Source organism: Passer domesticus, chromosome 10 (genome assembly GCF_036417665.1).
Source record: "Passer domesticus isolate bPasDom1 chromosome 10, bPasDom1.hap1, whole genome shotgun sequence".
Classification (NCBI taxonomy): Eukaryota; Metazoa; Chordata; class Aves; order Passeriformes; family Passeridae; genus Passer; species Passer domesticus.
The window spans coordinates 1,695,068-1,765,667 of NC_087483.1; the positions used below are offsets into that span (position 1 = coordinate 1,695,068).

At 48.4% G+C, this 70,600-nt stretch overlaps 2 protein-coding genes across 3 annotated transcripts; one reads left to right on the forward strand and one right to left on the reverse strand.

Annotated features, from left to right (window-relative positions):
• Window positions 1-26,402: 26,402 nt before the first annotated feature.
• LOC135309334 (olfactory receptor 14C36-like) lies at window positions 26,403-31,932 on the forward strand (the record flags this gene model as incomplete). The annotated part of the gene is made up of 2 exons (XM_064435485.1): window positions 26,403-26,459; window positions 26,505-31,932. Coding segments are annotated over 2 exons (774 nt in total), but the record flags the coding sequence as incomplete, so codon positions are not given.
• A 31,821-nt stretch (window positions 31,933-63,753) lies between these two features.
• Window positions 63,754-69,909, reverse strand: LOC135309372 (uncharacterized). 2 transcript variants are annotated; one of them, XM_064435521.1, is made up of 14 exons: window positions 69,842-69,909; window positions 69,682-69,753; window positions 69,494-69,595; window positions 68,948-69,064; window positions 68,557-68,628; window positions 68,397-68,468; window positions 68,208-68,309; window positions 67,642-67,749; window positions 66,375-66,431; window positions 66,102-66,173; window positions 65,916-66,002; window positions 65,369-65,482; window positions 64,576-64,741; window positions 63,754-64,046 (listed from the first exon to the last, which is right to left on the reverse strand). In XM_064435521.1, exons 1-14 carry the CDS (start codon window positions 69,876-69,878, stop codon window positions 63,884-63,886), a joined length of 1,341 nt encoding a protein of 446 aa, XP_064291591.1. In that variant the 5' UTR covers window positions 69,879-69,909; the 3' UTR covers window positions 63,754-63,883. The 2 variants fall into 2 exon arrangements, with proteins under 2 accessions (XP_064291591.1, XP_064291590.1); XM_064435520.1 differs by having other exon boundaries at window positions 63,757-64,046; window positions 65,916-66,014.
• Between the last annotated feature and the right edge of the window lie 691 nt (window positions 69,910-70,600).

The window sequence follows — 70,600 nt, forward strand, 5'->3', positions numbered from 1 at the left end:
CCAGACTTGGAGACCTTTGATCTGTCTCAGTCCAAGGTGACTGACTTGTACCAGCTCCCTACAGAGAGCAAAAGGCTGAAAGCCTGGCTTGTGTGTTCAGCAGCAGATGGAGGCTATAAATGTCTTCTCTATCACTAGGAAGGAGTGTTCCTCTGCTTTGTCCAAATGCAACTGATAGAAGAGTTCTCATGGTTCTCTGTCACTGGACAGAACTGCAAACTTTTGTTTCAGCATGTACATGCAGACTGATATTTATTTTATTTTATTTTATTTTATTTTATTTTATTTTATTTTATTTTATTTTATTTTATTTTATTTTATTTTATTTTATTTTATTTTATTTTATTTTCAATAGCAGCATTCAGGACTGGCTTTATGATTTCTGACTGAGGACCCTAAGTAAGTTTCCAGAATTGGAAGTGTTCAAACCACATCTCCTCTAGCCCATGCACAGAGGGAGGGGAATCGAGTGTGTCCTGTCCACAGTGCAATTTTAACTAGAAATCCTTTTTTCCATGGGTAGTATGGACTCCCAGAGCAGGTATTCAAAGCTCATGCTTGCTGGGGTTAACCTGAACATTTGCACTGGAAGGAATAAAGCTACTGCCAAGTGGTTTGTGGAAAGCCCACCAGAACATGGTGAGATTGTTCTGCTGTCCTTGTGCTGAAGACCTTTGTGTTCCAGGCACAGGAATTGTAATTTCAGCTAACTGGAAACACAAGACAGTGGCTCGTGGCATGTGGCATGTGGTGGCTGTTTAGCAATGCAGCCTGCTGTAAGCACTTCAGGTCTCTCTTCCAGACTCTGCACTCTTGTGGTACCAAATCCTGCCCAAGGAAAGTGCATCAGCACTCAAACTGCAGTGTGGGGGTGTCTGGTGCTGCCTGTGCTCCAGAATTTCAGCTGTGCTCTCAGTGCTTGATAGGAGACAGAAACCCTGGGGGCTCAGAGACACTCAGCTTGTCCCTCAGGTGATGTGGAACAGAATATTCCTAGGAATAAGGTCAAGCTGAAGAGGAAACATTTCTGTCAGCTCTTTCCATGCCCCAAAGAAGCCACATATCCCCATTCTTCCACACTGCAAGCAAGGAGAAAAGAGGCCAAAACATGTAAGATCATCAAACTGGTTTAGCTGCAGAATGAGAAGGAGATAGATAAGACACGTTATCATTTCTATTTTAAAAAGTTGGAAGAGTTTGCAAAGTTAGAGTATGAGGTGACACCTGGAAAAAGAAATCCTGATCCCTTCTGTTTTTCCCACACCACTTAGGTGACTGGAAGTGGTCAGCACCACTGAGTTTGTCATATTCCATAGAGCAATAGTTGGAAATTTTGTTTAAATCTGAAGCTAGCTCAGAATGTTTAATTTGAGCAAGTGTGTTTTGTGGTCAGTTATAGTATTTTAGTGCTTTTTACATAAACAGCTTCCTCAGTTTTAAAATGAACTTGCCCAGATACCAAAAACGTTGTCTTCTCCTGTGATATGTGAGGATGCAGTTCTTGTTCTAAACTTCAGTTCCTGGCAGCAAGGCTTTTACAGCCAGCTGACATGGCACACATCTGCCCTTCTATAGCATTTATCCTTAAAAAACCCTCCAAGAAATCTCTGGAGGAATTTATTACTGAATGATAATGGTTTCTTAAGAGAGGGAGTGGAGGTATAATCAGAAGTGGAAACACTTGAAGCAAGATCTCTAGAATCTACTGTTTCCTACTGTAATCTCACTTAGGAAAGCATCTGAAGTGTGTGCTTGAATCTTAGTAACTACACAAGCAATAAACACATTTCCTAAGAAAGAAGGACTGGCCCATGTACTGAAAATGTGGTGAATATTTTGAAGAACCATGTTCTGTATTAGATCAGTGACAGAAATTATGGTAATATGACAACTCTGCTTTACAGACTCTTTCTTTCCCTGTCAGTCTATGACTTTCATTATATTATCTTTTTGTCTTTCACCTGTTTCTTCACATTGCATGGGTTACTCCTAGGACATAGAATAATCTTATTAGGCATGGAGAAAAGCCTTGTCACAAAGAAAAAGGTGCTGTTCTTTTAAAACATTGGTCTGGAAAAAGATGATATAGACTAATGGAATTTTTTTCTTAGCTCTCAATTGTCTTATTTATGCACACATCATTTATATATATATTGTTTGTTGGCTCCTTAAGTTACAGTAATTTCTTTAAGACATTGCTTAAGATGGATGTAGAGTGAAATGTATATAAAATAGTTTTCCAAAGTGGATAACAAAATGTCCAAATATTGTTTCAAATAAGCAGTAAAATATCTAAAGCCATGCCATAAATGCTGCATTAAAAGTGAGCTTTCTTCAAACCTTTTGGCATAAAACCATCACAACATCCTGCCAGGAAAAAAAAAAAAAAAGGAATAATTAAACCTGATTTGGAGCATCATAGGAGAGAGAGCTGGGAGCTGGGTAGAAATTCTCTGTCCGACCAATTTCCTGTAACTCCACAATACAATTATGTGTGACAAAAAGGATTATTCCCTGGACCAGGTGTATTTGGTAGCGTATGGTGAGGTCTGAATACCTGCCATAAAATTGCTTCTTTTGGCCAGTTTCTGTTGCAGTAAATATTCCCAAATCTGGAATATCCAGAACATTGAAGGTGCCTTCCAATTTCCCCAGTGGCTGGTGATGCTGTCTAGCACACTAGCCTTGCTGAAAGGTGTTTGCTTGGTTTTAACAAGGAGATTCTCCAGGAGCTTTGGTGAGAAAGATACTGGTTGTTTTCTTTTCTTCTGGTTTATTCTTTCTCCTGTAGATAAGAAACAAACAGTGGTTTTGTGTGTCTTCAGATCAGTTGATGGGGCAGAGTGGGCATTTTAGGGCCACACACACATCCTAGAGATTTGTAAACAAGAACATGTGTGACAACTGTATGATAGAATGACATCTTTCTTTTCACATGGTCTGCTTTCCCTTCCTGTGTGAACTGCAGTCTTCACTGAATTTGCTTTTTTGCTTTGTTCTGAATGTCACCACGTACCACGAGCACTCCTTGGGTGTCACCCTACGGGGCTCATGCAATTAAGCTGTAATTGAGCAGCTGCACATCCATGGCAGGCTGTAGGGATACTCTGAAAATGTATCAGAGCAAACCAATGGACAGTTGTTTCCCTTGACTGGAAATTGCTATGCATTGATTTGAGCAATAATCCATGCCATGACACATATCAAGGACATTGGAGCTGTTGCCAGTCATTAAAAAGCTCCAGATTCCTGTAGGATTATTTTATATATCATATGAGAATACAGAGAAGTAATATTACATCACTTTTTGTTAAAATTTCCCATGAAAATCAGACCATTGTTCTTCTTTGGCTGGGCTTTTTTAAAGGATGACTAGTTTTGTAAAAAATAAATAGTATTTTTCCCACATATAAAACTAATTTCAGTGGAAAGTTTTCTATTATCAATACACTTGAATGGTGTTACACTAGATTTGCTTGGATTTAAATGAAATCAGAAACCTTCCAAAACACAACTCATTGGCTTTGCTCTCAGAGCTTGCTTGAAAGGTGTTGACAGTGGCCTGTAGGAAGGTAAAGAATTATGGTTAAATGAATGATGTAGTGATAAATTTTTATTTCCCCTTCAGTATTTTTAATAATCTGAAAACATTTAATGGCTATTTTGTGAGCTACCCATTAGTGATGTGAAATAAACTAGTCCTAATTCAAATTTACAGAAATAAGCACAGTTATTTCAACAAATAAACAGGAAATAAGTTTGTACAGTTAGCAGCAAATCCAGCCTTGTGAAGCAAAATGTTGCTCCAGGACAATTCCAGGTGGCCATAATCAGTGGCAAATTTGTTTTGGTGTTTGAGAAACCAACATCTCAGTAATTCAAGTATTTGTCAAGTACAGCTCAATAGAGAAACTCAACATAGAGATAAAAAGTACAGCACTTGCATTAGGTATTTTTTTTTGGTCTGAGAATAGTTTATTCATTGCTGAAGGTTTCCATTTCTAAATTTAGCAAGTTAGGTAGAAAACCCAACAATAATAGTACAGTACAAATGGAGAATTTTTATTCAGGGGAAATTGCATTTGCATGTAACGAAAAACAACACCTCACCAAAAAATCTGGATGGTTTAGGATGAATTGGGTAAAATCAACTAGCAATGGAAACATGAATTTTCTGCAGGAGGAAAAAAAAGTAGTTTTATTTTGATAAATATTTAGATAAAATGAAGGCAATCTGAATTTCACTTCTTCCAGCTACCCCAGGCTTTCATTGCAGAGCCTGTCAGCTGAAGGGAATGGTGTTTTCCTAGGACCAGAATATTTTCTCTGCAAGTGTGTCTTCAGAGATGCAGGAGCTATCTGAGGCTCCACTTCCATGGCTGTGTCATTTAACCACGAGAACAGACTCTTACCAGGGAGAATTGCCAAGGCTTGCTCCTTCATTGCTGCAGGCACCTGCAGAAATGGTAGTGCAGGGCATGGAATGCTCTGATCCCTGCAATACAGAGCCACGCTCACAAGAAAATAGCTCCAGTGAACAAGGACAAGTGGAAGGAAGGGCTTGACAATCCTGACCTACCAATCTCAGAAAGAATCAATCTGATTTTGAACTCCAGCGTGCAAAACTGGCACAAATATCAGCTCACATCTTTAAAAAGTCTTCATAACATGCAAATCCCAATTAGTCCTCACTGAGGAAAAGGCAGTGCTAAAATAGATTTGCCTACATTTTTAATTATTATTATTAAATTTACAGAACTTATGCTGACCAGCATATATTTCCTGTGAAGTGTGCAGATGATCTACATGCACACACTGAGGGAGGATTTTCCCCAAGGAATTATATCAAGTTTTATTGTCTGAAAACAGATGTAGTTATCTCTTACACTACTGAGTAGTTTCAAAGGAGCAAGCAACACAGATTGGGTGACTTTTTACCCCTTAGCACAGGCACTGGAAAGGGACACCTCTCTGAAGTCATGGATCATACCAGCACATAATTTCACTTGCTTGAAAGCCCGAAGCCAAGGTCAAGATACACCAGTGTTATTCAAACCTTACTAACAACAACGTTGAAAACACTTTGCCAGGACTCTGCTTCAAAATATTTCCAGCACATTTCTGCCTAGAACATCTTCCTCTGTCCCATTTTTCTGTTTAACAAACTCTGCTCATTTCTTTCCCATCAGACCCTGAGAAGCCTTTCCCATTCCTGTTGTATCAGTACCTGGACATCACCTTCTATGCAACTTAAATATTTTAATAATAATAATATGTAATATAATATAATATAATAATTATATTGTAATATTATGCATTTTTAAATAGTAATAGTGTGTCCTTTTCTGCAGGCCTACCTTCTCTTACCTTTGGTGCCTAGTTAGCAAAATATTATCTGTTATCAGCCCATCTTCTTGTTGTAATTAAGCTTGCAGGGAGGTTTTATTCCTCTGCCTCTGATGATCTTTGGTGCCCTAAATTTAATTTCTTTTCATAATCCCTACAGGAGCGAGCAGCACAGAGGAGTTTTAACTAATAAAGTGTTGGAACCTTGGAAGCAACAAGAACTCGGCAGGAACACCCATGGGATAAGATAAATTATCGTGTTTAAAAACAAACAAGCAGGCACTATAAGCCTCAGTAGGGCTGTGAGCAGTGCTGGCTTTCCATTGAAGAGCCTTGCTGGCTTTTAGAAGAGGGATGAGGGGTGGAAAGGCAGCAGTAAAAGCCATGTGGTGGCTTCTGTCTGTTCTCTTCCTTCCTTCTCAGCAATCCAAGTCACCAGGTGCTGCAGAGCACCCTGCAGCAGCCCCTCCTGCAGGGACAGGCACAGGCAGCAGAAAGCTGCTTTTCCTTGGATTCAGGCTCAGAATTCTTTGTGCGGGAGCCCTGAACTAGCCTGTAGAACCAAGTGGTCAGGGAAGAGACACTAGAAATCCATCCCAGTTTCTGATGTCAAGCTTGATTCTTTCATCTGCAAAGCAGGATGGAATATCATTTCAAAATATGTAAAGCTGTTGCTTTGGAATGATGTCTTCACATCTGCTTTTGGATGGGGAACTTAGTAAATAAATCTGAAGGCAGAACTGAAAAATGGGAGTCCCTAACCACTCTCAGCTTTGCCACTGTACTTCAGCAGTGCAAAACACTTAGAAAATATCACTTATAGATATGGTTTATTGCACTTAGAAATATGGCTTATACAATGTGAATTTTGTCCTGGTGTTCAGGGTCACAACACTGAATTTTACTTAAATATTTCAGTTACTCTTGTATCCCTCTTCTTTTACCCAAAGGCATTCACTGAACCAAGGTGGTGTCACATTTTTAGCATTGCCCTTTAGAAGCTGAATGAACTTTAAAAGCAGCTTTTTATTTTCTCACTGAAACTAAATAGGCTACATCCTGAAATTTTAGACCACTTAAAATTGGCTCATAGATAAACCTTTTATTTATTACTTATATATTAGTTATTTATATTGTATTGTAAACTGTGTGAGTATGACTTTAGTAAAAAACTGCATTCCTATCACAGAATTATTTCTCAAGCTCAGGAACAGACTCACAGCAGAAGAAAGCCTTAGGGTCTATCAGGTAACACAACCAAATGTAAAAGCAAACATCAGCTTCTCTAGAAGTGAGGGGCACGACTGCCTTTGAGAGAAAGATCATCCTACACTCACAGCGAGATGTTCTCTTTCTTTTTGGTAATTGACAGTAAAAAGAAGTGCTAGAGTACCTGGTGGCATGAAATAAGGGGCTGACATTGGGAGGAGGGAACAGTGGTTGTTTACTGGGGCTAGAAACACTCGTACAAGGTGCAAACCTCATCTAGCAGCAGGAATACTTGCTACATGAACAAGATTTACTGACAGACTCCATCTGTGCCTTCCCACCAAACAAGGTCACTCAGTCAGATCCTAGGAAGCCTAATGAGCAAAGTTGCCAAGTCTCTGCAGTGATAATGGAGGCTTGCTCTGACTTACACCTCAGGCACTTGCAATATTTTTAGTACTGGAAAATAAAATAGGGTAGAGGAAAAAAGGTCATAATTTTTATCAAACCAGTCCACCTTGAGAAATATCAGTGTGCGTGCCTGTGCATGAACATACCTGGGTATTTTTTCTTTCTTTTCCTGGTTATTTGCAGTTTACTTTACTCTTGAGGCACTCCTTCATCTTTGGATTCATCTTGGCCATTCATCTCACATCTGCACCTTGGTTGTGGAAACATCACTGTGGTGGTACCATGCCCCTTCCGCACAAAAGGCTGTATCAACAGCATGTGTGGTGGCTCCAGAGCTGAGGGAGAGGCTTTAGCCATGCATTTTTGATGTTCATCAATTTTCTGCCTGGAGTTTCTGTGATACAGTCTGGTCAACTTACAGGAAATATTGTGGTAAGGGACAAAAATAAATTTAGAGCATTGCACAGGCCCAGAAAAAAAAATCTCTGCTAAGAACTTTTAGTATTCACAGCTGATTTGTTCCTGTAGACAAGCTGATAGTTAAACCAAAACAACTGAACCGCAAGTACCCTGAATCCCTTGTTTGATCTAGGATTTATTCATGTTTATCTGCTTTTGATAGGAATATCTGGTCCAGTGTATGTTTCCAGTGTATGTTTATGCACTGCCTGCAAAAAATTAGCCCCTTATTTGACTTCTTAGTGAGTAAAAGAATTCTTGTCTAAATCTGTGAGATGGCATTAAGGAGACCAAAACCATCGTGTAAAACAGTGGAATAAGAAGAGAAATTTAGATGGACAGTCAGTGAAGTTTCTCAGTGCCATCCTTTAGTGCAGGATGGAATGTTTCTGGAATGAAATAGTGCTTCTTGTGGTGAGAGATGTGTTGCAATGTACAGCTATCAAAGTCTTAGTATGGAGAAGATGTGGAGCAGATCTTTTGGAAATGGCTTTACCCTGCAGAATCCATTTTGTGTCACCTTCTGACAGGATTCTGTTCTGCCCCTGAGTCAGTGTAAACTAACTCAGGTCCTAAGATCTCACATACAGAAAACTTCTTCACAGGATGGGGAATCACATTTTCTCTTGTGTGCCTTCACACTCAATGTATACAACAGGACATTGCCAAATTGCACTCCTGGTGATCAGAATAGAGCACTAATTTAAAAGTTCTAGGGGATAAGCGTCCAGGAAAATGCACATGCACAAGTGAATATTTCCATATTCTGGAGGAGATGTCTCTACAATTGCCAAGGGACTCTGCATAGTGACACTGGCACTCAGTTGCCTTGTAAAATACAATTGTAAGAGATGTCTTTCTGCAGTGATATAACATCACTGACTGTGGTAGAAGTAGATCTACAAGTGGAAAAGACATGAAAATTTTAATTCTGAGTTGAAGAATATGCCAGGATTATGAATTAAATTTTTATTTATTGCTTAACTTACAAAGACACTGTAGCTCAGGCTCTGCAAATATCCATTCTCCAGCAGTGAGTGCAGACTGAAAATGCAGAACTTGATGTTAAGCCCAAGGCTTTTTGGGATATCTGTCCAAATTTCCAGTGTAGGATGTTCTGGATTGCCCACAGCTTTCAAATGGCCCCTGAAGTTTGCTGTAAGCAGTGCCAAGGCTTTTTTTAGCAATACTCACACTTCTAAATCCCAGTTACAAGTGGGGGGTAACTAGTTTAGCAATATGAGCTAAATGGATGTAGGAATTGATGTTTTTCCCCTTATTCTCTGTTGTTTTCTGCCATCTGACAGACTTATAAAATGACAGCTCTGCCCATATATTCAAAAACATATCTAATAATATAATGACTTACCTAATAATCAAAAAGTCCTTTCTGTTGCCTGAGAGATGTAATGAAATGTTCTGACGGGTGGGGGTGGAACAGTATGAAATCTCCAAACCAACAGCAAACATGGTATTAGTTCCCATAAGACAGAACAGCACAGATGTGCACAGAACAGCACATCACCCTGCACACACACTAAGGAGAAATGAAGGTTTAAGGTGCAGTCTCTCAGCTCTTCTCCCTAAAGAGCAGGTACTTGTTCCCTGAAATCCCTGTCCCTCCATTCCCCAGTTCACTCTGGCACACCACACAGTATTTCACAGCTGAAACTCAAAGCAGCTCTGTCCTGGCTGTGCACAGATCTTGAGGTGCACTGACAGCTTCACCCTCAGGCACCAGAATTGCCAAAAACCTGAAGATTTTTTCTCTCCTGTCCCATCACATTTCTGCTGGTAATTATTTTTATTTCTTTTCCCTTCTGACCTTGCCCACAGCCATGCTTGGCTCCATGCTGTGTGTACCAGTGTTCTTTTCCAGTCAGGCCACCTCTCATCTCCCCCTGCCCTCACACCTCACCCAGGTCAGCCTAAGCCCAAGTTTTAGGTCAGATCTAAGTCATTTTTCTATAATATGTATTTCATGAAGCTCCTCTCCTGACCCATATTATTCAGTTATTCATTAAAGCTAAAGGATTGTGTATGCTTTTTCTTTGTTGTTGTTTGGGTGTTTTTTTAAGAAAAAACCCAAATATTTTATACATTATAATCAAAATTTAATTTAATTTTATTTATAATTAACTTGTCTTAAACTGAAAGGAAAGTTGGTGCCTGAAAAAAACAGTTCAAAATATGTTTTGCTATAGAACCTCTTTACAACAGCAGTGTTGACTTGTAAGAAATTGTATGTGTAATCAACAACAAACCTTTTGTGTACATCTTACAATGCAAAAAAAACCCACTTACAGAGATCCACAGATGAAGCTATTAGGAAGCATGGATGCAGATGTTGTATTGAACAGCCTTGCACAAATAAAAGGAAGTAAGGGATACAAGAAGCTTCAAGTACTCACTGTGAATAAATTGCATCTAGAAGGACTTGCAACTGGGTAACACAAACCCATATGACATGACTATAAAGAGAGATGAACCTTTTCTTTGGGATCTTCCCATGTCTCTCGTTTAACCTTTCAGTTAAAGATGTTTTAAGCTTGAGCAGCTGTCAATGCAACATTAATATGTGAAAGAAATGGAATGGAACATTTCAGACTTCCTGCAGAGGCAGTAATTTGCTGGCTGTTCCCTCTCAGACTTTCATGGTCTGGTGCCCAGGTGTCCTGTCCTGGAGCTCCCTGCCACGCTCACTGAGGGCTGCATTTCCACTGAGCTTTATAAAATTGTAATAAATAAAATTGTAATTCTTGATGAGTTTCAGCTAGGCATGCCCTAGGAACTGCAGAAAAGAATGGGGAAGAGTCAGGGAAAGGCAAAGACAGGCAACACTTCTGTATATTAGTCATAGGACAACTCTTTCATTTCAAGGGAGTTGTTCTGATACAGCCCTGCTTAGCACTGAACAGAGGGTGATTAATGTTTAATTAGTTACAATGCACCTTTTCTAGCAATTAGTGAACACCTCCCCCAGTGATTGAGACCATCTCAGGGTCTGAGACTGGGTTTCCATCACCACCCCAGCACCTGTCTGCTTGTTGCAGCTTGGTTTGGAAAATCACCCATATGAAGAAATGTCCTTCTCTTTGCCAGCTGGGCTCCAGAGGGTTTAACCAACCACTAATAGGACCCCTCATCTGCTGAGTTTTTACTCATTCATGGTCCTGCCTCCCACCACAAACAAAGCACATATGGAAACCTCTACTGAGATTACTCCATTTGTGTCACTCAAAAAGGCACTGGCAATTCCAGTGCCTCAAACAGTGTCCCATACCGTGTTTCCACGCAGGGAAAAGCTAATAATTATAGCAGTGACTCTTTCTGTGACTGGGTAATATGTACAGGGTGTATGATCCATTTCTCTAAAAGAGAAAAAAAAGTACTTTTATATGGCAGCATTGGCAGTGAAACTGATTTTTAACAAGTACTTCAGGGATTCCAGATGTCACTTGGCAAGTTGAGCAAAAGTGCTAGCTTTTCCATCAGTCTGTAACAAGTAATCATGTAACAGGTGCAAGATTACTGAAATGGCTCTAAGATTATTTTTGCAGCCAATTTCAGTCCATGGAATTGTAGAAATAGTCCCTGTCATGGTTTGACCCTGGCACAATGCCAGGGCCTTTATGAAAGATGTATTTTCAAAATGGTTATTGTGAGATGTGACTCGGAAACGGAACTATAAGCAGGTTTTAACTTGGGGATGGAGGGAAAAACACAACACTTTAATAATCTACAACACAGAAACATGAGGGAAAAAAAAAAAAAGAAAAAAACCACACACAACAATCCACAATGGAACACTCCCAAAACACTCCTCCTCCCCCCAGTCCTCTAACATTCAAATCTTAGTCCAATACCATCCTTCACACAACCTCCCCTCAGTTCATCAGGAGAGAGGAGTCTCCCTCTTGCACCATGGGCCTCCCCAGGAAACACACTTGTGCTTCCATGTCACACGTGGCAGCCGCCCAGAGATAATCTGCCCTGGTGATCATCTTCCTTCCATGTCCAGTGCTCTCACCACTGGCCAGGGATCTAAACTGCTTCTTAGGTCCTTTTAAGAATGCTTTGCTCAGTTTCAAGAAGTGGCAGCCTCTCACCATTTGGGACACCTGTCCCCCCCATATTTCACCCCTTGGAGCCGAAGGGCCTCGTGAACAGAGATCTTTCTCCTCTGAAGGCAGAGGGCTCCACCACACCCTCCTCATCAGTCTCTGTTCCATCTATTTCTTCTTACAACAGCTTTGTCACTTTTGGTTTTTGGCCAACCGCCTCCCCCAAGGTACAGTCTCTACATTACAGGAAGAAATTGGTTCTGTCCTGTGGCCATGTAAGAGAAAAGTCCAGCCCAACAGTCCACTCCATCATCTCCTCCATCTATGGCACTTCTCATCTGCTGGCATTTCTTTATTCACTCAAACCTTCTTCTCATTTGCCCATCCTCCGTCCCCTCTCAATTCTCAGCTAAGGAGGATCAGTGTTTTTACAGCTTCCATTGTTTCAGTACCAAAGGGGTTAAAACCTCAGCCATGGTCTGCCAGCAGCTGGGCACCTCGCCCCCCCACTTCTTCTCCTGGCCATGGTGCCAGCACAAGATATCAAATTTCAAGCCAGCACAGTCTCTATCACTCTCTCCCGGGGAGGGCTGCCCGAACATCCCAGATCTCCTCCACCCTGCACCTTGCAGGGCTCCGGCCTCCCTCCCCACAGGCCGCATGGCCTCCCCTGCCCCACCCAGACACAGCTGGGCAGGGGAGAGCTCAGATCAACTCACTACTGGACTCAAAAGAGAGAGTCCCTCTGGGTATCTTCTGCTTTTAACCCCTGTGTGTTCTCAGAGGTGTATCCAGGTCCCCAGTGGCCACACCTGGTGGCAATTTTCAAATCTGGCCACTGATTGGTTTGACCACAACTTTCCCAGAAACTCACTTCCTGGTCAAACCACAACAAAATGTTAATTCCACCTCATTAATTCTCTACACACAAATACTTGAAAACTCCAGGGCTGGGATTGGAACCACCTGCTCCATGGCTGTTCTCACAAAAAGAGCTTAGAAAGCCTGGAGATTCTTGGGGGTGTTTGAGTGTGGATATGACAGTCCGGTCAGAGACAGAGAATAAGATAAGATTTCCCATGAACTGGGCTGGGAACTTTTAGGGAGCAGGAGAGAAAGAATTGTAACTATCCACAGGTGGTGTTTGGAATAGGTTGTTTTTTTCCATAAAGTTGTTTAATGGAAGGTGTTTTCTTCATTAGCCAATCATGTGAAATGTGTTGATTAAATGACCAATGAGGTCCACTAGAGGCAAACCTAAAAGAATATATAATATAAATGTATAAATATAAATATAATATAAATATATAAATAAAATATAATATGAATATATAAATAATAAATAATATAAAAGAAGAGGATTGAATAAATGGGGGGCTTTTAGCTCTCAGCCTTCTGACCTGAGTCTGTGTCATCTCTGACTCCACAGTCACATTTGGGGATCTGTGGGGGATATTTGGGATCCTTTCTGCACCTCGTGACCTAACAGGAGCTTCTCCAACAAACTTTGCCTGAAGCTCCTGCTGTGCCTATGACAGGAAACCCTGGGAGTGTCTGTCACATCCCAGCTCTTTGGCAGCCTGGGGACTCCTGGGATGTCACCGTGGAGTCCCTGTGAGTACCTGTGACAGATCGGTGCCTTTGCAGCCCAAGGTGCCCTGGGATGTCACCATGGAATGGCTGTGACTGCCTCTGAGCACAGGGCTCTTTACCATTCCGAGAAACCCCTGGGAGGTGTCCATGGAGCTCCTGTCTCTGCCTGTGACATTCCAGCTCTTGAACAGCCTGGAGACTCTTGGAATGTCCTCATGGAGCCCCTCTGAGGGTCTGTGACAAATCTGATTATTAGCAGGCAACGATCACCAGGACCCTGTTGCTATGGGTCATGGGATCCCAGATCCACAGAATTGGCTGAGCTGGGAGGGACCCATCAGGATCCTGGAGTCCAACTGCTGGCCCTGCACAGGACACCCCAACAATGCCAGCCTGGGCCTGGCAGCGCTGTCCAAATGCTGCTGGAGCTCAGAGAGCCCTGGAGCTGGGAGCCTTCCCTGGGAAGCCTGGGCAGTGCCCCAGCAGCCTCTGGGGAAAAACCTTTTCCTGAGATCGAGCCTGAGCCTGCCCCGACTCAGCTGCAGCCGTTCCCTCCAGTCCTGTCCCTGGGCACCAGAGGGAAGAGGTTCCCACAGCCCCAGGCAGGGACCCGCTCCCAAGGCTGTTGCCATGGCCAGCAGGTCTGGGACCAGCTGGGATGCTCGGTTTCCACAGGCTGGCCTTTAGGAATGGGATTCCCCAATTTCCTGCTCCCACTAGAACTGCGCTGCCACTTGCTGCCCTCCCGCCTCCCATGGAAAGCACAAAAGGCAAAGATCCCAGGCTGGGAAAAGAATAATTTACTGGGAACAGCACCAAGATAAAAACAAACAGGAACAGAAAAATATTGACAACAGAAGGGTTATAAAAAAGGGAAAACTACAACACAACTTCCCAGCCATAATTTCCACCTGCCTGGAAAGGACACCCTTCTCCTCAGGGAGAGAGACAGAGAGAGTCCCTTTCCTGCCCATGGCAATGATCTGAGGTCGGAGTGAATGTATAACACCGCCCTGGCCAGACCCTCATGTTCTTCAGGCTCACATCATATCATTGGCAGGGGCAGGAAAACAAACAGGTGTCTTCCCAGCATGAATCACAGACAACACCCAGCATGGATCACAGACAACTGGCCAGACCCTCATGTTCTTCAGGCTCACATCATATCATTGGCAGGGGCAGGAAAACAAACAGGTGTCTTCCCAGCATGGATCACAGACAACACACCAGGGCTCTTCCCAACATGGTTCTCCCATGGGGGATGAAGTTGGAGCAGTGCACAAAGCTCTTCCTGCAATTGCAGCATTTGCATGTCTTCCCTTACTGGTGACTGTGTTGGTGTCTGCTCAAATGAGAGCTCTGTCTGAAGCTCTTCCCACACTGGGGACACTCATAGGGCCTCTCCCCAGTGTGGATGCTCCGGTGGGTGACAAGGTGGGAGTTGCGGTTGAAGCCCTTCCCGCAGTCATGGCAGCGGAAGGGCCTCTCCTCTGTGTGAATCCGCTGGTGCTGGAGGAGATTGGAGCTGGTGTGAGACCTCTTCTGGCACTCGGAACACTCGTAGGGCCTCTCCCCAGTGTGGATGCGTTGGTGGGTGACAAGTTCTGAGCTGCAGCTGAAGCCCTTCCCACACTCCCAACACTCACATGCCCATTTCCCAGTGTGGATCATCTGGTGGCGGATCAGGGTGCTGCTCTGCCTGAAGCTCTTCCCACACTCCAAGCACTTGTAGGGCTTATCCCCATCATGAAGCTCCTCATGGACCATCAGCTCCGATGGTCCATGAGGAGCTTCATGATGGGGATAAGCCGAGCTCTGGCTGAAGCTCTGTCCACCTTCCTGGCACAGGGTGGGTCTTTCCTCCTCAGAGCACCCTGGGCTGGGTTTGAAGCCCTTCCTCCTGCGGAATCTCAGGGAATTTTCCTCCTTGTTAGATTCCTGTGCCATGGAGCCACTCAAATCTGAGGAAGGCAGGGCAAGGAGAGGATTGGATTTGCCTCCATGCCACAGGGAAAGGGAAGGAGATCCCCCCAGTGCATTCCCAGCAGGACGGCGTTAGCAGTGGGGCTGTCCTGCAGCCTTGGGCTGTGCTGGGCTGGAAGATGAAGCAGGAGAGATAAGGAAAGGGGCACTGACTTCCTCCTCAGCTGCCTGAATGTCTCAGGGCATCTTCCTCTTCCTCGCAGCCTTCTCCTCCATCTGGCAGTGGGTTTGGGATGTGAAATTCTGTTTTGGGAGGAAAACAAGAGATTAGTGTATTCAGTTTTGTACTGGTTTGAGGTCAAACCAGGGGGAGATTTTAAGCCAGAATTACAATTTAACAAGAAAATTAAGGTCAAGGCAATGATACAGAAACACTGCCTTAAACTGACACAGTCAGGATATAACCTGACACCCTGTTGGTCAGGGTGGTGGGAGCAGTCCCATTAAATGGTGGCTGCAGTGATGATCGTGATTCTGTCAAAGCAGTGATCCTGTAGAAGGGTCTGGTCTTCCTCTGAAGGTCCAGTGGTGCTTATGGAGCTCTTGTCCTCTGGGAATCCAGTAGGCAAGGTGCTCCTGGGGCTGTAAGCTTCAGCTTATATCCAGGCAGGAATGCTTGGCTCCTCCCCCTGGGCGGGGCATCCCACAATGGGATGATGTCATTTTATCAGTCCTTCAGGGACACTCAATGGCCCATTCACAGAAGAGAGCCCCTGGAGGGTGTTATCAGGGCTGAGTCATGGAAGAGATAAAGAACACTGCCCTGTCTGTTTATAACAGTTTGTCAAGATGGGGATTGAAAACATGCGTGTGGTCCATCTTGCACTGTAACCTGAAACAGTGGGGTAATCCCTGCTCGGGATTACTGGCTCAAACTGGCTCAGGTGTAAAACCCCCACCCCGGGAAGGCCACATACACAGGGGACAATGTCACACTTGCCGCACCCCAGTGAGGCTCTCTGTCCCTGTCTCTTGCTCTCCCCCCTTTTCTCTTTCTTTCCATCTCTCTCTCTTTACCTCACATTTACTATTCAATAAAATCTACTTTAAATTTGGTCTCATTAGCACCTTAATTGGGGAAGAGACATCTCTAAAAATTTTATTAATCGGATTGTGACATTATTTTGGCACAGGGAGTTTAGGCACTGTTCTCTGAATCCAAGTGCCTTTGACAACAGCATGGTTCCCTCCTCTGAGGAGCTTGTGGCTCTTTCTTTCCAGAGGAACATTTGGTAACTTGGATGCAGCTTCCTCTGAGCAACTTATGGGAAAACTGATGCAGAAAATGGCTGTTGCGGGGGGCCAGTGTAAAGAAAATATTTTCTTGTCCTTCCTTGAAAAGTTTGTTCAAATCACTGGAGAAAAGGGAACAAATATTACCAGTGTGACTGACAAGGTTCATTCACCCCAAGGTGAGGAACACAAGGCTGCTAAAAGTGCCACAGGAAGCCCAGCTAAGGTAGCTAAGTTCCTGAATAACTCCCAAATTCACAGGCTTAGGGACTTTGCCAAATGTGAGAATCATTATTCTATTGATCCCTGTCACCTTTGTGATAGTTACACAAAGCTTTCTCTTGCTTTTAATAATCTGTACTGCACCAAATTTCCACTTTTCTTTTATGGGAACCTGCCAGCTGCTGAGCTGGAGCTGTGCAGGAACCGATGGAACTTGGAATTTTCACAAAATTGCTTCTATTGTCAGTTTATTAATGCTTGGGATTGGTTTGCGTTTCATCACATGTGACTAGTGGGAAAATCAAATATTCGTCAAAGTGGTTTATGCAGAGTTAAGTTTGATTTCTGCCAAGTTTATTTTGTCCAGTGCCCAGGGGATGCTCGAGGGGTCGCTGTTCGTGCCTCTCACCTTGGGGGATGTATGGGAAGGGCTTGTGGGGGCTGTCCCTGTCCCTGTCACCCCAGACCATTCCCCAGGGGCTGTCCCTGTCCCTGTCACCCCAGGCCATTCCCCAGGGGGTCTCCATCATTCTCACCCCAGGGAATGCCTGGGGGGTTTTCCTCCCTCTCACCCCCATGCCAGGGGGATGCTCAGGGCAGTCTCTGTCCCTCTCAGCCCAGGGGATGCTCAGGGGTCTCTGTCCCCTCACCCTGGGCTTGTTTGGGGGGTCTCCATCCCTCTGGCCTCAGGGAATGCTTGTGCAGGGCTGGGGACCAGGGGCTCTGTGTCCCTCTCACTGCTGAGGGTGCTCAGGCCTGGGGGGGCTCTCTGACCTTCTCATCCCTGGGGAGGCCAGGGGCGTCTCTGTCCCTCTCAGCCCTGGTGTGACCCTGCCCAAACATCATCGGGGTCAGAGGGACAGAGACCCCCCAAACCCCCAGAAGGGCTGAACCTGGGATCATGCTCATACCTTCTTCATCTCTTTAGCCCAGAAATGAGTTCTGCACCTTTAAGGCTGGTTCTGAGAGCGAAGGGAGGCAGCAAGTGAGCAGGTTTTTTAAGAAACTGCACATATTCTGGCTCCTGGACAGACAAATAGCAGGACAGGGCTCTCCTTTGGTTTTAGTTAGTTTTTACCTCACTAAGACAGATAAGTGCCCTGGACTGTGGGTTTTCTTTTACTTTAGAGCTGTTTAAACCTCCTCTCAACATCCAGAAAAGCACTGGCAGCTCCACCTGTGGTCCATTGGCCCGAGCCTGGTCCACAGCATTTCCAGTGCTAGAGAAACTGAGAAGAGACTGAGTGAGCAGAGCTACAGCTCACAGAGGGACTTTCTGAGTTTGTCATCTCTTTAGGAGTGGCAAGAGGTTTTATTGTTTAATATTGGTCATTTGCTGTGCTTGTGAATGCTTTGTCTGTTAAATAAACAGGTTTTTCCACTTTTCTCCAAGGAAATCTTTTCCCAAACTAATTGGGGAAGAGGCTGCTTGAATTTGCTTTCCAGAGGAAACCCCTTTTGGAGGTTTTCTCCCAAATTTGCCCTAAACTAGGACAGGGCGGTGGGGAGAGGAGAGAGCCCCAAGTGCCTGGACTGGGGGGAGGCTGGAGAGAGGGACCCTGGGACCCCAAAATCCCCCAGCATCCCTAAGTAGGACCCTGGAGAGGGGGGATCCCCAGGTGCTCTGGGATCCTTGGCAGCCATGAGAGAGGGGACCACCAGAACCCCAGAGGGATGAGACTGGAAATGGGACACTCCTGGTGGCTTTTTTAAATTCACTTTTGCTTTTTGAAGGTTTTTCTGGACAGCAGGTGACTTCTAGAGATGGACTTGGACAGAGGACCTTCAGACTCTCTGTGCTCATCCCTTGTTTTTCCCCAAACCAGGATTTCCCATTCCCAAATCTTGGCCCAGTGGAGGAGAAGGCTACAAGGAAGAGGAAGATGCCCGGAGACACACAGACAGGTGAGGAGGAAGTCACTGCCCCCTTTCTCCTCTCTCCTGCTCCATCTCCCAGCCCAGCATGGCCCCCGGCTGCAGGACAACGCTGTCCTGCTGGGGATGCACTGGGGGATCTCCTGCCCCTTCCCTCTGGCATGGAGGCACATTCACGGCCTCTGGGGCAGGAGGGGGAACCACGGGCGGTTTGGGGTGTGTGGCTCGGCTGCTCCCGGCGCAGTTCCCCCGAGCCCCTGGCACGGCTCCGCCAGCCCCCCCCACCACGGCACTGGCCAGAGGTTCTTTAACAGAAATGCTGGTAAATTGACCATCTGGAATTACACTAAATACGATTTCAAGAAGCTGCTGGTTTGCTGGGCAGTTTGCCAAATTCCACATTGTTGTTTCTTTCAATAAATCTGCAGTTTAAATGGTCTTAGTAAACTTATGCTGGCATAAAATTTGTGGCTACCATGGGCTTCTCTCAAAACTAAATTACATAAAAACATGACGTACTCATTACATCCTTTTAATACCTCCAGTAAATCCATGATACTGTTACTTCATTCGCAGATTGTTCAAGTTAATAGTGCTGTTTTTTTCACGAATAGCATCAAAATAAGTTAAATTTTGGTGTATGTATAACTTTTAAGGATATTAATTTTTATTTCTGTGATGTTTAATTTAATTCAAATTCAGGGTTGATAAGATTAAACAAAGTTAAGCTTCATTATTGTTAGATTTGAGCAATGTTAAGTTACATTCTATTAATTTGAATTCCTCTTATTTTGGATTGAAAGATAATGCGTGTATTGTATTTGCTATCTGTCAGAGGTAGGGCAGTTATGTTCTGTTAAATGGGCAGTTTTCTTTATCTCTTCAACAAATCAATCCTCCCTCCAGGGAGATATCTTTTGTTAATGGGCCATTGAGTGTAACTGCAGGACTGATAAAAATTATATCATCCCACTGTGAGGTGCTCTGCCCAGAGGGAGGAGCCACTCCTTCCAGACATGGTGAGGCTGGGGGTAAGGAGCAGCTTGTCCAAACAGGGTCAGCCCTCAAAGGGCTCATTCTTCTCCATGCCCAGACCTCCTGAGGAGACATTCAGCATCAAGATCACCTGGGGAATGCTTCTATCAGCTCTTCTCTGAACTGGAACATAAAAAAATACTTGATTAAATAAAAAAACCATAATGAGGCATACTTTGAAATCTTTCATCCTTAAAGGAACTCTAGACTGACTCCAATCAGCTGCACAAGCCATGGACACATGAAGAGCACCTAAGAAAGGTCCATCAAGAGCTTTCTGTGTTTTGACGATCCCCACGGTGGATATGGGGCTGAGTCTGGGACCCTGACACACTGAGTGAAGGCTGAAGAAGCTGCTCAAGGAGTCAGCTGCAAAACTCCAAGTCCCCTGGAGCATGGCTGGGTCCCAGTGAGGGCAGGGAGTGCCAAAGGCTCCCCAGGGACTGGTGAGAGCAGATCCTTGAGGCCAGGAGTGCAGGGAGCCCAAGGCTCTGGGCAGGGAACTGCAATGCTGAGAAAGGCCTGGGCTGGCTGGGGGAAGCAGAAAGGCCAAGCCCTGAGCCCAGCCTGGGCCAGCAGGGCCTGTCCCTCACGGGTGGCTCGGGGCACTCTCGGTGGGGCAGGGGGATGTGAGGGGCAGCAAGGACAAATGCCATAAACCTGTGTGACCTTCCAGATCCTCATGGAACCAAGGGGCCAGTAGGACACTGTGGGAAGTTGTGGAACCAAGGTAATCATTGTGGCACTGTTGGGGCCCATGGAATCAAGGAGCCAGTGTGACACTGAGGGGCCTCATGGAAACAAGAGGCCATTGTGAGCCTGCAGGGCCAGAACACTGAAATGCTGGGGGGAACCAAAGGCTCCTTTCTTTGGGTTTGGTGCACAGGAGAAACATCAGATATTCTCAACATGGCCAGATGCAAAGAATATTCTTGGTAGGAAGGGACCCACAAGGATCATCAAATCCAGCTCTTGAGTGAATGGCCCACACAGGGATTGAACCCACAGCCTTGGTGATACCAGCACCATGCTCTAACAAACTGAGCTAAGAGGTCAAAATGGCACAAATTTTACTGGCAAAATATAGACAAACAAGGAACTTTGGCAAAGAGTTTAATACAACATCCACTTCAACATAAAACTCTTACCATAGCATTAACTTCACTTAGCCCATTTACCTAAAAACTCTTAACACTTAAGGTGTTAAGATACTCAAAAACATTCCAGGTAAGTAGGATTAGATGGAGAAGAAATAGAGAACAACAGAACGACAGAAAATCTATAAGAAGACAGACACATAGGTACCAACTGATCAGGTTCCAGCACCATTGACAGAGGAAACCCAGGATCCAGAGCATGGGCTGGCCTTGCACTCCGGCTTTTAACCCCCTGGGCCTTCATGGGTCCGCCCCTGGGGTGGGACTGCCAGTGGCTTGCCCAATCAGAGTCAGGGATGGCACCAGCTTTTAGTGTGTGATTGATTGACAGCTGGACCAATTAGAGCTGGAATAGCACGGCCCCTGCTGTGTGATTGACAGCTCTGCCAGGGCAGGGGGCAGGGCTCTGTCCCCCCACAAACCAAGGCCTGACCCGGGCCTGGCCCTACACGGGCATTCCGAGCATCCCAAGGTGTCTTGGGACATTGATCTCATCCAGCCTCTGACAGAGACCGCAGGGACACTACAGAACTTCATGGAACCAAGGGGCCATGGTGACCTTGTAGAGCCCGCAATGTCACAGAAGAGCCATTGTGACACAGCGAGGGCACAGGGAGCCAGGGGCCATGGTGACACATCAGGGCTTTGTGGAACCACAAAGACATTGTGACATTGCAAGGCCTCATGGAAGCGCGGGGCCATTGTGACACTGCAGAAGCAGGGGGAACATTGTGACACTCCAGGGCCTCATGGAACCAAGGAGACCATTGGGACACTGTGGGGTCCCGCGAAACCAAGGGAACAGGGAACAGGTCTGGCTGGCTGGGCCTCCTGGGGACCACCTGATGGGTCCAGGTGACCTTGGCATGTTGAGGGCTGCTTCTCATCTGCCCCTGAAGCACTGGGGCTCTGGGCTTTCCTTCCTAGGGGAGAGAAATGTCCTTCTCCTCCAGGGCCCATTGCCAAAATTGGGATTCCACCTCCAAATTTCCTGATATGCAAACATTGTTTCCAGAAGAAATCTGCCAGGAGAGACAGATCTGTCAGCCTTGGCCCCCCCAGGGGCCATCTCTCATCTGCCTTTGAAACACTGGGACCATGTGCTTTTCTTTCTTAGCAGAAAAAAACATCCATCTTGACCAGGCACTCACAGCCAAAATTAGGAATCTACCTCCAGAATTCCCTATATCCAAGGATAACTCCCAGACAAAAGCTGCCAGGACTGACAAGTCTGGCTGGCCTTGGCTTCCAGAGGGCTGGCATTCATGTGCCTCTGAAACACTGGGGCTCTGTGCTTTCCTTCCTAATGAAAAGAACTCTTCTTCCTGTCCAGGCGCCCACAGCCAAAATGGAGATTCCACCTCCAAAATTCCCTATGGCCAAGGATAGCCCCTAGATGAAAGTTGCCAGGAGACATGGGTGTGGCTTGGCTTGGCCTGAGGGTGGCCACCTCTCATCTTCTTCCAAAACACTTGGACTTCACATCCTCTTTCCTATAGGAAAAAAAACCATCCATCTTGAGCAGGTGCCCATGGCCAAAACTGGGATTGCACCTCCAAAACTCCATACATCCAAGGATTTCTCCCCAGTGAAAGCTGCCAGGACAGACAGGTCTGGCTGCCCTTGGCCTCTTGGGGGCTGCCTCTCACCTGCTTTCCAAACACTGGGGCTCTGGGCTTTCCTTCATATGGAAAAGAATTATATTTCTTCTCATGGTGTGTGTGGTCAAAATAGAGATTCCTCTTCCCAAATTCCATATATCCAAGGATTCCTCCTGACAAAAGCTGCGAGGACAAACAGGTCTGGCTGGCTTGGCCTCCCAAGAGCCACCGCTCTCCTTTTCTGCCTTTGGAACATTGGGCTCTATGCTTTCCTTCCTATGGAAAAGAACTGTCCTTCTTGTTTACACAGAAATGGCCGAAACTGGGATTCCACCTCCCAAATTCCCTATATCCAAGAGTTGCTTTTAGGCAAAAGCTTCTAGGACAGAGAGGTCTTGCTGGCCTAGACCTCTGATGGCCACCTTCCATCTGCCCCTGATACACCAATGTTCCATGCTTTCCATCCTGTGGAAAAGAACCGTCATTGTCATCCAGGTGCCCATGTCTGAAATTAGGATTCCACCTGGAAAAAGCTGTATATCCAAGGGTTGCTCACAGGCAAAATCTGCCAGTACCATCAAGTCTGGCTGGCCATGGCCTCCAGTGACTGCCCCTGCTACACTGGGGCTGGGTTCTTTCCTTCCCATGGAGATCACTGGGACACTGTGGGGACCTCATGAAACCAAGGGGCCATGGTGACATAGTGGGGCTTCATGGAACCCAGAGACCATTATGGCTCTGTGGTGCCTGACAGAACCATGCAGAGCATCACGACCCTTCAGGGCTCTGTGTTACCAAGGGGGTGACATTAAGGCACCTCAGGGCCTCATGTAAGCAAGAGACCATGTGGACACTGTCAGGCCCCATGGAACCGAGAGAACATGGAATAGGTCTGGCTGGCTTGGCCTCCCAGGGGCCACCTGACAGGTGTGGCTGACCTTGGCATGTCAAGGGCTTCACATCTGCCCCTGCAACACTGGGTTTCCGTGCTTTCCTTGCTATGGAAAAGAACCATCCCTCCTTTCAGATGCCCATTGCCAAAATTAGTACTCTCCCTAAAAATTTTCCTATAGGCAAGGATATCTCCCAGAAAAAACCTGCCATCTCTGGCTGGCCTTGGCCTCTGATGGTCACCTCTCATATGCCCAGGAAACAGAGGGGCTCTGTTCCTTCATTCCTATGAAAAAGAACCGGCCTTCATGTCTAGGAGCTGTGGCCAAAATTAGAATTTGGCCTCCCAAATTCCTTATGTACAAGGATTTCTCCCAGACAAAAGTAGCCAGGACAGACAGGTCAGGCTGGCCCTGTCCTCTGGTGATTTTCTTAGACTATGAGCTGCATGTTTTCATTTGAAAAAACCTTGGAGAGGGCCCAGAGATCTCCCAAGGAGGGGTTTTGAGGCCTCGGGCACATGACCACTACATATGAACAAAGGAGCTCTGTGTTCTGTGATGTTGTGGTGCTTTTGCATCATGGAAGTGATGTTCTAAAAGAAGCTGCTAGCAGTTTCCTCTGTCTCTGGAAAAAAAAACCCAAACAAACAGTAATTAGCTCTGAGAATTGACAGTCTGTTTAACCACTAAGGAAAGTGTACATGCCTCTGTGAAGACACATGTTAAAGATGAGAAAGCCTGAGAGGGTCTCTTTCCCTTCTGGCCAGCAAAGAGGTAACAAGGCTGGCCCAGCCCCCGTCTCAGCCAGGCCGGGCGGCTCCTGCCGTGGGGCCGGGCCCCTTCCCAGGGAGCCCCCCAGGCCCCATCGGCTGCCGGGCAGGGCAGGGGAGGCCGCGGGGCCGAGGCCGGGCCGGGCCATGGCTGCGGTTGCCAACACCTGGGTGCTACCGAGCCCTGCCCCGCCGCCAGCCCGGGCCGAGCCAGGATCCGCCGGGCCTCAGGAGCAGCCCTGGGCCGGGCCGGCTCCACCAATATTCTGCCACCCTTGGGGTTCACCCACAAGACCCCACCCGGCCGGGGTCACGGAACCATCTGCAGGCCCCGGCAGAGATATTAACTCTTTCAGTGCCTCCATCCTCCGTCGAATGAGAGGAAAGGACAAAGTGCAGGCACACAGAGCAGGAACATGAAGACACTGAGGTCAATGAGGAGAAGTTGAGTCCCAGATGGGAGGGATGAGGAGATGCCTTGAACTTGGGGCTGAAATCCTCTTGTAAAGCTATGGAGAAGGATGTAATTGATACATCAGTCTCTCTTTTTCCATATAATGCTTTAAAAACTATGGGGAGATGACTTGTTCAGCAAAGGCCTCCATGATGAAGGAAGCAAACGTTGAAGTAGCTGTGATCCCATGAGAATTTTGTACAGAGAAAGAGAGTAGAGTGATGAGACCCTGTGCCCTCGGGGAGAGAAGAAGAAGATCTCTGTTCTCAGAGATGAAGATGATTTCAGAAATGGATGAAGAGAACCTCTGCTCCTAAACAGCTCATCTTTAAACTAATACCCCATAAGCTGACATGGCCCATAAACACAGCTGTGGGAAAAGTTGTGAAAAAATGGGAGGCACTTCACGATTACAGATTTTTCTGGGCAGCTTTTACTCATTGTAATTGAAGGCACGAGAGTACTCTTTTGTTATGAAGAGATCTCCATAGCATGAAAGAGAGACTCCTCTCCTTAAGTGAACTGAAGAAAAACTGTTATAGAGATGGTAAACTGACTGAAAATTTTAGGTTTTCTCTCTACATTGTCAATAAGAAGGAAAAGGTTGTAGGAAGAAGTGTTCTGAAAGTTTTGTTCTGATTCTTATTACTCTATTTTTTATTTACTATTAATAAACTTCATACCCTTTTAAAGTTTTGTGCCTACTTTGCCTTTCTCCTAATCCTATCACACAGCATGAAATAAGTAAGAATATTCTAGTGAGTGCACTGGTAATTAGCCAACACTGAATCTCGCTGAGGGCAGGACAAGGGGCTGACAGTGCCCAGCCTGGCTGGGGCTGTGCCAGATGGCCCCAGTGCCTCAGGACAAGGTGTCTCCTCACAGCCCTTGGTGGCACAGACCCTGCTGTGCCCCAGGCCACCAAGACTTGGCTTCTCTTTTTCCCCACCTGTCATCACTGCCTCCAGTTCTCTGCTCTGCCTGGGGCCTGGGGACATTTTCTCAGTCGAGTCCCTCAGTGGGACGCATTAAAAGTCCAAGAAACTTTGGAGTTGGATTCTGACTTGGAGTTCTGGAGAGGTTTCTTCAGCTGCCTCTCAGGAACTGATGTTCAGGGCCTGAGCACAAAGCCCCAGAGGGTCATTCAAGTCCTTGTTCTGTGTCTGTGCTGCTGAGATGGGCTGGCCTCCTGGGTGCAAATCTGTGCCAGAGCCCCTGGCAGTTCCCTGAATGTCCCACGGGGAAGGGCAGAACTGCCACACCTGAGGAAATGCTGCTGGGTTTGCCAAGGGAGCTGTGAGTGTCCTTGGCACAAGGGGGTGCTGAGACCTTGCCCAGAGACCTTGAGAGAGGGTGAGACATTCAGGGATCCCTCTGCTCTGGGTAGGGTCTGGTTTATCCCAGGCTAACCCGAGAATGTGACTGTGCTCTGATTGCAGCCAAAGGTGCAAAGCCAGGGCAGTTGGGAACAAGCCCATCCAGCCCCTCACCTTCCCTCAGCCACAGGGAATCCTTTGCTTCTCTCATCTCTCAGTAGCAAACTCTGAGTGCAGCAGGAATGCTGCGGTTTTCTGACCTCAGCAATTATGTTTTAAAACAACTCCTAAAACCAACTCCTGACATTCTTTAGAAGTGTGAGTGCAGATGGTACCAATTCATTCTCCATTAGGAGTGATTTCCCTGACAAATCCTGAATATCCAGCCTTGTCCCTCTTCCACATGGCCAAAAACTCAGGGCAGCAGGGCAGGGATGGCTCCTCAATGGCCCCCCTGCATAGGCCTGGCTGCTCCTAGCACACTCAGCCAGCACAACTGGAGCTCAGGCAGGGACCTGGGTGAAGGTTTTCCCAAAGCAGGAACAAGGCTGGGTGAGTCCCAGCAGGACACTCTGCAGGGAATGGTCCAGGTTTGGCTCAAAGCAGCCTCTCCTGACTTGTCACTGTCATTTCTCCATGAACAGGTCCCCCTGTGCAGCCCCAGCAAATGTCCAACAGCAGCTCCATCAGCCACTTCCTCCTGCTGGCATTGGCAGACACGTGGCAGCTGCAGCTCCTGCACTTCTGCCTCTTGCTGGGCATCTCCCTGGCTGCCCTCCTGGGCAACGGCCTCATCATCAGCGCCGTAGCCTGCGGCCACCACCTGCACACGCCCATGTTCTTCTTCCTGCTCAACCTGGCCCTCAGCGACCTGGGCTCCATCTGCACCACTGTCCCCAAAGCCATGCACAATTCCCTCTGGGACACCACGACCATCTCCTACACAGGATGTGCTGTTCAGCTCTTCTTTTTGTATTTCTTCATCTCAGCAGAGCTTTCACTCCTGACCATCATGTGCTACGACCGCTACGTGTCCATCTGCAAACCCCTGCACTATGGGACCCTCCTGGGCAGCAGAGCTTGTGCCCACATGGCAGCAGCTGCCTGGGCCAGTGCTTTTCTCTGTTCACTGCTGCACAGAGCCAATACATTTTCCCCGCCCCTGTGCCATGGCAATGCCCAGGGCCAGTTCTTCTGTGAAATCCCAGCAATCCTCAAGCTCTCTTGCTCACACTCCAAACTCAAGAAACTTGGTCTTCTTGCTGCTAGTGCCTGTTTAGGACTCGGATGTTTTGTGTTCATTGTTTTCTCCTATGTGCAGATCTTCAGGACTGTGCTGAGGATCCCCTCTGAGCAAGGACGGCACAAAGCCTTTTCCATCTGCCTTCCTCACTTGGCTATGGTCTCCCTGTTTTTCAGCACTGTCATTTTTGCTCATCTGAAGCTTCCCTCCATCTCCTCCACATCTCAGGAACTGATGGTGTCATTTCTGTACTTGGTGGTGCTTCCAGCCCTGAACCCCCTCATCTACAGCCTGAGGAACAAGGAGCTCAAGGCTGAAATGTGGACACTGATGACTGGATGCTTTCAGGAACATTAAACTGCTGGCCAATTTCTGCAAATCACTTGTAATAAAAATCACCTTTGATACTTGTTGTTTGTTTCATTTTGTATGTTCTTTTCCTGTTTTAATTTTTTCACATTGTCCACAAAGAAATGTCATTGTTTGTGCCATATCTCATTTTGTTTCTCTTCAACTTGCCTGTGGCCACAGACTGTGTCAATGAGGGGCTGTGCTCTTGGGAGCTTTAAAGGAACTAAGGGATCTCGCAGCAAAGTTTTCTGCAGAGATGCCCTTTTGTTGCCTTCTCTGGAGCTGCAGCAGCAATGTCTGTGTGCAGAGCTGGGGGCAGATCAGTGCTGGCACAACTGCCCTGCTCCTGCTGGCCACACCATTCTTGATCCATGACAGGAACCATTGGCCTTCTTGGCCACCTGGGCACACTGCTGCCTCATGTCCAGCCTGCTGTCCATCTGTGCCCCCAGGTCCCTTTCTGCCTGGCTGCTGTCCAGCCACTCTGTCCCCAGTCTGTAGCGCTGCAGGGGTTGTTGTGGCCCAAGTGCAGGACCCAGTGCTTGGACTTGTTCAACCTCACCTTGCTGGATTTGGCCCCTGGATCCAGCCTGTCCAGGGCCCTGTGCAGAGCCCTCCTACCCTCCAGCACATCAACACTCACACCCAGCATGGTGTCATCTGCAAAGATGTCCTTGGCTCCATGTGGCCTCTCAGTGTCACCATGGCCCTTAGGTTACACCAGACCCTGCACTGTCACAGTGGTCGCCTTGTTTCAATGAGACCATGCAGAGCAACAATGCTCTCCTTGGTTCCATGGGGCCCCAAAATATGACAAAGGACTCCTTGTTTCCATGGGACTTCACAGCGTCACAATGTTCTAATTTGTGCTGCAGTTTCACAGTGGCCCCTTGGTTCCATGGGGCCCCAGGGTGTCACAATGGCCCCATGGTTGCACGAGGTCCCACACTGTCACCATGGTGTCTGTGGTTCCACAAGTCCCCTCAGTGTCACAATGGACTCCTTGTTTCCACAAGGCCACACAGTGTCACAGCTGTCTTCCAGATCCCTTGAGGCCCAATTGTGTCACAGTGGCTCCTTGGTTACACAGTGTCACAATGTCCCCTTGGTTCCATGAGGCCCCGCAGTGTCAGAACGACCCCTTGGTTCCACTGGGCCCTGGAGTCTCCCAATGGTCTCCTTGGTTTCTCACTGTCAAAATGGTGAAACACCTTGGTTCCACAAGGTGCTGCAGTGTCACAATGGCCTCTGTGGTTCCATGAGGACCCAGAGTGTCACAGTGCACTCCCTGGTTCCATTTGGCCCCACAGCACCACAATGGGCCCCTGGTTCTATCAGGCTGCACAGTGTCACCATGGTCCTCTTAGTTCCACAAGGTCATGTAGTGTCACAATTGCCCCTTGCTTCCCCAGAGTGTCCCAATCATCAGAAAATGACAGAATCAAAGAGGCTGGAAAAGACCTTTGGGATCATCAAGTCCAACCAATGCCCTAATACTGCCTTGTCACCCAGACTATGCCACTAAGTGCTACTGGAGAGGGACAGTGACTCTGCCACCTCCCCCTGGCCTGCCCATTCCAATGCCCAATCACTCTTTCTGTGAAGAACTTCTTCCTACTGTCCAGCCTAAACCTCCCCTGGTGCAGCTTAAGGCTGTGTCTTCTTGTCCAGCCCTCCAGCAGATCCACACTTTCACACAGCTTGGTGTCATCTGCAAATTTGTGAATGGTGGACTCGATCCCCTCACCCAGATCATCAGTGAAGATATTAAACAGGACTGGGTCCAACACAGATCCCTGGGGGACAGCACCAGTGCCTGGACACCAGCTGGGTGCAGCACCATCCCCACCACTCTCTGGGCCCAGCCTCCAGCCAGCTCTTAAATCTCTCAGGGAGGAGGGAACCTGCCCAAGCCGTGGGCTGCAGCTTTTCCAGGGAATGCTGTCAGAGACAGTGTCAAAGGCCTTGCTGAATTCCAGGCACACAACATCCACAGCCTTTCCTGCATCCACAGGCTGGTCACCTGGTCATAAAAGGAGAGACCAGGTTGGTAAGGCAGGACTTGCCACCCCTAATTCCACACTGACTGGCTCTGATCCCTCAGCCATCCTGTGGGTGCCCTGTGATGGCTCTCAAGGTGATCTGTTCCATAACCTTGCCAGGCACCCAGGTCAGGCTGACAGACCTGGAGTTCCCCAGATCCTCCTTCCAGCCCCTCTTGGGGATGGGCTGACATTGGCACCTCCACTCCTCTGGGACCTCCCTGCTGAGCCAGGACTGATGGTAAATGATGGAGAGCAGCTTGGGGAGCTCATCCACCAGCCCCCTCATCCCCCTAGGATGGATCCCATCTGCTCCCATACTCCTGTGAGCATCTGAGTGGCTCAGCAGGTCAGCAGCGGCTTCCTCCTGGATTTCAGGGGGCTGTTCTGCTCCCTATGCCCATCCAGCAGCTCAGGGGAACACTTGCCCTGAGGGCAACCTGTCCTAATATTGAAAATTGAGACAAACAAGGTGTTAAGCAGCTCAGCCTTTTTTTTATCTTTTGTTGCTATATTCCCCACTGTATCCAATAAGGAATCGAGGTTCTCCTTATACCACATGTTGCTATTTAGTTTATTTATAGAAACATTTTCTATTATTATTTACAGAAATGACCAGGTTAAGCTCTAATTGAGCTTTCACCTCTCGACTTTTCATTCTGCATGACCTAACAACATCCTTAAATATTTTCTAAGATGCCTGACCTTCTGTCCAAAGCTGATGCACCTTCTTTTTTCCACTGACTTCCCACAAAAGCTCCATGTGCAGCCAGGACAGTCATTTTCCTCTCTAGCTCATCTCTTGCCACACTGGGACAGGCTGCTCCTCCTCCCTTAAGATTACTTTCTTGAAATGTGTCTGTCCTTCCTTGGGCCCTTTGTTTTTAAGGGCAGTTTCCCTTAAAAAAATCAGGACCTGATTTGGTACTCTGCAAATCTACATTCTAAATAGGCCAAAGTCTGCCTTAGCTAATTCCAGTGTAGAAGTTTTGTTGCTGCCCCTCCTTCTTTCACAGAACATTGAAAACTTGATTATTTCATGGTCACTGTTCTCCAGGCAGCCCCTGACCCCCACATCTGCCACCAGCCCTTCTCTGTTTTTGAACAGCAGGAGACAGAGCTTTCCTTGAGAATGTTACCAAAAATTTGGTATATTTGGTAAAATAGAAAATTCATTAACTCCAATGTAGCATGAAGAAGCAGCATTATTTATTCAGCCGGATGCACGGGGGAGAGCTCCTCCCAAAGCCCTGCATGCTGAGTACAGGAAAGTTTCTGTTTATTTTCTGTATTTTGCACACATATTCATTGATTGCCCTGGACTAAACACACATATGATAATCATTTCCCCAAAATCATTGACATATTTCCCCTCCTCTTTACCCATGAGTTCTGTCCTGTGGGTCTCTCTGGTGGTCCCTGGTGGTCGTGGACCCCAGTGTTCCAGTGGGCCTGGCTGAGCTGGCAGGACACTGAGGCTGGTGAACTTCCAGTTCCCCTTCTGACACAATGGGCATTGTGTGCTTTCCATAGGCCTGGGTTTTAGGAGAACAAGCTCCAGGTGTCAGCTCACCTGGTGTAGACAATTGATCATCTGGTAACATGAGGACATAGAGTGGGCTATGACATCACAGAGTGGGTTATGTCAGGTCATTGAGAAGCTATGACATCACAGGCCATCTCTGTGACATCACAAGGCAGAGGCCTGACATCACAGAGAAGACTATGACATCACAGAGTTGGCTGTGACATCAGCGACCCGCTGTGTGACATTATAGAATGGGCTGTGACCTCACAGAGCAGGTTGTGACATCCCAGAGGGGCTCTGTGACATCCCAGGAGGGCTGTGTGAGGTCACTGGGTTGCTCACTCAGCCCCAGCTCCCCCTCACAGTTTCTCCCAACAAGTCCAACGATGTTCATGCCCAGCAGGGTCCCTGTCCCCTGGTATCCACCTGGTCCACCTGGAGCCACAGCCTCCAGCAAAGGATGTTCCACAGGATCCAGCCCAGAGCTTGACATGGGGACGAGGGGCCAGGGCTGTGTGACCAGGACATCAAGGCCGTGGATGATCCAGGTCACTGTGTCCTGGTTTGGGTACTCCAGGGCAGGAAAGATGTCTGGCAGATGGAACAGGGTTAGGGAAGGGCCTCCAAGGTGGGGCTGGAGCCCTTGGGCTGTGAGCAGAGGCTGAGGGAGCTGGGCTTGTCCAGCCCGGAGCAGGGAAGGCTGAAGGGCTCCTCATCCTAGCCTGGCAGTGCCAGCCAGGAGGTGATGGAGAACACAGAGCCAGGCTCTTCACCAGGGGGCCTGGTGGGAGACAAAAGCCAATGGGTGGAAGGGGAAAGAGGGGAGATCAGCCAGGACAGGAAGAGATTAAATTAGTCAGGCTGGTTTCCGCATTTTCTCAACAGAAAAAGCTGCCCGAGCCCCTTCTCTATCTACCACTGACAGCTTTGCAAATCAGGAATTGTTTGAGCTGTTTTGATCCCACTCCAGGATGAGCATCCTGATACAAGAATTTAATTGTGTTTATATCTGTCTCAGAACCACTTTTATCTAAAATTAATTTTAGTATGGAAATCACTTGTGGATGGAGGACTCATCAGACAATGCTGGGACCTTGCATATCGCTCAGGGAGAAGCATGATTGTTATTAAATTTTATCCTGTTCAACTATGGTATGTTGGCCATGAAGAGAAACCTTTCTGTGCCTCTGAGTCTCACCAGTTCCTGACCCCCAAAGGACACAAACCTGATGAGTTGTGGTTCCCACTCCAGTGGTGGCACTTGCACCTCCCTCAATAGCCAGAGCAGAGCTCCCTTGTCCCAGAAATTCCCTGGCAATGCAGGGATGAAGGAAACAGCACAGGCTGTGGGGATCGGGGGCAGGGCACAACCAGGGATTTGGGATGGTTGTGAGCCAGGGCAGGACTTGGCCCTTGGCCTTGTTGAACCTCATCCCATTGTCCTGGGCCCATGGCTCCAGCCTGTCCAGATCCCTCTGCAGAGTTTCCTGCCCTCTAGCACAGCCACACTCCCACCCAACTTGGGCTCACCTGGGAACTGATTGAGGGTGCCCTCAATGGCCTCGTCCAGATCAGCAATAAATAGATTTCACTGACCTGGCCCCAATCCTGAACTCTGGGGACACCCGTGGATGTGACTCCATTCCTCAGTTGCTCTGAGCACCAGGGGTTGGATGAGGGAAACGACTGGGTGGGGTTAAGAACAAAGTGTGATTGATGGTCAGCCATGAAGGGTCTTGATTTTTGTATATGTTCAAACTGTATTAGGATGTTCAGGGGGTCAGTATAAGCTGGGGAATGCTGATATCAACAGGAAAAGAAAACTAAACAGGACAAAACAATATGCTCTGCATTGGTTTCAATATAGTAGATTCACTTTGAATACACTTCTGAAATCTGTCTAATTAACCACAGAAGAATTGAAGACTTGAATTATTCTCAGGGCTTGTCTTGTTTGGGTGTATTGAACAAATGTTTATAAGCCCTTGTCACTGAATTCCTGAACTGAAATGCTCAAGAAAGAAGAGGCTTCTGGAGGAGTAAAATTCATCAGCAACCTCCAAGTGGCTGAGGATCCATCCCCATCACAGCAGCAATGAGCAGAAATGGGCACAGCTTTGTGGCTGGCCCAGTTTAGGGATGGGCCTTGGGCCTGGAGCAGGAGCAGCTCTTGAGGCCCCAAGGCCGGGGCTCTTGTGCTGCCCTGGGCACATGGGATGGCAGCAGGGGCTGCAGAGCTCTCAGCACCTGAGCCAGAGCGGAGCAGGGCAGCCAGGGAGCCTCCTTTGGCCTCGGCCCAGCACCTTCCCCCATGGCTGGGGCTGAGTCCTGTGTGAGCTGCAGCTGCTGCTGTGCCCTTAGCAAGGGCTGAGGCCGTGGGGCCAGTGGCCAGAGCAGCCTGGCCTGAGCAGAGCTGTGGGGCCAGAGCCGGCTGGGCTGGGCTGGAGAGAGGCCCTTGGTGCTGCCCAGAGCTCAGGGCAGCTGGCAGAGCTTGCAGGGAGCTGGGCTGGGCTCAGAGAGCCTGCCACAGAAACCATCAGTGTCCATCTCAGCCTGGCTGAGCGTGCAGGGGCCAAGGAGAGCACCCCAGGGTCTGCAAGTTCTCTGTGTGGCAGCTGAGCTTGTGACCCTTTGAGCCCTGCCAAGTGCTGGGGCTTCACCTCCAGCTCCAGAGGAGATGCAACGGATGGGAGCAAAGACAAATTATTCCTGCTGGATTCATTCTTGTGTTTGCTTATACAGGTGACCTAGATCCATATGTAGATGAGGTGTCTTGTGTCAGATAACACTGCTAGAGTGATAATATTTTTTTAGCTGAAAATAATATTTCATGCATAATATATAATGAGAAAAAAAGACACATATGATCAGAAGAGCATTTGAGTTTTTCAGAGGGTGAGAGACTCATTGATGTTCCACTAGTCAAACCTGCTCAAATACTTTCCTCAGGGCTTCCTTGAGATGAGGGGTGACCACCCGAGGCCAAGGCCAGACAGAGCTCTCTGTCCTGGCAGCTATGTCAAGGGGAGGCCTTGCATGTAGGGAGTTTTTCAGGGGGAGTATCCATTTTTGCTGTGGGTACCTGGAAAAGTGTATGGTTCTTCCCCATAGGAAGGAAAGCAGAGAGCCCCAGAGTTTCCAGGGCACATTAGAGGCGACCACCAGAGGCCAAAGCGAGCTAGGCCTGTGTGTCCTGGCAGCTTTTGTCTGGGAGAAACCCTGGCATATAAGGAATTTTGGAGAAGTACCAATTTTGCCCATCAGTGCCTGGGCAGGAGAGATGGTTCTTCCCACAGAAAGGAAAGCACTGAGCCCTACTGTTTCAGGAGCACATGACAACAGACCCCCAACAAGCCGAGGTAATTTGAAGCAGTCAGGCCAAGCCAAGCAGACCTGTTCCCTGTTCCCTTGGATCCATGAGGCCCAGCAGTGTCACACTGGGGGTGTCATACTGGATCCTTGGTACCACGAGGCCCCCCTGTGTCACACTGGCCCCTTGTTTCCATGGGGCCCCATAGTGTCACAGTGGCCCCTTGCTTCCATGAGGCCTTGCAGTGCCAAAATGGTTTCCTTGGTTCCATGGAGCTACACAATGACACAATGGCCCCCTTGGCTCCATGAGGCTGCAGAGTGCCACAATGGCCCCTTTGGTTCTTTTGGGGTCCTCAGGATCCCAGTGGCCCCTTGGCTGCATGAGGCTCAACTGTGGCACACTAGCCCCTTACTTCCATTGGGCCAGGTAGACTCACAATTGTCCCCTCTTGCTTCCATGAGGCCTTGCCATGTCACAGTGCTCTCCTTGCTACCACACTATCACAATTGACCCTTGGTTCAGGGAGGCTTTGAAGTGGCACAATGGTCTCCAGTATTCCATGAGGCCCTGCAATGTCACAATGAACCTTTGATTCCATGAGTCCCACATTGTTCCATTAATCCTTAGTTCCATGGGGCTTTGTACTGTCACAATGGTCTCCTTGGTTCAGTGGTACCACACAGTGCCACAATTGCCTTTTGGCCCAACAGGGCCTCATAGTGTCACAATGGACTCCTTGCTTCCATGAGGCCTTGTAGTATCACAATGGCCTCCTTGGTACCATGATGGCCCATAGCATAGCAATGGTCTCCTTGCTTCCACGGTGTCAGAATGGCCCCTTTGTCCCATGGAGCCCCACAGTGTCACTATGGGCCCCTTGATTCCATGAGGCCCTGCCATGCTGCAATGGCCTCTTGGTTACAATGGGTTCTGAAGGGTCATAATGGTCTCCATGCTTCCATGAGGCCCCACAATATCCCAATGGACCCTTGCTTCCAATGGGGCCCACAGTGTCACAAGGCTGCCTTAGTTTGACTTAGAGGCCCTCAAGTGTCATGGTGGCCCCTTGATTCTATGAGGCAAAACAGAATCAGAATGACTCCTTGGTTCCGTGTAGAACCACTGTGTCACCATGGTCCCATTGGATCCACAGGGGCCCACAGTGTAACAATGGACCTTTGGTTCCATGACGTTCCTCAGTGTCTCAGCGGCCCCTTGGCTCCATGTGGCCCTGCTGTGTCACAGTTGCAGGTGGTTCCATGAGGCCCCACTGTGTCAAAATGGTCTCCTTTGTTCTGTGAAGCCCTACAGAGCCACAATGGACCCTTGGTTCCAGGAGGCCATGCTGTGTCACAATGGACTTTTGGTTCCATGAGCTTTTGCACTGTCAACAATGGTCTGAGTTCCACACTATCACCACGGATCCTTTGTTCCATGAGGTTCCAGAGCATAACATGACCACCTTGGTTCCAAAAGGTTCTGCAGGGAGCCAATGGACCATTGGTTCCATGCAGCCCCAAACACTCACAATGACCCCACGGCTCCATGAACTTCTATTCTGTCAACAATGGTCTCCTGGGTTCCATGAGGCCTTGCACTGATACAATGGAATTTTGGTTCCATGAGGTTCCACTGCACCACAATGGACCCTTTGTTCCATAGGTTCCAAGTGTCACAGCTGGCTCCTTGGTTCTGGGACCTTCTGCTGTCACCAAATGTCCAAAATATCAGAATACAACTCCTTGACACTAATTTGGTGTTTAAGAGAGCATAATTTATTCAGGCCTGAGGTCCAGCAGGGGATAATTCTTAACCTTACAGGGACATGTGATTCCACAAGTATATCACTTATGTACAGTCACTATGTGCATATTAAAATTTACGCGTTTCCATAAAATCCACCCCAAGTGCCCAGTTTCAGTCCTTGCTTTTTCTGTCACTGAATTCTTGAGCCAGATGTCTTCTTCTTGTCTTCTAACCACCCTTGCCGGAAAAGCAGCCCCTGCATGCTTTGTTCCTGTGCTAAAAGTTCACAGGAATGGTAAAAATGGAATTAAACTTTTTGATGTCAAGGCCAAGGCTTTGTGTAGGCAGGCAGCGGCAGGCAGGAGGCAGAGCTGTCAGCAAAGGAAGGGGCCAGCCAGGTGGGGCAGCCAGGGGATGACAACAGCCTGCAGGGACAGAGGCACAGGGCAGGGACACCATAGGACAGCCTGGGCTGCACAGGGCACAGGGAAGGGCAGCAGCTGCAAGGCCCTGACAGAGCCACCTTGGGCAGCACTTTGGCCACGGCTGCTGGCCCTGGGCCTGAGCCAGGAGCAGGGGACAAGTGACCCTTGCAGGCCTGGGGCCTCATTGCCTCCTTGTCCCTGCTCAGCAGCCTGGCAGGGGCTGCCCCATGGTGCTGCCCTTGGCATTGCACATCCCCACATGCCAGTGCCCATCCCGGGAAGAGCCCTGAGCAAGGAGGGAGGGACAGGATGTGCCTTGCCAGGGGCTGGGGCTCAGGCCTTGGTCTTTTGCATTCCTGAAGCACATCCAGGTTTGCTCAGCACCAGAGACATCTTTCTCTCACTTGTCCCCAGCTGTCATCCCTGCCTCCAGTATTCTGCTCTAACTGGAACGTGGGGACACTTTCCAGTGAGTTGTGTCCCTCCTTGGGACCCATTAGAAGTTAAAGAAAATTTGGAGTTTGAATCTAATTTGGAGTTCTTAAGAAGTTCTTTGAGCACACTCTGAGGGACTGAGTCTGATGCAAAGAGCACCAAAAGGGTGCTTGTGTGCATTTTTTGCCCCAGAGGGTCATTCAAGTCCTTGTGCTGTGTCTGTGCTGCTGAGCTGGGCTGGGCTCCTGGCCCAGAGGCAGCTCCTGCCAAGGGCAGCGCTGCAGAGAGACAGCTCTGGCCAGGAGCAGCTCCTGGGCGCAGCCCAGCAGGGCTGGGGCACTGCCAGGGCAGCTCAGGGACACCAGCAGGGCACAGCCAGAGCTGACAGGGGCTCAGCACTGGCAGGGGCTGGGGGATGTCCCAGAGGGGGCTGTGTCACAGCAGCACCTCTGTGGCTGTGTCCTAGAGGCACAGAGCAGCTGTGATGTCAGCAAGGGGCTGTGTGACAGCACAGAGTGAGTTATGTGAGGTCACAGGTTGGGCTATGACATCACAGAGTTTGTTGTGTGAGGTCATTGAGCAGCTATGACATCATAGAGGGGACTGTGTGACATCACTGAGCAGGCTGTGACATCATGGCATGGTTGTATGACACCATAGAGCAGACTGTGAGGTCAAAGTGTGTGCTGTGACATTACGGAGTGTCATTATGACATCACAGAGGGGGGTTTGTGACATCACTGAGAGGGTTGCGACATCACAGAGGTGGCTGTGACCGCACAGAGTAGGGTGTGAGGCCATAGAGCAGATCCTGCCATCATAGAGGCTGTCTCTGTGACATCAGCGAGTGGGTTGTGACATCACTTGGTGGCTGTGTAACATCATAGAGCAGGCTGTGACATCACAGAACAGACAGTGACATCACATGGTGACTTTGTGATATCACAGATTCTTCTGTGATATCACGGTGCAGCTGCATGACATTTCAGGGTGACATCCCAGAGCTGGCTCTGTAACATTGCAAGGGTGCTGTGTGACATCACAAAGGGGCTGTGTGTCATCACAGGGGCTTTGTGACCTCACAGGGGCTGTGTGAGGTCACTGGGGAGGTCACTCTGCCCCAGCCCCCCCTCACAGTTTCCCCCAGAGCAGTCCAATGCTGCTCGTGCACAGTGGGGTCCCCTGTCCCCCCGGGTCCCCCCGCCCCCGGCGCCGCAGCCTCCCCCAGAGGATGTTCCACGAGATCGACCCCAGAGCCAGACACGGGGAAGGGGGACCGGGGCCCTGGGGGGTGGGACAGGGGGACAGGGACCCCCCAGCAGTGTCCCCATGTCCCCCAGGGCCAGAGCCTGGGCCAGGGCTCCTTCAACCTGCAACGAATGAGGGCTTGAGAGCACTGAAAAAATCCCCAGCAAGAGATCAGCAAAAACCAGATTTAATACTCAGCGACAGCTGTAGGAGTGTAGGAGAGTGCCCCCTAATGACAGAGTGGCAAAGCTAGCCTTTGTTCACCTAAAAAGGAAAGAAGACCAGAAGCTTTTCTCAACAATTAGGTGAAAAGCCACCTCATAGGACCCGAGAGACTTCACCAAAAACTCGGGGACATCTAATTGGATAGAAGTCAAAAAGTCCCGCCTGGGCCATCAAATAGAAAAGAAGAGAACAAAAGAACTAAGAGGCTTTTGTGAGGTGTTTATACCAGGGACAGACCTCTGTACCTGGCTCAAAATTTTCTGTTTGTTATTTTGCCTTTTATTAAACCTTTTTGTTTCAAACACTGCAGCAGAAGCCATCCTGCTCATTATTTGCCTCCAAAGGTAATAGCTAAGCTATCCTTGGGCATGTTAGGTTCCTTTTGGAGGGTTCATAAGACCTGGCCCAAGAAAAAGAACCTAGCGTGTCGCGCCCAGACGGTATTTCTCATATTGAGGAATATGGTCTAGGGATTTTTTGATTACCTCAATCAAAATAGGACATTTTTTCCTTGGTATTTGCGTTTTTGGGAAAGCAGGCCTGCACCTGAGTTTTTTGTCGCTTTAAAAAAGAAAACTCAGAAGAAGGGATTTGAGATTGAGAGGGAGTCTCGAATCAAAGCCTCATACTGGTGAAAAAGAGGCTGTAATCTGATACGGGACTGGAGCACACATCGCAGCCTCAGAGGATTCCGCCGTTCAGCTAAGCTGAAATATTGTTGCAACCAGGACCGGTTGTAGTTTCATACCAAGGAGGACAACTTTCACAACTTTGGTGAGTGCCACCATGGGAAATTTGTTGTCTTTAGCTGAGCAGGAATTTTATTCTTATTTCAATTACAAGTTGGAAATTCAAGATATTCAGTTTGAGAGGAAACAGCTTAAAAAGCTTGTAAAATGGGTTTTAACAGAGTTCCCAAAGTCAGATATGTCTCAGAAACTCAATCCAGAATTCTGGGATTTGGTTGGACTGAAATTATATAATATGGAAAAGAATAAGAAGTCCAACTTAAAGCTGCGTCCAATATGCAGGACGGTGTTAAAATTTGTAACAATGGAAAGTGAAAAGCAAACAAAAAATGCACACAAGCCGGCAAAGATCAGAGACAGGGCAGAATGCAGGCAGGAGCAGGACTGGGAGGACAGGAGAAAGAGGAGCTCTGAGGGGACCCAAAAGTCTTCCCTTATCCCAGTTGAGAACCAGAAACCCCAGAGGAGTGGCCGGGAGGTGGCCAGGCCAGCCGCCCCCCAGCCCACCCAGCCTTCCCCACCCCCATCTTGGGAGAGCGGGAAGCAGACGAGCCCTGGCCAGGCTTCTCTGCAAACCGCGTCTCTCGGAATCCCTACCATACCTTAGTCCTCTAGGTTTCCTCTGAAAAGCTCCCTTCGGCACACAAAATCAGTGAATTTTGGCAGTAAAATTGAAAAAAGCTGAGCCGATTGTATCCAGTCCAAGAACAAAAGACCACATGGCAGACGCCATGATGGCCCCTAGCCCAGCTGCGCCCTTTGTGGGCGTGGCTCGCCATCCTCCTTGGGCTCCCAGAAGTCCCTGGGTGGCTCCTCCCTGAGCTCCTGCCCATCAGAGCAGGGACGCGTCCCTTTGTGGGCAGAGCCCGGTCGGTGTCCCCGCCCTTGCTCCCCGCCCACAGCCTGGGACCGCACGGCCCCTCCCTGCCGAGCGTGGGAGCCGGATGTGATGCCCCGGAACTGACCCTGTCCAAAATGGCGGCGCCCAGCTCCGAGGGCTTGCTGGAACAAAAACCAAATTATTCCTATGCTCCACAATGTAATTTCAAACAATCTAAGGAAGAGTTTAACACACAAGGAGTCACAGATACCTGGCAGAAAATAAGAAAGGATGCAGTTCAGGAAGGAGAGTGGGAAATTGCATCGAAATTGAAGGTTTTTCCTGTGAGGTACACAGCAGATCCTGCCCCGAGAGGGACCTGGCAGCAGAACAATTTTGCTGAGTTAAAAGAGATTTGCAAAGCCTCTCGTTTGTATGGTAGAGATTCTGCATATTTCAGAAATCTTTTACAGGCTACCTTTACAGCAAATGTATTCACCCCACATGATTTAAAGCAGCTTTGTACATCCCTGCTGTCCCCAACAGAATTTTCTCTGTGGGAACTAGCATGGAAACATTTGTTAAACAACCTTTTAAGAGGTTATGCAGGAACTCCAGCCACTGCAAATTTGACTATAGATCAGCTCTCAGGTGAAGGAGCTAATACAGTTCCTCAAACACAAGCCCGAACTCTCAGTAAACAAGTATTACAGGATATCAAAGAAGCAGCAAAAACAGCTTTGTTACAGGTTACTGATGGCAACAAGCCAGAATTAGATTTCACAGAAATAAAACAGGGAATAGATGAGCCTTATATTAAGTTTTTGGACCATTTGAAAATGGCATTAGAAAAGCAGATTCCAATAGACCGAGCCAGACAAGAGTTATTAAAACGGCTTGCAATTTCTAATGCAAACCCAACCTGCAAAAAAGTATTATGTACATTGCCACAGGATCCTGAGCCCACCCTGGCACAGCTCGTGGATGCTTGCAACCGCCTGGGCACCCCTGAGCATGCAGCAGCCATGCAGGCAGAGGTGCTGGCCAGTGCCATCACAACAGCTCAAGAAAACACCCTAAAGCAGCAGGAAAAAGCAGTAGAAATGCAAACACAAGCCCTAGCAGAGGCTTTAATAGCACTCAAACGTGCAATTGAAAATCAACAGATGAGGTCATCTCAGCAGTGGAGAAAGCAGGACTCATTGTAGCAAAAGAAAAAATACAGACACTTCCTCCCTGGAAATATTTAGGATACAGGATCACAGAACAAATGGTAACTCCGCAGCCACTCCAGCTAAGGACAAATCCAAAGACATTGAATGAAGTGCAGCAGCTCGTAGGGACTCTGAATTGCCTTCGTCCACTACTAGGCCTTTCAAATCAGGACTTGGCTCCTCTGGCAGATTCATTGAGAGGAGACACAGCCTTAAACTCACCGCGAGAATTCTACAAAGAAGCTCAAAATTCTTTAGACAAAGTGATGAGAGCCATCCAGTCACGTCAGGCTCATCGGTATAATCCTAACCTGTCTTTTTTGTTTGCAGTTTTAGAGGAGAGTCCACAGCTTCATGGTTTGATATTCCAGGGAGATCTAGAGAAGAAGGACCATCTGATAATCTTAGAGTGGGTTTTCCTATCACGTCAATTGGGTAAAACTATAACAACTTGCCCTGAAATTATTTCACAATTGATTACCAAGGCTAGATCTCGAATGCTTTCCCTTGCAGGAAAAGATTTTGCAGAAATCTTTCTGCCTGTCACATCCATCTATTGAGAATGGTTAATTCAAAATTCAGAAGTTATGCAATTTGCTTTGGAAAATTTTGCAGGAAAAAATTCAGTCAATTGTCCCAAACATGAGCTATTAAGTTCATCTTTAAAATTAATTCATAAGCCTTTAAGAAGTCATGCACCCTTCAAGGCAATCACATTTTTTACAGACGGTTCTGGGAAGTCTAAAAGACCTGTAATTGCTGGGCAAAATTCAGAGACAAAAAATTGGGAATCAGATATTGAGGAAGTAGATGGTTCTGCACAGATTACAGAGTTAGCAGCAGTTTTACGGGTCTTTTCAAAATTCACATTTCCTTTTAATTTAGTAACAGATTCAATTTACGTTGCAGGTGTGGTGGAAAGAGCAGAAGGATCTCTGCTGAAAGAAGTTTCTGATGATCAGTTATACGGTTTGCTTAAAAAGTTAATCCTACTTCTTTCCATTCGACAAGAGCCTTACTTTGTAATGCACATTCGCTCACATTCTTCTCTTCCAGGGTTTTTAGCAGAAGGCAATGCCATGGCTGATTTGTTAGCCGTGCCAATCCAGCACACACTTCCTAATGTTATTGAACAAGCCAGAATGAGCCATGCTTTCTATCACCAAAATGCCCCTGCTTTAGTAAGAATGTTTAACATCTCTCAGAATCAGGCAAAAGCAATTGTTCAATCATGTCCAGATTGCCAGAAATTAGCTATACCAGCAATAGCAACAGGAGTTAACCCTCGAGGCTTAAATAGCCTGCAGATATGGCAAACGGACATCACTCAATATCAGTCATTTGCAAGGTTCAAACATATACATGTATCAATAGATACCTTCTCAGGAGCAATTTTTGCTTCTGCACATCAAGGAGAAAAAAGTAGAGATGTGATGAAGCAGTTCTTACAAGCATTTGCATCCCTAGGTATTCCTCAAGAAGTCAAAACTGACAACGGACCAGCCTACATTTCTAATAAATTGCAGGAGTTTTTCAAAACTTGGGGTATCAAACATACCAGAGGTATTCCACATTCTTCCACAGGCCAATCTATTGTAGAAAGAGTACACAGGTCATTGAAAATGATACTTGAAAGACAGAAAGGAGGGACAGAAGTGTTTTCTACAATAGAGAGGCTGAATAAAGCTGTATATGTTTTTAACTTCTTAAATAATTCTTTTATGGAGCAGGTACCACCAATTTTCAGACATTTCAGCAATACCAGTCAGGCAAAGCTCAAGGAAAGACCGCCATCTTCATCAAGGATCCAGAGACAGGACAGATTTTGGGACCCCATCTTCTTGTAACTTGGGGCCGGGGGTTTGCATGCATTTCTACAAACACAGGTCTTCGATGGATCCCTGCAAAGAATGTCAAGCCACAGGTGCAGCCGATCCGAGAGCAGCAGATGGCACCAGAAGAAGAATGCACAAACAACTGAGCCACGGATAGAAGCAAAGACTGTTTTCTAAGTTTGCATTAGTTAAAATTATTTACAAGAAAGTTTTGCACTGAAAAAGTTCTGTAGTTATTGTTGTGATAAAAAAGTTCTTAAACCTATCTCTATGTAAAAGTCATATCTAGCCAGAAACTTGAAGCCTACCTGGAGAAACACTTCACCAAAGTTAAGATAGAGAATTGGCAACAAAATTTAAAAATTATTGGCATTCTAATCTATACTCCTTTCTCCTCTTTCTCTCTAGATGTATAGTAAAGGGTGAGTTGAAGGAGTGTAGGAGGATGCCCCCAATGAGAGAGGGGCAAGCTAGCCTTTGTCCCCCAAAAAAGGAAGGAAGCCCAGAAGTTTCTCCCAACGGTCAGGTGAAAAGCCACCTTATAGGGCCCCTGAAACGTCACTAAAACCTTGGGATCAGCTAATTGGATAGAAGCCAAAAGGTCCGGCCTGGGCCATAAGGTAGAAAAAGAAAGAACAAAGAAGCCACGAGTCTTTTGTGAATGTGTTTCTACCAGGATCAGACCTCTGTACCTGGATCGGATTTTCTGTTTATTGTTTTACCTTTTATTAAACCTTTTTGTTTCTAACACTGCAGCAGAAGCCATCCTGCTCATTATTTGCCTCAAAGGTAATGGCTAAGCTATCCTTGGGTATATTAGGTTCCCTTTTAAGGGCTCATAAAACCCTGGCCCGACAAAACAGAACCTAATACAGGGTAGGAAATGACCCATTCTTCTGTTGAAATGAAGAGATGGATCCGTGTTCTGGTTTGAAATCAAAACCAGTGAGAGACTCCATGTCAGAAATACAATTTATTAGGAAAAAGAAAAAAAAAAACCAAAATACTTGCAAAAATACAAAAGGAAAACCACTGACAGGGTCAGAATACAGCCTGACACCCTGCTAGTTAGGGTGGTGGAAGCAGTCCAGATGAAATGGACTTGTGGAAGTGGTGATCCTGTAGAAACAATCTGGTAGCTCTCATCCTTTGGAAAAGCAGTGGGTAAGGGCGGCGGTTCCTCTGGGAATCCACTGGAAAGACTGCTTGTTGTGTCCCAAATCCCAGATTATATCCAGCTGGGGATGCTTAGCTCCTCCCCCATGGGCAGAGCATCTCACAGTGGGCTGATATCATTCTGCCTCATGCTGTGGGTCCTTGATTAGCCATTAAACAGAAATTGCTCTGGGAGGGAGTTATCTCTGAGTCATGTGGCAAGATATTGATGGGCCCATTATCAGGAGATAAGGAAGAAACAATGCCCCTCCTGGTTTCAGCAGCTCTTGAGGATGGGAATAGAACATAATTTTATATTATAACCTAGGACATAATCTAACCCTTATTCTATTACCATCTATACCCAAACCAATATCCTCTTACTATACATATGTATCTATCTATATATATATATGTATAACATAAAATGAAACTTTACACACAATTCTTGCTTAAAATTAGGTTAGATTTCCTTGTGGTACACAACGGCTTTCCCTGTCCTTCTGCATTACCTAGCCAGTACAACCAGGTCCTTGAGCAAAAATTCCCACAGATGGGTTTGCCCCTGCTTGCGGTGGGATTAATCCAAACAGTCTTTCCTAAAATACCTTTCATGTGTATCACAGGAACTTTGTCTCCATCACCTGTGTGCAGGGGTTCAGACAGGGCAGCACCAGGATTGATAGGTCCTCGGGTGTTGACCATCCAGATGGCTTTTGCTCAGTTCCCAGTTCCTGAAGTTTCCTCCACCAAGTGCCTTCAGAATAGTCTTAAGTAGTGCGTTGCATCATTCAACTTTCCCGGCAGCTGGTGCGTGATAGGGGATATGATATGTCCTTTCAATACCATGTTCTCTGGCCCAGGTGTTGATAAGGCCGTTCTTGAAATGAATTCCATTGTCCGACTCAATTCTCTCAGGGGTGCCTTGTCTCCACAGGATTTGCTTTTCTAGCCCCAAGATGGTGTTCCAGGCAGTAGCATGAGGCACAGGGTAGGTTTCCAACCACTCTGTGGTAGGTTCTACCATGGTCAGCATGTAGCGCTTGCCTTGGCGGGTTTGGAGAAGCGTGATGAGGTCAGTTTGCCAGGCTTCCCCATACCTGTACTTCAACCATCGCCCACCGTACCACAGAGGCTTCACCCGCTTGGCCTGTTTGATTGCAGTGCAGCTCTCGCAGTTGTGGATGACCGGTGAGATGTCCATAGCAAGGCCCACCCCTCGGTCACGGGCCCATCGCTATGTTGCATCTCTCCCCTGACGACCAGAGGCACCGTGGGCCCAACAAGAGAGTTAGGAATGATTCTCCCTTGTGCTGCCAGTCTAGATCCACCTGTTATACTTTCACCTTGGCAGCTTGGTCCACCTGTTTGTTGTTGTGATGCTCTTCATTAGCCCGACTCTCGGGTACATGCACATCCACATGTCCAATCTCACGGTCAGCCTCTCTACTCGGGTGGCAATGTCCTGCCAAATCTTGGTGGCCCAGATGGGTTTCCCTCTGCGCTGCCAGTTGGCCTTTTCCCAGCAATGCAACCATCCCCACAGAGCATTAGCTGCCATCCATGAGTTGGTGTAGAGATAGAGCCACGGGGACTTCTCTCGTTAGGCAATAGCCAAAGCCAGCTGGACCGCTTTAAGCTCTGCAACCTGACTCGATCCAGCTTGTCCCTCAGTAGCTTGTGCAATTTGTCCTGTGGGGTTCCATGCTGCAGCTTTCCATTTCCGGTTAGTGCCTATAATTCAGCAGGAACCATTGGAGAAGAGGGCATATTGTCTGTCAGGCTCCGGTAGCTCACTATATGGTGGGGCTTCCTTGGCACGTGCCACTTGCTCCTCTTCTTCTTCAGAAGACAATCCAAAAGTCTCCCTTAGGCCAGTTTGATAGAATTTCCAGAATGCCAGGGCCATTCGCATTTCCAATCTGGGTGCGCTGGGTGATGAGGGCAATCCATTTGCTCCATGTGGTGTCGGTGGCGTGATGTGTGGAAGGAACATTTCCTTTAAACAACCAGCCCAGCACTGGTAGCTGGGGTGCCAGAAGCAGCTGCGTTTTGGTGCCAGTTACTTCTGAGGCAGCTTGAACTCCTTCATAGGCAGCCAAGATTTCCTTCTCTCTGGGAATGTAGTTTGCTTCAGAGCCTTCATAGCTCCATCTCCAGAATCCTAGTGGTCAGCTTTGAGTCTCACCAGGCACCTCTACCAAAGACTCCAGGACAAACCATGGTTCCCAGCTGCAGAGTACAGCACAGTCTTCACCTCTGGTCCCATCCTGACTGGGCCAAGGGCTACCACATGAGCGATTGCCTGCTTAATCTGGGCAAGGGCTTGTTGCTGTTCAGGACCCCAGTGGAAATCGTTCTTCTTGTGGGTGACAAGGTAGAGAGGGCTCACAATCTGCCTGTCCTCGTGAGTGTGCATTCTCCAAAAGCCTACGGCACCTAGGAAAGCTTGTGTTTTCTTCTCCTTGGTAGGTGGAGACAGAGCGGTGATCTTGTTGATTAACAGGAGATAAGGAAGAAAACTATGCCCCTCCTGGTTTCAGCAGCTCTTGAGGATGGGAATAGAATACATGTTTACACTGCAACCTAGGACAAGCGGTCACCCCAGTGTTCAGGTGGCAGCAGCAGCAAAGCCCACCCAGCCCCAGCACTGACTGAGCTCCATGCCCAGGAGGAGCCGTGGATGCCCACGGTGTGGGCAGGCAGAAGCCAGGCAGGCGCTGCTGTTGAAATGGAGGTTTTGGGGGGTTCAATTAAGTTAGCAATATATGGACTAAGCATTTAAATTTTAAATTGTAGAATTATGTGTTGAATTTTAACCTTTTACTTAAGAAACCTCTGCCAAGGTACAAAGGGCATAGGAAAATGCAAATTTCTGAAGCTTCTTGCTATGAAGGACAATACCAGCGTAATATATAGGGCAGGAGATCTTTCTCCTTTTTAATGCCTTTATTAAAAAATTCAGCTCAGGTTGTGGGAAACGACAGGTTGCCTGCACCCCCGCTGCTCCCAGGAGTGGCACGGAGGAGGAGGATGATGCAGCTGTGTCCGCTGGTATGCAGGCAGAGCTGGGGCTTCCGTCCTCGAGGGAGTAGTGGGAATTCCGCTTCTTTGGTCTAACATTCCAGGTCCTCTTCCTAGCTGACATCCATTCAGGTTAGGGTGAGGAGTAAAAAGGATCTTAGCAGATACTGGATTAAGTTCCTCACCTTTAGATATTACTTAGGTTTCTTAATTCCATGTCGGCTCATTGTTTTTAGGGTTTTTTTTCCTGGAAAATTGCAAACTTTGGTGAAATGCATTCTCATCTGCATACTAGCTCTGATGTCACCCCCCCCACCCTGCTACCTGCAGGCTCTGGTGAAGCAGCAGGGGTCAATTGCACTTGATTTCTAACCATTAACAGGTAATTGAAGAAAAACTATTAACAAGAGGTGATTGCAACATGAAGCTATCAACAACAAACAGTCAACACTTCAACTCTCAACAACTGGCCCAACCAGTTTAACTTTGCAGCCTTAAAAAAAAAAATGGATAATTTGTTGGGGCGAACACCCCAGGTGTGGAGACACGAGGCTTGACTCCATTTCAGAAGGCTGATTTTTTTTGTTGTTTATTCTATTAAAATACTACATTAAAACTATACTAAAAGAACAGAGAGGAAAAAATGACCAGAAGGCTACAAAGAAGAATAGAATAGAATAGAATAGAATAGAATAGAATAGAATAGAATAGAATAGAATAGAATAGAATAGAATGCATAACAAAAATCTTGTGACTGCTCACAGGCCCAACACAGTTGGCTGTGATTGGTCATCAAGTGAAAACAATCCACATGGACCAATGGAAGATACACCTGTTGCATTCCACAGCAGCAGATAGTTATTGTTTACATTTCTTTCCTGAGGCCCTCAGCTCCTCAGGAGGGGAAAAAACCCAGGAAAGGATTTTTAATAAAATATCATAGCTACAGATGACTTTTTTACTCATAACACCAGGACAAGACTAGGGAATGCAAGAAGCCTAGACTAAGGAGCTCCTCTGTCTCCAAGCTGATCAAAACCAGTAGATGTACTCAGATAAGCACCAAGGGACCACAGTGCACACAGAAAGGAGAAAACTTCAAAAGTTCAGTCGTGAGGAAGACCATAGCCTTCGGCCTCAGAGACCACCAAAGACCCCAGTGTGACCACCACAGGAAACAATGCGTGCCCAGAAGGGCGTGGATCTCATCGCCATGTGAGGGGAGGACAGGCGGGGCCAGGGGTTGAATGTGCATGAAGAGATTGTGTAATGCATTGCATATGGAACATGTTTGTGAACAAAGATGTGGCTCGGACCAGGGCTTGGGGCACAAGTTTTCACGAGAGCCATCTCGCCTGTGCCAGGCCCTGACACGCATACCCACTACATAACTACATCAGGTTGTGGAGTCTATTTATTCCGCATATCGCTTCATTTGGCCACCCAGATGGGAGTAACTCTGCTCTCCTGCTGGTCCCGCTGGGAACAGACCCTCTCAGGTGTGCCAGGGGACTCTTCCCCAGGAGAGACTCGGTGCCTCGGCTGTACACTGCAGAGAGCAGACCACAGCGCATTGCGACTGTGGACAGAAGTGGTATGTATTCCTTTCCTTTTTTTAGGGTTGGCTACTGATAAGTCGCACAAGAGATGTCTTTGTGTGCAGTTTTGCACAAGCAGTTTGCAAGCAATGGTCTGCCAGGGAGAAGCCGGTGATGGATTATCCACAGGACACAGAGCAGCTGGCGGAGCGTTGGTTTGAACTGTGATTGTGTATGGTTATTACGTCCGGACGTGCGTGCTTGTGTGTGTGTGTGGGTGTGAGTGAACGGTGAAACATGCTGCGGGGAATGAAGTCTTGGTTTAGTTTCTCTGGTAACTGTGGTTTTTCAAAGAACATTTCAAGGGTGCCGGGTCGCCGTGAGCGTGGCGCAGGTCGGCGCGGCGGGCAGAGGCGGCGCAAAGCCGGGGCAGCGGCGGCCAGCCGGCAGCGCCTGGGAGAGCAAGCAGCGCATGCCCAGCGCAGGCAGCCCCTGGCCTGCAGCACATGCGTGGTGCAGGGCGGCTCCAACGAGCGGGGCCAGCGCGGTGCAGGGCCATGAGCCGGGCCTTGCCAAATTGCTCTCGGCGCAGCGGGCCGACAGCACGGCTGGCAGGCACTCGGGGCATAAGCCGCAGTTTGTAGGGTTGCTTTGAACACCGCTAGCTGATAGCACAGCTAGCAGGAGCACGGTACAAGTCAGCATTTGCAAGCAAGCGCCGCTGGTTGGTAAGGGGCAGGAACCACCTGAAGGCAGCCAGCAAGCCCGCCTGGGCTAAGAGTTAAGTGTTTGCTGTGTGATAACACTGCCCTTCAGTCTTGAAAGCTGTTGCTAGGAGAGCCTTTGCATTAAGGGGTTTGATGCTTTTTTTTTTGCTACAAGCGAGAGGTGATTTGCCCACGGTGGCTGCCTAACTTCAAGCCTGGGCTGGGAGAGCCCGGCCTCCGAGACATGCTCTACACAGGTGGTTTCAGCTTGAACCGAGTCAGTCTCTTCATCCGTCAGGGGCTGGGGAGTCATAGAGCGGGAGGATGGAGGGAGAGACAGAGTGTTCTTGGGAGGGATATACCGCAGTTCAACACGTTGCTATCGAGCCTTTGACTGGGAACACCCCACAGCTGAAAGAGTGCTTAGAAACGCCTTGACCTGGGGGCTTGAAGGGGTGATTCCCAGTTTTGTGTGCAGACTGACAGCTTTTCACTGGGAGCCAGACTGGCACACAGCTTGGCTTCTCCTTCAGTGCAGAAAGTGTCAGAGGAGGTGGTATTGTGTTTCATATGGACAGAGACCTGCATGCCATGCATGTACCCCTGAACTGCCAAGATACTATAACCAAGATGTACATGCAAGGTGTGAAATAGTGAATTTAATCTGTGGAAAAAGTCACCTAGACCCTGAGACATGGGAAGACATCTTTGAAGAGGATTGGGAAAGGATAAAGGAGTGGCACAGCCATATCAAAAGGAAGAATTAAGGAATTTTTCCTTTTCTATTCTCCCCAGTGGTTTGGATTGTACCCTTAGGAGTTTGTAACTTTGTGTGGGACTGAGCAAACAACAAACAAGTAAAAGTTAATGGTGGAGTGTTATATATTAATTATGAAATTAATTTGTATTTTAATGTTAATAACAATTAGTTATTTGAAGTATTATTGATTGTTAAATTGGTTATTAATATTTTTGTACATTAATTATTTGATTAATTATTACTTTTTAAAAATAACTCTGAAGAAGCAGAAAAAAGGAGTTTTGATTTGCGACTGACATCTGGACATTCGGAACTGAGTAAGCTAAAGCTTGCTCTAAAAAGACATCATGGCAACAAGGCAGAGTAAGGAAGTACATAAAACCAGCCCATTAGGTTGTGTCTTAGCACAGTGGAGAGAAATAACAGGCAAAGGGGGCAGGCAAAATTTTAAAAAGCCTAATTATATATTGCTCCTATTTGTGAGTGTCTGTCCGAAACTTCCCTCTTTTTTTTTTTGCCTCTCGATCGTCATGAAAGCCAAGACCACCAGGGAAAGGAAAAGATCCTGTTCTGAAAATCCAGGTCTGTCTAGTCCACCAAGCCAGATTATTGCCTACGGGTGTGTTTGCTCAACTCATGGAACAACACTGCACCCGAGAAGGGGCAGTGTGCTCTCCTTCGCCTGCATCACCTAGCAACGCTAGTGCTGCAATTTCTCCACCCTTCTGACTTGGCTGGACTTTCTCTCTGGAATGACCTTCCCGGAGGTCACCACTAAAAGACCCTCCATTCATCGTACATCAACCACCGTGACAGATGGACTGAGATGGGAGAAGGTTCTCCCCTCAAGGACTGAGACGTGCGACCCCTACATGGAAAAGCCCCCCCTTCTTCACAGAAGGACTGAGACTGAAATCCCCACTGTAGGGTGAGGGAAGGTATGCGTGGGGACCGGAGAAAGTTTTGCAAGCGACCACTGAACCGAGAAGACAATGGTTCCTGCCTACGACATCTGCTACTCACGGCACCTGTTCCTGATGGACTACTGATGGACTCTTTGTACCCTTTATCAATAGACTATTTTGAAAAGTGTCCCCTTCCCCCATTTCAAAAGGACTATAAAAAAGGTTAGAGCTGACTGATACCCTTGAGATCTCCCCTGACGTGAAGACGACAGGCCTCTTTGTCGACCGGACTTCGAGGGACTTTGTCATCCGCACATCTGGTAGCTATATACCTCCTTGCCCTCCCTCTCTTCTTTTTCTTTTCCTTACTCTTTCCCCTTTCTTCATTCCCCTTCTCTCTCTAACGCATCTTTGCTATGGCTATACAATAAAAGTATCTCTGTTTTGATTTTACTACAAATCCCCTTGTCGTGTCAGTTTTTGCACCCTGAGATAGGTGAAAAAGAACTTTCACGAATCACGTCCTTAGGACGGATCGTGTCACCCCGGCAACCTTGTTCTTATCAATTTCTATGACATCACACACAGTCCTTAAACACACACAGCCATCACCTATATACACTAGTACTGTTTATTGGTTGGTCTCTGGGTGGATCTCAAAGTGGCAAATGCCCTGGTCATTGTCAAGGCATATGTCTTGAGCACTAATCACATTACTCTCACAGATGAATCCCTGTTGTTCTTGAGCAATGCAAGGTTCCAAGTTTACAGTTTGCCATCTCCCCTGGATTTTCCAAGCTCATACCCTGTATTCTGAGGGGTATAATGCTGGCTGCTCGTGACTGAGCCCTAAGGCAGCAATGGCGTGAATAGCGTGAACTGTGCCATTATGCAGAGTGAGCACGAAGGCTGGAGCTGTGTTAGTGGGGGGATTATATGTAAAATTACCATGGTCCACCAAGACTGGAAATCTTTCTCAATGTCTGTAGTACTGCCCCAGACAACCTCTTGCACTTCAGTGGGAAACACCCCTTCACTTCCTTCTCTTATAATTAAAGCAGCTGTTGACTGTACCCATAATTGTGTTTGTATATAGCTGAGGGCTAAAGATATGTTATCCTTTGCCCCCTTTAATGCGTCTGCTAGCAAGCTATGGTCTTGATCTTCAATTTCTCTCCATTTCGGCAGCACCCTCGAGACTTGCCACTGACTATTTCCCAATGCCAAAAGAGATGACTGTAAAGGCTGTTTTAATTTTATTGGATGGCTAGCTGCTACAGCTAATTTGTTCAGTAACATTTCTGAGTCAATCCTATTCAAAACCCCTAGCCCAGTCCCTAACATCTCGGTTAAATCCCTTCTCATTCTGTCTCTGAAGTGCGCTTGTTTTTGTAGCCATCTTGTCCATCCCTCGAAGGATGACCTTATGAAGGAGGAACAAGCTGGCTGAACTGTCGAGATAGTAGTTTGCATTACCAGTTCGACATGTCATAATACTGGATTAAAGAACAGTTGTGTTGACCCGTATTCCTTATTATGTATGGGCCAATTTGATAAAATCTAGGTTCAAGCTTAAATGGCGTATTTTGGGTTTGTGCTTGAGTGCTGGGGTGGGTTGTAACAGGCTTAGCTATAGCACTTATTTTAAATTTGAAAGACAGCCCAATAGTGTTGCAGGCCCAGAAGCAAACCATGTTGACAGTTTGTCTTAATGTGAAGTTGTGCCAACAGTCCAATTCATTTGGACGCTTGCAAATCTTCCAGTGCTTATTTACACTGATTTGGGTTACTTTACTATAGGTAGTCCCTATAATCATTCTACACCCTATCTTAATTACCTCCCCCATGGTCCCTTGAAGTCACCACAACCTCTGTTTCTCCCTCTCCTGCCCTTTATGTATTTGTGTTTTGCATATGACTACTGTTGTTAGGTTTAACACGGGAAGGTTTTCCTATGGATCCGGTGTATTGAGTAAGGGCTTGGGACCAAGGCCATTCAGCATTGTTCTGGCTAGGAGTACTTTCTAATTTTTGGATGACAGCGATGATTGTAAACAACACTTCAGCGCAAATCCCCACCCACCATGATGCATTCATTTTGTGCGGGTAAGTTTCAGTTTCAGTTTACCATCACCCGCTGTTATTCTCCAAGGGGCTCCTGGAGCTTTCTTAACACGGCTGTGGTGAATCCAAGCACTTTGTTCCTTAGTCTTGATTGCAGTGACGGTAGTAAGGAGCACTTGGTATGGTCCCTCCCATTGTGGTTCCAGGGCCTTCTCTCTTAGAGACTTAACATATACATAGTCTCCAGGCTGCACATCATGTACTGGTGCATCGAGCCCTGTACCCCAAGTTCCAGCCACATATTTTTCGATTGCTCTAAGCTGTTTGGTCAGAGCAATCACATAGTGATACGTCCTGGGCAGATGTTCCCTTCTGCGCCGTGTATGGTCTCCCATAAAGCAATTCAAAGGGACTTAGCTTTTCCTTAATCCTGGGTTTGGTCTGAATCTGCAGCAGCGCTAATGGGAGGGATTGAGGCCCTGGCAAATTAGCCTCTTGTCCCAGTCGTGTAACTTGTTGTTTGATCAAATGATTCATTTTCTCTATCTGAACACTTGATGTTGGGTTATATGGGGTGTGAAGCTCCTAGTCTATGCCCAAGTACTGGCTAACTTGTTGCACTAATTTTGCGATGAAATGTGGTCCTCTATCCGAGGAGATTGTGACCAGGACTCCAAAGCATGGTATGATTTCCTATACCAATGCCTTAGTTACCTCCGGAGCTTTACAAGTCCTGGTGGGGAATGCTTCTGGCCACCCTGAAAAGGTATCTGTTAGTACTAGTAAAAACTTACACCCCCCATTTCTTGGCAATTCCGTGAAATTGATTTGCCATTACTGCCCAGGTCCATGGCCCTTTCCAATTTGGCCAAGTTTAGGTTTGGGAATATTCTTGGGATTGGTCTGGAGGCAAAGGTCACGTTGTGGAGTCACTTGGGTGATAGTGGCTTGTAAATTTCTATCAATGATCCTTTCATTTAGATATGTAGGGCATCAATTTCCCAATGTGTTTTCTGATATTCCTCCCTTTTTAGAGATCATAATTAGTCAGAGGGTATAATTAATTTTCCCTCTGTGGTGGCCTATCCCTCTTGGTTATAGGCTCCTTTCTGCTCATAGATCAATTTTTTTGTCTAATTTGTTGTATTTTAAGGAAATTTGCCCACCTGGAATCAGGGCTGCCTCAGTTATTACCTCATTTTTCACTGCTTCTTTTGCTTCCCTATCTGCCAGCTCATTTCCTTCTTCCAGTTCTGAGTTTATCTTCTGATAAATGCCTCAATGTGCATGATTGCCACCTCTTCTGGTAACAAGACTGCTTCTAGGAGTCGCAGCATTTCTGACGCATGTTTAATGTTTCTCCCTTGAGAGTTCAGCAAGCCTCTTTCTTTCCAAATGGCTCCATGAGTATACACTACTCCAAATGCATCCTTTGAGTCCATATATATGTTTATTTCTTTCCCTTTTGCCAATTCCAAGGCCCGAGTTAGAGCAATTATCTTGGCCTTTTGTGCAGAGGTATCCATCCCAGATTCTGTTACCTCCTTGCAGGTAGTAACTGGGTACCCAGCGTGTTGTTTTCCTCTGATGACATAACTGCTTCCATCAGTAAACCAGATTTCTGCATTCTCGAGAGGGGTGGCTGGAATAGGTTGCCTCGATAGTCTCCAGGCAGTCATGCTCCACTGGCTCCCCTTGGTTTCCACTGAGGAAGGAGGCTGGATTGACAATGTTAGTCACCACTATGTCCACATCATCTTGCTCCACCATAATAGCTTGGTATCTCAGAAATCGTTGCGGGAAAAGCCAATGTCCGCCTTTCACCTCCAGCACTGCAGACATCGTGTGAGACACTGGCACAGTCATTTTGTGGCCCGGGGTGAATTTACTTGCCTCTTGGATATTCAGTGCGACTCCTGCAGCAGCTCTGAGGCATCCAGGCCACCCTTTAGCTGCTGCATCCAATTGCTTAGAGAAGTAATCAACTGGTCTCTGGTCTAGGCCAAGGTCCTGTGCTAATATTCCCAAGGCAATTCCTTGCTTCTCATTGGAGAACAAGAGGAAAGGCTTACTCACGTCTGGCAATCCCAGAGCTGGAGCTGACATGAGGGCTTTTTTCAGCTGGTGGAAAGCCTGCGTAGCTTCCTCTGTCCATTGGATTTCCCTGCTTTTAGTTGCAATAAGTTCATATAAGGGCTTAACAAACAGTCCATAGTAACAGATCCATAACCTGCACCACCTCGTCATCGCCAGGAAAGTTCCTAGTTCTTTTGCAGTCTGAGGTTTTGGGGTCTGGCATATTGCCTCCTTCCGGCTTTGGCCCAGGGTACATTGTCCAGTACTGACTTTGTATCCCAGATAAGTTACTTGCTGTTTTACTGCTTGAGCCTTTTTCTTTGATACCCGGCACCCTTGGAGTCCCAGAAAGTTCAAGAGGCTTACCGTCCAGGCCACGCATGCTTCACTTGTCTGTGTGGCTATGAGGGTGTCATCTTCGTAGCAGCTTCGCTTCCTCTGGAGGGGCTTCCCAGGCCTCTAATTCCTTTGCAAGTTGTTCTCCAAACAAAGTGGGTGAGTTTTTAAATCCCTGTGGGGGTACTGTCCATGTAAGTTGAGTTCTTTGCCCACTTTTAGGACTTTCCCATTCAAATGCAAAAATTTTCTGGCTGGCTAGGTGGATAGGAAGGCAAAAGAAGGCATCCTTTAAAGCTGAAACGGTAAACCAAGTTAGTTCAGGTGTTAAGCAATTTAATAACGTGTAGGGATTGGCCACCACATGATACAGTTCCTCAGTTATCTTGTTCATGGCTTGCAGATCCTGTACTAACCTGTATGACTCATCAGGTTTGCTGGCTGGTAGGATAGGGGCATTAAAATCAGATTGACATTCTTTTAATAATCCTAGATGTTAAAAAGTTCTCAATTACTGGGCTAATGCTATCCTTATCTTCCTTCCTCAGGGAATACTGTTTAACTCGGACAGGTTGCATTCCCTTTTTAGTCTGATCTGTATAGGGGGAGCGTTTTTTGCTCTCCCTGATACATCAGAAGCCCATACCCCAGGGAATACCTGATTCATTACATCTTCATCGATTTCAGTTTCCCTTGTGACTTGACTAGTGGTTAATATCAAACTCAATATTTCTACATACTTTTGATAATTTCCCTCCAGAGTATTTTCCCCATTTTTGAATGCAATAGTTGGCTGTCATTGTCCCAGCAAATCTCTGCCCAGAAGTCGCTATGGGGAGTTGGGCATATATAGAAATTTGTGGATCCCCCACTGCTTTCCCAGTTTGTATTTTAGTGGCCTAAAGAAAAATGCCTTTTCAGTTTGGCCAGTCGCTCCCGTAACTGTAGCATAATCATCCCCTATGGGCATCAAGGCTGTATTTAGAACCGAGTACCTTGCCCCTAGAAGGTACTCGCTTCTAAAGGTTGACTAGGAATTTCCCTTCTTTTTCCATTTCCCCAGCTTTAGTTTTACAACCAGAGAGCCTGCTGGGGTAGTTTCCTCCAGTCCCCCCTAATTGTCTTGCACATGGGCAAACACCCCTCCTCTCCTTTGATTCCCTTGACCATTCTCTTTCTGCTCTGGACAGTCCTTCTTCCAATGGCTCTGTTTCTTACAGTTTGCACATTGATTTCTGCCGGATCGAGGAGGGCCTTGCCTGGGTGCTCCCTGCCCACTTTCACGTCTTTCTTTCCGTTCCTCCTGCACTATTGCTATTAAGTTTTTCATCCCTTGTTTATCCCCTTCTTCTCTGTTGCTAAAGACTCTCCAAGCCTCCCCCAATCAAGTTTCTAAATTCCGTATATTTTCTTCTCAGACTTTTTGGAGTTTGCACCGAATATCCCCCTTGGACTGTCCCAAAAATAGATTAATTAGTTGTTGTATCCCTCTCAGGTTTCCTGCAGTCAGGATGACCCTCCCCGAGAGTTCTTTTTTCCCAGCCCGACAGTGGAAGAAAGAGTTGGAATTCTTCAGCTCTGGTTCACAAGGTTGTTTATTGTCTCTTATCTAAACCATTCTTTTTCAGACCTGCAGAGGTCTGATCTGCAGATCTGTCATGGGCACGCTGCCTGCCCCTGGGCTGGTGTCTTCATTTTATACTATGAAGTACATGTACTTCATTGATCATTATTTTCCAATACCAGTCACCTCTGTTAGACTGTCTACTTCTAGTCTAAACCAATCCAAATGTGCCACCATCACCAAGAAGATGGAAGCTAGGAAGAAGAAGGAAGAAAAATAGGACAACGCCCAAATCCCTCCATCTTGCCTCCTAGACCCCCTCTAGTAAAATCCCCCAAATTCCACGTTTCACCCTGGGATTAATTCATTATCACTCTATTTAAACTTCTGTGACTTGTGATTCTTCATACAAGGTTGGTAATTTGCTCTATGGGTTAAGATCAAAATCCCAAGTGTCTATGGCTTCCTGCCAGGACTCCCCAGCCCTCTGCCAGGGGCACGTGTCATCCAGGGCACCCAGAGGGGCGTCCTGGGTTCCAGCAAATCCCCACATCAGATGCAGGGTCCAGTGGTGTATAGCGTCGCATTGTGTTTCTCAGGTGGTCTAGGAACTCTCTGGGGGATTCTGAGGGTGCCTGTTTAATAGCATATAAAGCTGACCAATTTATAGTTTCAGGCGTTGCTCTTTCCACTCCCAATATAAGCCAATCCGGATAATTTTTTAGCCTCTGTCTTTGTACTGGTTGGTTCAGGTTCCAGCCTGGGTCCTGAAGTGGAAAATGTTCCTTTAGGTCCACTGGTTGTTGTCTAAAGTGGTCTGCTACCTGGTTCCCAGCTGTTTTTAAAACCATCTAGCTTTCTGTTTCAGTGAATGTGTCTAATAACAATTGAATAGCACCCCAGTCTGGATTGTGCTGCTTCGTAATGTATCCTAGATGTTTAGCAGTGTTTACTGGGTCATTTTGGTAATTTCCTGCAACCCTTTCCCATGCTTCCAAACCAAGGGTGGAGAAGGGCACCTTAACTAATACCTTTTCTCGGCCTGGTTTTACTGTCTCCAGAAAAGGGGCCTGCAGTATTTGTCCTCTGGTTCGGGATGCTATTGGGCTGCCTGGAGGGGTTGGAGCTGGTGTCTTCTCCAAAGGAGGAGGAGGAGGAGTAGGAGGAATAGTGGAAGCGGTCGACTAGGTGGTGTAGGTGGTGTAGATGGAGCCCCTCCCAAGTCTCTACCCCTTCCCCCCTGCCCTCCCAAGTGAGGGCTAAATAGGTCAGCTAGATCTTGTTCTTGTTCCTCTAGTGCTGTGCGATAAACTTAATCGGTCCTGGTGCATCTCTGTCTTATGCTACAGGTTGAGCAGCCCCATTTCAGTTCTCCCATTTTGCTTCTGTTTTCTCTTTCAAGAGCCAAAACGAGGGGGTCAGAGGGGGCTCTGATGGCACAGTCCCTTTGCTAATCAGGATTATTTTGGAGGGAGAAAAACATATCATAGTAAGAAACCTCCTTCCATTTCCTTCCCTCCATGGAAACAACATTAGCTGTAACAGGGTATTCTATTCCAATGTACCTGTAGGAGGCCACCTTGCCCCATCCTCCAGGTGATATCATGACCACCAATGGGAGCAATATATAATTAGGCTTTTTAAAATTTTGCCTGCCCCCTTTGCCTGTTATTTCTCTCCACTGTGCTAAGACACAACCTAATGGGTTGGCTTTATGTACTTCCTTACTCTGCCTTGTTGCCATGATGTCTTTTTAGAGCAAGCTTTAGCTTACTCAGTTCCGAATGTCCAGATGTCAGTCGCAAATCAAAACTCCTTTTTTCTGCTTCTTCAGAGTTATTTTTAAAAAGTAATAATTAATCAAATAATTAATGTACAAAAATATTAATAACCAATTTAACAATCAATAATACTTCAAATAACTAATTGTTATTAACATTAAAATACAAATTAATTTCATAATTAATATATAACACTCCACCATTAACTTTTACTTGTTTGTTGTTTGCTCAGTCCCACACAAAGTTACAAACTCCTAAGGGTACAATCCAAACCACTGGGGAGAATAGAAAAGGAAAAATTCCTTAATTCTTCCTTTTGATATGGCTGTGCCACTCCTTTATCCTTTCCCAATCCTCTTCAAAGATGTCTTCCCATGTCTCAGGGTCTAGGTGACTTTTTCCACAGATTAAATTCACTATTTCACACCTTGCATGTACATCTTGGTTATAGTATCTTGGCAGTTCAGGGGTACATGCATGGCATGCAGGTCTCTGTCCATATGAAACACAATACCACCTCCTCTGACACTTTCTGCACTGAAGGAGAAGCCAAGCTGTGTGCCAGTCTGGCTCCCAGTGAAAAGCTGTCAGTCTGCACACAAAACTGGGAATCACCCCTTCAAGCCCCCAGGTCAAGGCGTTTCTAAGCACTCTTTCAGCTGTGGGGTGTTCCCAGTCAAAGGCTCGATAGCAACGTGTTGAACTGCGGTATATCCCTCCCAAGAACACTCTGTCTCTCCCTCCATCCTCCCGTTCTATGACTCCCCAGCCCCTGACGGATGAAGAGACTGACTCGGTTCAAGCTGAAACCACCTGTGAAGAGCATGTCTCAGAGGCCGAGCTCTCCCAGCCCAGGCTTGAAGTTAGGCAGCAACCATGGGCAAATCACCTCTCGCTTGTGTTGTGAATAAATTGTTATCTATTTTTTTTCAGATTGCAGAGTTAAAACAAGTTGGACCAGTCGCTGTTAAGTTAGCTTCATTGTTAAGAGTTGTTCTTCAATTACCTGTTAATGGTTAGCGTTTAACCCTTGTCCCCCTGAGGCTTGCCAGGGAGGGATGCCGGGACCCTGCAAGTACCAGGAGAATGGGAGTGGCATCAGAGCGATTATGCAGATGACAAATGCATTGCACCAAATTTTGCAGTGTTCCAGGGAAACCCCTAAAAACAACGAGCCAACATAGAACTATGGGTACGTAGGTGATGTCTAAGGATGGGAGCATAGTCCAATGCCTGCTTGGATCCTTTTTGCTTCTCACCCTCACCTGAAAGAATCTTGACTAGAGAGAGGAACCAAGGTGATGGACCAAAAAGGTGGAATCTCCTAATCTCTCAAGAGGATGGAATCCCCAGCTCTGCCTGCAGACCAGCGGACAAAGCTGCATCACCCTCCTCCTCTGTGCCACTCCTGGGAGCAGCAGCGGCGTGGGCACAACCCATCGATTGCTCTCCACCTGAGCTGATCCTTTTAAATAAAGGCATTAAAGAGGAGAAAGATCTCCTGCCCATTTATTTCAGCTTGTACCAAAAAAAAAAAAAAAGAAAAAAGCAGCAGCAAACCCCTTAATTCAAAGGCTCTCCTAGTAACAGCTGTCAAGACTGAAGGGCAGTGTTATCACACAGCAAACACTTAACTCTTAGTCCAGGCGGGCTTGCTGGCTGCCTGCAGGTGGTTCCTGCCCCTTACCAACCAGCGGCGCTTGCTTGCAAATGCTGACTTGTACCGTGCTCCTGCTAGCTGTGCTATCAGCTAGCGGTGTTCAAAGCAACCCTACAAACCGCGGCTTATGCCCCGAGTGCCTGCCAGCCATGCTGTCGGCCCGCTGCGCCGAGAGCAATTTGGCAAGCCCCAGCTCATGGCCCTGCACCGCGCTGGCCCCGCTCGTTGGAGCCGCCCTGCACCACGCATGTGCTGCAGGCCAGGGGCTGCCTGCGCTGGGCATGCGCTGCTTGCTCTCCCAGGTGCTGCCGGCTGGCCGCTGCTGCCCCGGCTTTGCGCCACCTCTGCCCGCCGCGCCGACCTGCGCCACGCTCATGGCGACCCGGCACCCTTGAAATGTTCTTTGAAAAACCACAGTTACCAGAGAAACTAAACCAAGACCTCACTCCCCGCAGCGTGTTTCACCGTTCACTCACACCCACACACACACACAAGCACACACGTCCGGACGTGATAACCATACACAATCACAGTTCAAACCAACGCTCCGCCAGCTGCTCTGTCAGCTGGGGACCCCCCGCCACCAGCTTCTCCCCGGCAGACGATTGCTTGCAAACTGCTTGTGCAAAACTGCACACAAAGACGTCTCTTATGCGACTTATCAGTAGCCAACCCTATAAAAAGGAAAGGAATACATACCACTTCTGTCCACAGTCGCAATGCGCTGTGGTCTGCTCTCTGCAGTGTACAGCCGAGGCACCAAGTCTCTCCTGGGGAAGAGTCCCGTGGCACACCTGAGAGGATCTGTGCCCAGCCGGACCAGCAGGTGAGCAGAGTTAGTCCCATCTGGGTCGCCAAGTGAAGCGATATGCGGAATAAATGGACTCCACAACCTGATGTAGTTATGAAGTGGGTATGCGTGTCAGGGCCTGGCACAAGCGAGACGGCTCTCGTGAAAACTTGTGCCCCAAGCCCTGGTCTGAGCCACATCTTTGTTCACAAATATGTTCCATATACAAGACATTACATAATCTCTTCATGCATATTCAACCCCTGGCCCCGCCTGTCCTCCCCTCACATGGTGATGAGATCCACGCCCTTCTGGGCACGCGTTGTTTCCTGTGGTGGTCATACTGGGGTCTTTGGTGGACTCTGAGGCTGAAGGCTGTGGTCTTCCTCACGACTGAACTTTTGAACTTTTCTCATTTCTGCGTGCACTGTGGTCCCCTGGTGCTTATCTGAGTACGTCTGTTGGTTTTGATCAGCTTGGAGACAGAGGAGCTCCTTTGTGTAGGCTTCTTGCATTCCCTGGTCTTCTCCTGGTGTTATGAGTAAAACATTCATCTGTAGCTATGATATTTTATTAAAAACCTGTTCCTGGGATTTTTCCCCTCCTGAGGAGCTGAGGGCCTCAGGAAAGAAATGTAAACAATAACTATCTGCTGCTGTGGAATGCAACAGGTGCATCTTCCATTGGTCCATGTGGATTGTTTTCACTTGATGACCAATCACAGCCACCTGTGTTGAGCCTGTGAGCAGTCACAAGATTTTTGTTATGCATTCTATTCTATTCTTCTTCTTTGTAGCCTTCTGGTCATTTTTTCCTCTCTGTTCTTTTAGTATAGTTTGAATGTAGTATTTTAATAGAATATATAATAAATCAGCCTTCTGAAATGGAGTCAAGCCTCGTGTCTCCACACTTGGTGTGTTCACCCCCACAAATTATCCAATTTTTTTAAGGCTGCAAAGTTAAACAGGTTGGGCCAGTTGTTGAGAGTTGAAGTGTTGACTGTTGTTGATAGCTTCATGTTGCAATCACCTCTTGTTAATAGTTTTTCTTCAATTACCTGTTAATGGTTAGAAATCAAGCGCAATTGTCCCCCTGCTGCTTCCCAGGAGCCTGCAGGTAGCAGGGGGAGGTGACATCAGAGCTAGTATGCAGATGAGAATACATTTCACCAAATTTTGCAATTTTCCAGGAAAAAAAAACCTAAAATCAAGAAGCCAACATGGAATTATGAAACCTAAGTAATGTCTAAAGGTGAGGAACTGAATCCGTAGTATCTGCTAAGATCCTTTTTACTCCTCACCCTAACCTGAAAAGATGGCAGCTAGAAAGAGGACCTGGAATGTTAGACCAAAAAAGCAGAATTCCCACTACTCCCTCGAGGACGGAAGCCCCAGCTCCGCCTGCATACCAGCGGACACAGCTGCATCATCCTCCTCCTTCGTGCCACTCCTGGGAGCAGCAGGGGTGTGGGCGACCTGTCATTTCTCCCCAGCCTGAGCTGAATTTTTTAAATAAAGGCATTAAAAAGGAGAAAGATCTCCTGCCCAATTTATTATGCTGGTGTTGTCCTTCATAGCAAGAAGCTTCAGAAATTTGCATTTTCCTATGCCCTTTGTACCTTGGCAGAGGTTTCTTAAGTAAAAGGTTAAAATTCAACACATAATTCTACAATTTAAAATTTAAATGCTTAGTCCATATATTGCTAACTTAATTGAACCCCCCAAAACCTCCATTTCAACAGCAGCCCCTGCCTGGCTTCTGCCTGCCCACACCGTGGGCATCCACGGCTCCTCCTGGGCATGGAGCTCAGTCAGTGCTGGTGCTGGGTGGGCTTTGCTGCTGCTGCCACCTGGACACTGGGGTGACCACTTGTCCTAGGTTGCAGTGTAAAGATGTATTCTAATCCCATCCTCAAGAGCTGCTGAAACCAGCAGGGGCATTGTTTCTTCCTTATCTCCTGTTAATGGGCCCATCAATGTCTTGCCACATGAGTCAGAGATAACTCCCTCCCAGAGCAATTTCTGTTTAATGGCTAATCAAGGACCCACAGCATGAGGCAGAATGATATCAGCCCACTGTGAGATGCTCTGCCCATGGGGGAGGAGCTAAGCATCCCCAGCTGGATATAATCTGGGTTTTGGGACACAACAAGTAGTCTTTCCACTGGATTCCCAGAGGAACCGCCGCCCTTACCCAATGCTTTTCCAGAGGATGAGAGCTACCAGATTGTTTCTACAGGATCACCACTTCCACAAGTCCATTTCATCTGGACTGCTTCCACCACCCTAACTAGCAGGGTGTCAGGCTGTATTCTGACCCTGTCAGTGGTTTTCCTTTTGTATTATTGCAAGTATTTTGGTTTTTTTTTTCTTTTTCCTAATAAATTGTATTTCTGACTTGGAGTCTCTCACTGGTTTTGATTTCAAACCACAACACGGATCCATCTCTTTATTTAAACAGAAGAATAGGCCATTGCCTACCCTGCAAGTGGGGGGGGGGGGGGGGAGGGTGGGGTGGGGTGTCACCTTCAGTGTTTCTTAGAGGGCAAGGCCAGAGGGCTCAGGGGCAGAGGAAGGGATGTGTTGGTCTCAGGAAGGGCTGGAAGGTGCTGGGCTGGTCCTGGTGTCTCTGGAGGAACTCGGGTTGGCTGGGATGGGACAGATGGAGAGAAAAAAAGGCATGAAGGCAGCTTGGGGAGGCCCATGGGGAGAGCAGATGGCAGTGGGATCTATGGGGCAATAAGAGGCTTCCTCGTAGACGGTTGTTCTGGGGTCCTCTTCACAGAACACTTGAGAGGGCTGTCCAGGCCGTTCCTGCTGCTGGAGGAGCTGCTCACGCTGTCTGGGTGTGAGGTGCAGCCACCATCTTCCAACTGCTGTCCAGAGGTGCTCCTGTGCAGAGAGGAGGTGGCTGAGGCCCCAGCTGCCAGTGGCACACAGGGACCCTCCTGCACAGCAGGGCCCAGAGCTGGCAAGGCTCCCCAGCACGGCTGGAGCTGCTGGCACAGCTGGGCCCAGCTGGACAGCTGCCCCTCAAGGCCCCGGCCAGCAGGGCACGGCTCTGGGCAGGGTCCCTGGCCAGGAGCGGGCCCCAGAGCGCCTCTGCCTTTCAAGAGCAATCTCGGCCCTGCTCTTTCTCCTCCCCACCTCCCTCTGCCTCTGCCCTGTGCCCCTGGGGCTGCTCTTGGCCAGGCAGCCTCAGTGGGAGCCAGCACTGGCTGCAGCCCCAGCGGGGCCCCCAGGACAAGGCCCAGCAATTGAGAGGCCAATGGAAGCACTGGGCAGCAGCAGAACCCTCAGCAGAGTTATTTGGACAATCATGGACTGGCCACAACTCCACTGCAGCCTCAATGGGAATGTTCCCTGTCCACGTTAGACTTTCAAAAGAAGCTGTTTGAGGGGGAGAGCACAAAACACTCACTGTTTTCTGTTCCAGGAATACCAGATTCCAATGCAGCACATCATGAAGACAAACTCCAAATAAAGCATGCCTCCCAGTAACCCTAGCCAGCAGCCGGTTCCCTGACAGAAACCCCTTCCGAGGCCATCCTGGGCATTAGGAACAGGTCTTGTGGTGCTGCCTGCATCTGTGGGAGCGATGGGGAGCGTGAGCCCGTGCTGTGCTGCACTGCTGAGCTGGCAGCATGGTGGATACGGGCAGGACGTTCTCTGTTTCCCCCAGAGCTGGGGCCTGCAGGCACCTTGCCGGCCCTGGCACAGGCTGTGCCAGCCAACAAAGCCCAGCAGGCCGGGAGGAGAGCCCGGGGGCAGCGCAGCTGCTTGGGCAGTGGCTGCTGCCAGGGACACGGGCCAAAGCCATCCCTGAGCAGCCACTGCCAGCCCTGGCACTCCCTGCCCCGTGACAGCTCCCCCAGCCCCAGGGGACAGGCTCAGGCCCTGTCAGGACCCAGCGCAGCCCCTGCTCACTCGGGAGCCAGGGCTGGCTCTGGCCCTGGGCTGGCGGCAGGGCTCCCGCTCGGGGCTGCTCCTGTGCCTTGGGCCTCTGGGCACTCAGGGCCAGCTCCGCAGCAGCTGCAGCGCCAGGGACGTTGCTGCACCAGTCCCGTTTCCCCGGGGCTCTGAACCAGCTCCAGAGGCCTGGAAGCCGAGGTGCCTCCAGCTTTGGTTGCTGCTGGACTGGGCAAGGGCAGGCCCTGGGGGAAGAGCTGCTGCCACACAGCCCCGGCCAGGGCTGAGCCCGGCACAGCAATTACCTGCTGTGCCTGTGCCTGTGTCTGTCATTGCCTTCTTTCCTGCAGCTAGGGCTGCCAATGAGCCACTGCTTCTCCCTGGCTGTTCCTCCTTCTGCACAGCCTTTTGGTCCATCACTTGAAAAAGGAAAAAAGGGACAACTGGATCAAATGGAAACATTCCCCATTGGGGAGGTGGCATCTTCATGAGGCAATGCTTGTCAAAGTGACAGGTAAAAGCTCAGGTAATTGGGGTTGGGCCAGTGCACTCCCTTGTGCAAAGAGCTGCACCTCCTGATCTTCTCAGAGACTGGGAAATGGCAGGGGATCTCAGGCCCACAGTACAGTTGGGGCACCCTATCAGCTAATGCCAAATTCCATCCTGCAGAGGCTGGGGAGGTATTGCAGCGAGGCCAGGCTGGGAAACAGCCCTGCAGGGTGTGAAAGCAGCAGCAGGGCAGCGAGGCTGCCACGGATCCCTTACTGCTGTGCCAGGCACGGCGTGTCCAGATGTGCAGCCAAAGACCCCGGCTGCTGAGTCCCAGGGGAAGCATGAGGGAAATGCACCCACCTTGTCCTCCGGGTGCTTCCTTCTGTGTTTGTCTCAGGAATTCACCTGAGTCATGAGACATTTTAGCTGCAGTATCTTGGGTCTTCCCTTTTGGAGGACCTTAAGAGAAAGTAGTTCCATTTCCCAGGAATGGATCCCACAAAAGCAGGGCTCCGCCTGTGGGGTCAGCAGGGTCACACTACTCACGCCTGCCATGGGAGCTGGGTTGGGGCCAAGCACCCAGCCCTGGAGCTGGAGAAGTCCTCCCTGCAGATACACCTGTAACTCAACAGCCACAGAAGCTTCTGCCATCTCTGCTGATCTGCACGGGCACCACTGAGCCGCAGGAGTGGTGAGGGGATCGTGCAGGGTGTGGGCACACACGTGCATGGTTCTGTGCTGGCACCTGCAGCGTGGCCTCCCTGGCCCAGCTTTGGGCTCTGAGCTGGCAGCTCTCCTAGGGAAAAGGCCTTGACCTACCCTCAGCATCTCCCAGAGCCTCAGTCCTGGATGTGGGGCCTTCACCAGCAGGTTCAGCTGCAAAGAAAGGCAGGACAGAAGAGCTCCTGTGGCACTGCAGGAGATCCTCAGGCTGCCCACAAGGCTCAGCCCCGGGGCACAGCCCCGGGCCTGGCCCCTTCCCTCTCTGCACTTCTCTGTGACTGCACAGAGCACACAGAAAGACACACTGGCATTGCACACGGGAGGAAGACTGAAAGCTAAATGCTCCTTCCTCCCACTGACAGTGATCCTGTGGGATCCCTCAAGGCTCCAGAAGGGAGCAGGGCAAGATTCTCAGAAAACTTCAGCCCTTACATAATATTAAGGGAAATGGCTTATGAGTGAGATCTTGTCACATTGACACTGATTATTCTGTCAAGAAAGGCACACGGAGGAATAGCCTCCAGCATCATCCAGGAATTTCAAGCCATTTTCCAGCAGGGCTTCCAAAAAATCCAAGTCATGATTCCAGTCTAGAAGGGAGCGGAGACCAGAACGATATCAGTGGCATTCTGGGATCCCCTTCTGCCACAGGGAACTGGGCACTGCAGGGCGGTTGGGTAAGGCTGTGGGAGCCAGATGTGAATAGACATGACCAAAAGTGCACAGGGGCCTGGGGAGCTCTGGGCTGGCTCCTGATCACTCTCCACACTCTTTCCCTACCTCAGCAACATCCCTGGGAGGGGTGGCTTGAGCAGTGCAGGGCCCTGGGGCTCTCTCCCTCACACAGAGAGGAAATCCTCCCTAAAGCCCTGGGGCAAACTGCAGCAGGCAGTGCCACAGCTATCCCTCCCTCCCTCCCTCCCTCCCTCCCTCCCTCCCTCCCTCCCTCCCTCCCTCCCTCCCTCCCTCCCTCCCTCCCTCCCTCCCTCCCTCCCTCCCTCCCTCCCTCCCTCCCTCCCTCCCTCCCTCCCTCCCTCCCTCCGTCCTGCCCTCCTTCTGCTGGGACAGCTCCCCCAGATCCCAAGGGCAAACAGCCAGGCCCTCTCAGGCCACACTGGAGCCTTGCTCTCCCCCTCTGTCCTTTCCCCACCATGGGCACCCCGTGCAGTCACTGCCAGGTTTCAGGACATGTCTCCCATGGAGGGACCCCAGCAGGACTGCTCAGTACCCGAGTGCCCTGAGCCTGCTCAGGATAATTCCCCTGGGCTGTGCCGCTCTAGTCCAGGCTGTGCCTGCACTGCCAAGCAGCAGAGAGGACAGCTCAATCCTCAGCAGGGCTCAGGCCCAGAGGCACAGCAATTACCTCCCGTGCCTGTGCCTGGCATTGCCTCCCTTCCTGGAGCAGAGGCTGGCATGGAACCACTGCTTCCTCTTGCAAATGCTTCCTTCTGCACAGGCTCTCCTTTTATTTCTGGAGAATGGAAAAGAGACATTTGGATCAGATGGAAACATTCCTGACTGGCAATGGGGAAGGTGACAACTTCAGGAAGCATCCCTTGTGAAATAAATGGATAAGGAACTGAAAACACCCAGGATTTTGGGACAACCCAAGGCTGGTTCCTTCCCCAAACAGCTCCAACATCTGATCTGCCTGGACAGAAGGAATTTGGAGGGGATCTGAGGGTGGGCATGGCCTGTGGTGCAATTGGGGCTGCCTGTCAGCTGATGCCAAATGCCTTCCTGCAGAGGCTGGGCAGAAGCTGCAGCCAGGCCAGGCTGGGAAACAGCCCTGCAGGGCGTGAAAGCAGCAGCGGGGCAGCGAGGCTGCCATGGATCCCTTCCTGCTGTGCCGGGCACGGCGTGTCCAGATGTGCAGCCAAAGCCCCCGGCTGCTGAGTCCCAGGGACAGCATGAGGGAAATGCACCCACCTTGTCTTCTCTGCAGACATTCCTTCAGCATTTGCCACATGATTTCTAATGGGTCCTGGAATTTCTTTTCTGCCATGTCTTTGGTCTCTCCTGTTGTAGGACCTTAAGAGAAAGTAGTTCCATTTCTCAGGAATGGATTCCACAAAAGCAGGGCTCAGCCTGTGGGGTCAGCAGGGACACACTACTCACCCCTGCCATGGGAGCTGGGCTTTTCTGTATCATCCAAGGTAGGAGTTGGTGAAGTCGTCCCTGCAGACACGCCTGGAACACAACAGCCACAGAAGCTTCTGTCACCTGGTTCTTGCCAGACAGTCAAACATTATGCCTTGGTGGGACAGTGAGAACATACCTGCAGAATGCCCAGAGGGCTTCACAACTTCAGAGCGCCAGGCTAATGCAGAATCCTTCCCAGCCTCCCAGTCTGGAAGCAAACCAAGATGAGAACTGTTTCCATTGTGTGCCAGGGCTGGCTCTGGCCCTGGGCTGGCGGCAGGGCTCCCGCTCGGGGCTGCTCCTGTGCCTTGGGCCTCTGGGCACTCAGGGCCAGCTCCGCAGCAGCTGCAGCGCCAGGGACGTTGCTGCACCAGTCCCGTTTCCCCGGGGCTCTGAACCAGCTCCAGAGGCCTGGAAGCCGAGGCACCTCCAGCTTTGGCTGCTGCCGGGCCGGGCAAGGGCAGGCCCTGGGGGAAGAGCTGATGCCACACAGCCCCGGCCAGGGCTGAGCCCGGCACAGCAATTACCTGCTGTGCCTGTGCCCGTGTCTGGCTTTGCCTTCCTTCCTGCAGCAGGGGCTGGCACCGAAGATGGAGTGCTTCCTTCAATAAATGCCACCTTCCACTGAAGCACTATGTCCATCTCTTGACAAAGGAAGGGAGACAGCTGCATCAGATGGGGCTCTTCCCTACTTGGGCGGTGGCATCAGAGGTAATATTTGTGAAATTTATGGAGTAGGAAAATGGCCAGGTTACGGTGGCATGATGGCAGCACTTCCACCTCCAAACAGACACCCTTTTCCTAATCTGCAGGGCTGGATATTGTGGGGGATCTCAGGATGTGTTAGAGTTTGGGCTGCCTGTCAGCTGATGCCAAAAAACTTCCTACAGAGGCTGGGCAGAAGCTGCTGCCAGGCCAGGCTGGGAAACATCCCTGCAGGGCATGAAAGCAGCAGCGGGGTAGCGAGGCTGCCATGGATCCCTTCCCACTGCGCCAGGCACGGTGTGTCCAGATGTGCAGCCAAAGCCCCCGGCTGCTGAGATCCAGGGAAAGCATGAGGTAAATGCACCCACCTTGTCTTGTCTGCAGGAGTTCCTTCAGCTCTTGCCTCCTCTGTTTAGATTGTTCCACGGATATCTTATCTGTTGTGTATAGGATCTTCCTTGTCGGAGAACCTTAGAGAAAAATATTTCCATTTCCCAGGAATGGATCCACAAAAGCAAGGCTCAGCCTGTGTGGTCAGCAGGGACACACTACTCACCCCTGTGATGGGAGCTGGGCTTGTGTACAGCATCCAAGGTAGGAGCTGGAGAAGTCCTCCCTGTAGACACATCTGTAACACAACAGCCACAGCAGCTTCTTTCACCTGGTTCCTGCCCGCTTGTCAGCAATTCTTGCTCAGTAGCACACTGAGAACATACCCGCAGGAGGCTCCAAGGGCATCAAAACTTTATTCATCCAAGCTGATGGAGAAGCCTTCCCAGCAACCTCATCTAGAATGGAGCACAGATGAGAACATTTAACAGAGTGTGCTGGGATCCACTTCTGCCACAGGGAACTGGGCACTGCAGGGCGGTTGGGTAAGGCCGTGGGAGCCAGATGTGAATGGACATGGCCAAAGGTGCAAAGGGGCCTGGGGAGCTCTGGGCTGGCTCCTGATTACCCTCCACACTCTTTCCCTGCCCTCAGCAACATCCCTGGGAGGGCTGGCTTGAGCAGTGCAGAGCCCCGAGGCTCTCTCCCTCACACACAGAAGAAATCCTCACAAAAGCCCTGGGGCAAACTGCAGCAGGCAGTGCCACAGCTATCCATCTCTCCCTCCCTTCCTTGTCCCCTCCTGCCCTCCTTCTGCTGGGACAGCTCCCCCAGATCCCAAGGGCAAACAGCCAGGCCCTCTCAGGCCACACTGGAGCCTTGCTCTTCCCCTCTGTCCTTTCCCCACCGTGGGCACCCCATGCAGTCACTGCCAGGTTTCAGGACATGTCTCCCATGGAGGGACCCCAGCAGGACTGCTCAGTACCCGAGTGCCCTGAGCCTGCTCAGGATAATTCCCCTGGGCTGTGCCGCTCTAGTCCAGGCTGTGCCTGCACTGCCAAGCAGCAGAGAGGGCAGCTCAAGCCTCAGCAGGGCTCAGGCCCAGAGGCACAGCAATTACCTCCTGTGCCTGTACCTGGCACGGC

What these genes read in the sequence shown, in the direction of transcription:
- LOC135309372 (XM_064435520.1), bottom strand. Translation starts at nt 69,878, where the DNA reads ATGAATAAAGTTTTGATGCCCTTGGAGCCTCCTGCGG. An exon ending in ACCCAGCTCCCATGGCAGGC is followed by an intron (nt 66,015 to 66,101) that starts GTGAGTAGTGTG and finishes CTTTCTCTTAAG; the next exon opens with GTCCTCCAAAAGGGAAGACC. An exon ending in GGAAGCACCCGGAGGACAAG is followed by an intron (nt 65,483 to 65,915) that starts GTGGGTGCATTT and finishes TCCTTTTTCAAG; the next exon opens with TGATGGACCAAAAGGCTGTG.